This window comes from Pinus tabuliformis, chromosome X (assembly GCF_031772625.1).
Source record: "Pinus tabuliformis cultivar Carrire ecotype Pingquan chromosome X, CPIR1, whole genome shotgun sequence".
In the NCBI taxonomy this organism is placed as follows: domain Eukaryota; kingdom Viridiplantae; phylum Streptophyta; class Pinopsida; order Pinales; family Pinaceae; genus Pinus; species Pinus tabuliformis.
Genome location: NC_142308.1, coordinates 99,241,902 through 99,313,990, shown reverse-complemented (window position 1 = coordinate 99,313,990; position 72,089 = coordinate 99,241,902).

The following is a 72,089-nucleotide window of genomic DNA, read 5'->3' as shown; positions in this document are numbered from 1 at the left end:
CAAACTCGGTTGACGCGGGCGTTACTCTAAGACAGAGCGCCAATGGGCGCACCTTCTTTTGAGGATCTCCCTCATTGGCGCGGGTAGTACACTGTGGACCGCGCTAATGGAAAAAGGGCACTTTTCAGGGATATTTTGCAGGAGGTGTCTTCAGGGCACATGAAGTCCATACTTAGGGGAACATAATGCAAGTGTTTTTAAGTTATGTCACTGCTCACAGGTCCCAGAATGAGTCCTCCAAAGTACGGGAAAGGGGTAACAGGGATGGTGACCAATGGTGACAAATTACTGTGTAACAGATGCCCCCTAAAGCATGAGGCCCGAGAGAGAGAGAGGGGTGAAATGCTTTATAAGAACACATGTAGCTGCCGCCGAGAATCTGCATCGAGAGATACAACTGATAGCTCAAGTACATGATATATGTGGTATGGTCGCAGCCATCCATAAGAGAGTACATAATAATCTAGATCCATAGTATGGGCGCAGCCATCTGGTTAGGATCAATGAATAGACTCAGGTATGGTCGCAGCCATCCAGTGAATGAGTCATGTAACAAGAATCACGCCTGGATTACAACAGACAAAATCCAGGGTCTTGCGCTCCATCTCGACCCGAACAAAAGTACAAGTTCAAGCATGCGAATATATGAGCTGAAGTCGAACATGCATGAACATCGTCTGATTACCAGTCAATAATGAAAACTGTTAACAGACGCGAGAGGTACCACCAATAATGACAATGGCCCTCAAGGTACTATAGGTACAATCTACGGCGTGCGAATTAGTGATCTGGCGTCGAACACCCGTAGAATCATTCGATTGGAGGCCAATGACGAAAACCTCACGTTGAACACGAAGAACCTGCCATTGAGGCATGAAGGCTCCAAGGCACCGGAAGGGAGTCTCTAGATCAACTTCCTGGATAATGAGCTGAAGTCGACAAGAAGTGACCTTGATCGAAGGTGGGCCATGATGTTTCCCACATCATCGACACGAGACAGAAAGATAATGTTGTGAATCAGGATTATGTGAGCTATCAGAGGGAGGTTGTTTTTCTGCAGAGGTCAACTTCTCTTGAACATATCGACGACATGATAGTGGAATTGGCAGTATTTGACATCAATGGATCAGAGGTCATGGTGACGAGGCAATGAGCAGATGAGAGGTCAAACAGGATTATTCAAATCCACAGAGGCAAGTGAAAAATGAGATGAGATATCCCCACCCAGACATGAAAGCAGACAAGTGCCATGTTCAAGAGTGACATACTGTCGACAGGACAATAATTATGGTTCCATTTTCCCCCGCCATTTCTGGCGAGTACCCCAATTATTTTTAACAAGCTTGATGGGGATAGCATATGCTTGTGGTGCGTCATTTCGACAGAATCCGATGTCATCAAGTTTTAACGAGTCTGACAAAGGAAGAACTCGGCGTCTTTTCATGTTTAGAGAGTTTGAAAAGACAGCAGAAAAGGAAACTCCAAGGGTGTCCTTTTTCGTAAAGTTGTGTCTCTCGAGCCCGAAAAAGTATAAAACAATGCTCGAAAGAACCGCCCGACCATTACGATCGAGGAGTACTTTTCATAAATAGTGATTTCGACCTGAAAAAGTAAAAAAGCGATCAAAACCACGTCGTTTCGTAACCATTAACGAGTCTGAAACGACAAAAACCACCCGGTAATATTTTTATGTTTTAACGGTCAACAAAAAGAACTTAAAACGACCGCCTCTTATTAACGTTTAACGAGTCAAGAGGAGTAACTCGGCAATCTTTTCGTCTTTAAACGGTCAGAAAAGAGCTGAAAGCGGACCTCAAAGTAACCTTTTCACATGTTTTACCGAGCTTGAAAAAGTAGAAAAAAGGAGCTCGTTTCGTCGCTTGAGTTGCACCAACACCTGTCATCATACCAAAAACAGCGTAAAACCCATTTTGATATAAATATATTCAAAAATACCCAAAATAATATTTTTAATGCATTTTAGGTCAAAAAAATGCTATAAAATAGCGAAATGGTAAAAAACAAATTCACTTTTTACTTTTCACCTTGTGAGTTTACCATTGGAGGGTTTTGGGTGCAAACTTCAACCGTCGATTGTGATCAATCCAGGAAAGCAATCGAGCCGCCGTCTGGAGCAGGTAAGAGGTCTTGTCCTTAGCTTCATTTTCGTTCCGTTTTTTCAGTTTTCCATCCACAGACGGATCCCCTGCAAGGGGATTTGCAAAATTTAGGGTTGTGCCATTGGCGCGGGTTTCCCACTCGGGACCGCGCTAATGGGATTATTTTCCAAAAGGGGGCGCGCCATTGGCACGACTGTTTTGAAAACAGTCGCGCCACCCGCGTGACCTAATTTTCCCGTGGATTTTACCGTTAATTTCGCAAATTTCCTTGAATTATGGTTTCACCAGTGATCTAATGATGGTATTTTTGACTTTATGGTTGCAGGGATTCGTCAAAATGGTTGTAGAATGGAGAGAAAGAGAGCATGATGCTATAGATGCTCTGGCACTAGAGGATGAAGCCTGCATGGATGCCTTGAGGGATTGCGGCTTAAAGAAGTTTTTCCTCACCTCCTATTTGCGTGCACAACCGGAGCTACTACGATTTATCATGGATGCTTGGGACATAGAGGATCAGGTATTCCGCTTGCAAGATCAGACATTGGAGCTGGATGTTTCTGATGTTTATTTTATCACTGGGTTATCGCGGAGAGGTGCATGACCCATTTTGACTGGAAGTAGGCCTTCCGGAGAAAAATGGGGGAGGTGATGGACCGGGTTTGTCCGGGGCACAGTTTGGACAGAATAGTGCCAAGGTAGATATTGTCACAGTTCCAGACCTAGTGCTACGGTTGATACTATTCAGTATTACACAGACGGTGGGGGTATAGGCGCCCCATGAGGCCAGCAAGAATCATTTACTGCTGGCAACCGAGTGTCTCAACCCTACTCTATTTGACTGGGCCACAGCTGTGACCCTTAACATCAAGAGACAGCTTACGAAGTGTAAGCGTGGGGGAAACAAACAGTTTGGGTATCGATCCATTGTGGTATCCTTCTTCTTGGAGTGACTGCCAATTTTCCGGATTCAGGGAGGTATAGTGGCAGATCCAGTGCCACGGGAACCGAGGATGACTCGATGGGCAGCACTCATACCCAGAGGAGGAGGGGGCCAGCAGATGGCCTGGAGGCCCGAGTTCTTCATATGGCTTCGTCACCAGATGATCGTTATAGAGGATTGGCCATATGAGGGCACCGATTTTACTGGAGACCCAAATCTCCCATTGCCTGCGGGAGAAGACTAGGATGAGGAGCTTGGTAAGAACTCTTTGTGTTTTTGATGTTTAATAATTTTTTATTTTTTTTTGTAATACATGCATGTCTCTGACAACAACTATATATATGTATGCAGACATTGGTGCAGAGCGACCAGTTGGTCTGTCTCAGATAGAACGGAGGGTACAACCCGCAGCCGACCCTCAGGTAGAGGGTGGTGTGGGTGAAGAGCTAGTACAAAACCTTGAGGGACTCACTCGAGGGATTCCAGACTATGCCAGATTGGCGGATGTGCCCTTCGCATAGCAGAGGCACACAGTGGGAGTACCGACTCGCGTCCACTGTCTGCTAAGACGTTTGGTGCGAGAGGTGACATGCTATCATGAGCATCATCGTGATTAGACGCCTAGGTTTTGTTTTTGCATATTTTTGAGAGACATGTTGTCTCCGGCCATATGAGATGAACATGTATTATTTTTTGGACTATGTAACGCGCACGGCGCAAACATTATGACACACACGTATATATATACATATGCCTATGGTTTATTATTGTGCTTTCATGTGCTTGCTTGTATAATGTTTTGATTACAAATTACGCAAATGTCTATCTAATACATGATTAGCCAATGCATCAGATAATGTGTTTAATTGTCATGGAATATGCTGATATGTGATAAAATCAAAGTTCCTTTCTAACAATCTCACACATAAATACAACCTTAGGATGCAATGGTCTCTGGTGGAATATTGCCCGTTAAGCTGGTTGATGACAAGTTGAGAGTCCAGGTTCACTACCAATGCACGAATGCCGAGATTAATTGCTTCAGCAAGTAGCTCGATTACAGCACAATATTCGGCGACATTGTTAGTGGTACAACCCAAACACACACCTTGAAAATATATCAGGGCGCCATGAGGATCATAGATCACCCACGCCGCAGAGGACAAGTTGCGAGTACTGCAGTAGGCACCATCAGCGAAACCAACATAAGGTGCATCAGACATCTGGACAAGAAGCGAAAGACACAATAAGTGGCAGTTACACCTTTAAAAATGACACACATACACACAACACACTTGCTAGAGTACATGTATGTACAAAATAAAGTGTACAAGCATCATGCATAGTACTTTTTCAAGTACAACCCGTTTCGGGGCTTCCCGAGAGGGTTCCCTTCATAATCAATTAGCTCGTAGGCCCCTTTTTGCAAAACTTTCTTGACAATGTAAGGGCCTAGCCACATAGGCTCGAGCTTTCCTGCTCCGAGCTTATCGTTTGCCTAATCGCATAGCAGGACTAAATCTCCCTCAACAAAAGAATGTGGATGTACAGTCTGATCGAAGTGAGTCTTGACTCGCTTCTTTTGTGTTTCGATGGCCAAAGAGGCCAGGCGACGGGTCTCATCTAGCCGTTCCAGGTAAAGAAGGCGTTCTTCTAATGGAGTAGTGTTGGGAAGTAGTTCGACAGCCAATTTTAATGAAGGGATTTCGCACTCGATTGGAAGGGTAGCCTCTAGTCCATAAACTAGCTGAAATGGAGTGAAACCAGTGGCGTCCTTCACGGAGGTTCGGTAGGCCCACAAGGCAGGGAACAACATCAAATGCCAGTTAGACTTATGCATGCCAATGGTACGCTGAATCATTGTAACCAAAATCTTATTGATAGCTTCAACTTGGCCATTGGACTGAGGGTATGGAGTCGAACTATCGTGCTGTAAGCCTAGCTGGGTTGTTAGTTCCGACATCATATGATTACGGAAATGCTTCCCGTGATCAGTGACGATGGCTTGAGGGACGCCGAATCGCGAGATAGCATGGTTGAATAAAAATTACGCCGCTGTGTGACCGTATTCAGTTAACGTAGGCATCGCCTCTGCCCATTTAGTAAAGTAATCGACGGCAACGATAATAAACCCATGCCCCCTGGCCGAGCGAGGGTTACAGGTCATATAATCAATGCCCCATTTTGCAAAAGGGCCGACGGTGACAACAAGGTGCAATGGAGCGGGAGGCGCTCGCATCTTCCGCTGGTATATCTGGCACTCATGACAAGAACAGACGGCAACAATGCAATCCTTAAAGATAGAGGGCCAAAAGTAGCCAGCACGGAGGATTTTTTGGGCAGTAGCATATCTGGACATGTGACCACCACAAGCACCAGAGTGGCAGTCATTCAAGACATGCTCAGCTTCCTCGAGAGTTAGACAATGACGGAGAACAGAGTCGGTGATATAGTGTATCCCCAATGATACAGTATGGTTGAGACTGATGACGAATCCTTCGCCAAGCGTCTTTGGACACGCCAGGGCGAAAGGAGGACGTCTGCAGATATATAATGATATCTCCGTACCAGGGATCGAGGGTGCTGATAAGAAATAAAGTCTCATCCGGAATTTGATCCTCTGTATGAGAGGGCAGGGAAGAAGATGGCAAAGAGCAAAGTAACTCAGCAAAGACAAGGGATTTCTTGGACTTGGCAATGGTAAATTCCAAGTCGAACTCTTGGAGGATGACAATCCGCTTTGAGTACTTGCCCCCCAGCAACTGGTGTGACAAAATATACGTCATGGGGTTGCAATCAGAAACCACGGTAGTAGTGCGCAGCAGAATATAATGACGGAAACGTTGGACAACACAAACGACGGCCAAAGCCAACTTCTCGACATAAGCATATCAAGTTTCCGTATCTAAAAGATTGCGGCTGAGATAATATATAAGATGCTCAGTGTCATCATCGTCAGTTTGAATGAGAACCATGCCGATAGTGGTGTCGGCGGTAGCCAAATACAGAGTGTAGTCACGATGATAGTTCGGAGGACGAAGCAATGGAGCAGAAACAAGGAGACCCTTGAGACGCTCAAAAGAATCCTGAGCCATGGTATCCCAATGAAAAGGGACATCTCGCTTTAGTAATCGTGTGAAACCTTTGGCCACCTTGGCATAGTTTGGAACGAAACGTCGTAGAAAATTTGCTTTACCCTGCAAGCTTTGCAATTGCTGTAAAAAAGCAGGAGGAGGAAGATTCAATATAGCCTCGACTTTAAGGGGATCCAAACGGATGCCCTCTCGGGAGACGACAAACCCGAGAAGTCGGCCGGATTCAACGCAGAAGACACATTTGTGAGGATTGAGTCTAATTCGGTAGTGTCGACAGCGAAGAAAGATCTCGCGAAGGTGAGTAGGGTGGTCCTGACGTTTGGCTGAATGAGCTGGAAGATCATCCAGGTATGGTTGTACAATGTGTCGAATGTCATGAAAAGCATAGGACATTGCACGTTGGAAGGTAGCACCGGCATTTTTGAGACCGAAAGGGAGCTTCTTATAGGCAAATGTGCCCCATGGACAGATAAAGGTGGCCTTGTGTTGATCAGTGGGAGCAATATTGATCTGGTTATATCTAGAAAAACTGTCCATAAAAGAGTACATTTCGCTTCCGGCACACTCGTCAATAATTTGATCAATGAATGGTGTGGGGAAATTACCTTTAGGATAGGCCCGATTAATAGCACGATAATCGAGACAAACACAGATTGTACCATGTTTTTTATTCACAGGTACGATATTGGAAACCCAATCTGTGAGCGGGACAGGATAAATAAAACCGGCTTTAAGAAGCTTCTCTACTTCGGCCTTAATAGCTGCAGCCTTTCTGGGGTGTACAGGGCGTAAACGTTGACGAACAGGCTTAGCACCTGGGTACGTGATTATCTCATGCACCACTATGCTAGGATCAATGCCGGGCATTTCTTCATAGGACCATGCAAAGATGTCACGAAATTCGCGGAAAAGATTGGAATAAAGTTGAATTTCCTCCGGAGTACAAGTGACTCCAAGGTGAAGATGTTCGACAATCCCTGGTTTCACAGAGATGTCGATGGGCTGGGTTTGCGTAATGTTCGCCATATTTCCTTCAGAGGACACTTGATAAACTTGGATAGGTGTTTGAAGGATTTGAAATGGGAGACAAGGAGCAAACCTCGAAACATGTAAGCATATGCTGATGGGTAGGTAGAAACGAGGAACGATGGTGATAATCATGCCAAGGAGGTTCCTCGAGAGACATAGTCTCAATAATGGCTTCGTCGGAAGGGAATGTTTCTTTTAAAGGGTCCGAAGAAGTCTCATCTACAAGCCCTGAGGATGGATGGAGAACCTTGCTCGAAAGGGCAAGTTCAGAAGAGGGAGCCGATGCAGCAATGATTTCGACATAGTTGAGCTCGGCAGGACTCAACGGCATCTGGTCGCCCCAAGAATCTACTTGGTCGGTGGGAGGGAGGATCCACGGATCAGAACAAGTAGTAATCATATTGACGGAAACGACATTAGGAGGTGGGAGCGGAAAAACACCCATCAGGGCGGGATCTTTGAAAAGCCCGTGACCCAGACTCTCAGATGATCTGGCGGTATGCTCCACAAAAGGGATGTTTCCTTCAGAAGAGGAAGCGAAGAATGACAGCTGGTCTACAGTAACAATCTTCCCTTGATGAGGGAAACGGATGATACGAAACAAAGATGAAGCTACAGCTTGCATCGCGTATATCCAGCTACGTCCGAGAAGGAGGTTGTAGGTAAGAGTAGCATCAACAACTTCAACTTCCATTTCGACCGTCTTCCCTTCCAAAGAGATGGGCAAACGTTGGAGTATACCATAAGGACGGGATGCTCTTCCATCAAAAGCTTCCAAGGTTGTGGGAGACTGGCTCAGCGTCGGAGATCCAATAGCTTTCCAACAGGCAACAGACATGATGCAAGTACAAGCACCTTCATCAATGACTGTATGATGAATCGTTTTGGAATCAATAATAACATGTATAAGGAATGCGATTTGGGGAGGCAGTCTCTGCGTATGGCGTTCCAAGTCAAAAGTAATTAAATCCGAGTCGGCCGGGTCTATGCCACCGATAGCGGATAGCAAGGACTTCCTCTGAGAAGGGCAGCTCTGGAGAACTTCTAAAGTGGACATAGCCGATGGAGTCTGAGCTAAGTCGTCAACGATATTGTAGTGCTGTGCAGCACGGGCGTTTGGGTTGTAAGAAGATTTCCGGAGTACTCCTTTTGGAGGGGGTCGAATAGGCATCTCAGTACTAGATCTCTCGATGTGGAGCGGGCCTGAACTGAACAAAGGAGCACTGGAGGGGACCTCAGGCTCTTTCCCGCAGATGACGAATAATCTTTTGTTCGAGTACTGATATTGACAGGTATCGTTCCAGCCATAAACACTTGAGAACTGAAGGAAGAGGGAGGCTGAGAGGGGTCAGCCACCATTTGAGTTTGTTGTGAGGGAAAGGGTTCTTTGAGCACCGCAGGAATCCCGGGATCGCCTTTCAACAAACGACTAACTTCGGACCGCCTAGGGCAGTCTTTGGTATAGTGATCTTCATCACAGATAAGACAAAGATACTTGGGTTTGCGCTTGGCACCGTCCTCAGGCGAGGTTTAGGGGAGTCATGTTTAGGTTGATCTGGCTTATTCTTCGCTTTCCCTTTCTTCTTTCCTTTCGAGGCTTTGTCTGCTGTGGTGGACTGGACGACATTGACCTCGGAAGTAATATTCGAAGCGGGTGTTACCTGAGAAGTGGGTTCATTCGAAGCACTTGATTTTTGCTTCCCAGGGTTCGCGGAATTTTTCTTCGAGGACGAATGAACAGAACCAATAATACCATCAACAGTTGGTGTTGGCGGGGCTTTGGATGTTCCTGGTCTCGGGGCGTCAGGCAGATAATCATACAATGTACCTGACTGAGAATAAACCAAGTCAAGGTATTGAGCGCGCGCGATAGCTTTCTCTTCAGTGACACACGCCCCCTTGGTAATGTCCCGAGCTATTGGAGGAACGAACGAAGTCGTAAACCAATCGGTAAGAAGTTGGTCGGGAATCCAAAATTTGATCATACCTCTACGCCGTCTCCATTCATGGATATGATCAGATATATGTGTAGCCGTTGTCTGTCTTAAGGATGTCAGGAGGTGTGTACCCGTTTCATATCGAATGGGCAACTGAAAATGAGTGAGAAATGCCATAGCCAACGAGTTGAAATCCTGAAAGGATCCACGATTGAGCTCAATATACCACTTAGCTGCAGAGCCAGTGAGAGTCCTTTGAAAAAGGCGAAGCCGAATTGAATCATCAAGCCATGAATTGGATGAACACCATAGGTGATAAGTCATAACATGAGCTTGTGGATCTTCATTAGCTTTACCATCAAATTTTGGACAGTCACCGGGGATTTTCGTTGGAACCGGAGGCCAATATGGATTATGGAGAATAGGATCATTGGTCAGTTTGGACACATCTGGTAATTCTAAAGTCGCTAAGAAAGGTAACTAAGGATTGAAGGACATTTGGGGCTACTGGTGGGATGGAACACCAGGGTTCCAACCGACTGGCAGTTGCCCCCAAGGGCATGGTCCGGACAGATTTGGCCCTATAGGGTTTTGTCCGTAGGGTTTGGGTTCTGCCCCCCAGCGTTCCATGGATTACCAAACAGTCCTGCAGGAGCACCATATGGTTGCGGATAATTCTGATAAGGGTTCGCCTGCAGTTGTTGATAATCTTGATATGGGGCAAACAAAGGTTTCCCTTTAGGTTGCTGGTAACCATACGGTGGCTGGACTCCAAACTGAGTTTGAGAAACAGGCTGAGTTTGATAGACTGGTTGGGATTGAACTCCAACTTGCATTTGAAGACCGGATGGGGTTTGGGGTCCAGCTTGGGGCAAAAAACCGGGTTGAGCAGCGCCAGAGGGATGTCCTGTAGGTTGGGCTATCTGGCCAGAAGGATGACCTTGTTGATATTGAAGTTGGCCTACCTGCCCAGAAGGTTGTACCTGCTGGGAGTGGAGTTGTTGTTGCACAGCTGAGGGTTGTCCTGACGGACCAGATGGCTGAGTGGGCTGGGCAGTTGGTTGGCCTAATTGGGTTTGAGGCTGACCGACTTGCCCAGAAGGTTGATTATACTGGACGGTGGGCTGACCAGGTGGTTGAGCAGCTTGTCCAGATATTGGACCATACTGGACATTGGGTTGGTTTGGGTTAACAAATGATTGACCAATTTGTCCAGTAGGATAACCTTGCTGGATACCAGGTTGGGCTTGTTGAACAGAAGATTGACCTGAGTTACCAGAAGGTTGAGCATAAGAGGTGAAAAACGGACCACCAGAGGCGAAAGGGTTTCCTTGAAAGGATTGTCCTTGTAGGTCTTGATGAGGTGGTCTTTGGGATTGCGCAGACGATGCTTGGCCACCATGATAAGAGGTGGGACCCCAATCAATTGACAGCGGAACTGAAATCTCAACAGTCGGTTGAGACAACAAAGGCCCACCAAGATGTGGTACATACTGATCGTATGGGCCCTCAGGTGGGACGTTTGATGTAGGATCGAAGACTCCGAATAAAGAGGCCGAAGGTCGACTAAAAATAGGAGTCGAAGAAGCCACACATACCGTTGGAGCGGTTGTGATTGAGGTAACAGACGTACTGCGACTTTGTGGAGTGAAAGGTTCCGTGGTGGAAAAAGTGAGTTGTGACCAAATGGAACTCGTGAAGGGAGTTCCAGAAGACATAACATTGCTTATTGCTTTATAGCCTGGAGGTAGTCTCCCAGTAGTAGGAGTGCTACTAACAAGCGTAGATTCCGTTGCGGTGGGAATTTCACCGCTCGTCGCAACGGATTCGTCAGTCGAAGTAGGGGATAAGTCCTCCATGTCGGAAGAAAATGGTGGGGCTGGAACACGAGGAGAAGTGTATTCCCAAAAAGGGATACCGTCCTCAGAAGGTTCCCAAACAGGGTTCCAATGAAACTCGTAAGTCTTGTCGCCTGGAGCACGAGAACTAATCGATTGTATACTCGGAACAACAGAAAGAGTTTCACTCACAACCGGTATCTCGGAAGACGAAATGGGTAATTCCGCCAGGATGAAACTTCACAAAATCCTAGGGAATCTAACGAGACAAGACCCTACTAAAACTAACACAAACAAAATCTAACCGGGTAAATGTGTATCATGGTCGAATAAATTTTAAGACAAAGGAACTGAACTTGACCTTTTCATGTTTTAAGAGTCGAGAAAAGGACAAAAAGATGACTCTAGTCTCCTTCGAATGTTTAATGAGCACGAAGTGACAAGACGCTCACTGGCACCTTTTCTTTTAAGGAGTCCTAAAATGATCAAAAGTGACTACTTTGGAGACTCTAGGCAAAGGGTTTACCAAACAATCCGTAAAACTGTTTATACACCTTGGCAATCAGATGAAAACCAAGGACTTCCCGTACGACATTCAATCTTCCCAAATGTTGTGTTCAGTGCATTACGGCTTGTAAGGTGGCAGACACGGCTTCCTGTGGATAAAGGATGATAACCTAGTGGGGTCTCCACATATACTCGACGGTACGTGGGAGCACAAATTCGTGCTAGACCACTACCGAGTCACAAAAGGAGGAATCACCCAACCGTAATGTGAAACAATAGTGGCTAGGTTTAACGACGCCGGAACACGTCTCTAGCCTAGACCTCTAGAATGTATGTGTTAAGTTCCAATGCGTTGTTAGATTCATTCAGTTCATTTTACAGTTGATCTTCAATTAGATTTCAGTTTTTAGGTCCTACCGTATGTGATCTCTCAGAATTTCCTAAATGCAAACTATATGCCAAAATATATCATTCCGTTCAATGAATGCTAACTAAAGAAGAGTTGAGATTTTCAAACAAACAAAATGATCACCAAACAATCAACAAAGATCCTAATGCAGCTAATAGCAATAAATGAAACTTTTTTTTCTTTTCTTTTCTTAAAAAGTGACTAATTGCCAATAACAATGAAGAATGCTAGCTAATGTAATGCAAAAAGATCATTTGTTTTTTTTTTTAAATGGCATAATGCATTTAAACAAATTTCGAGAGATGATAACAAAAGTAAACGGACAAATTTCACTCAATGCAAGTAGAACCAAGTCTGAAACACTAAGACAATCTGTCAAAAACCTCACAAAGACCTCAATGAACTATGTGATCTAAGCCCAAAACGAAGTCAAGTGAAATCCAAACGATCAATAAGTAGATTGCTCGAAGCACACAATAAAAGGTTTTGTCAACCACTAGACAAGTGCAGAAAACAACCAAAGAGTTGACTGGACAATCAAAGAACCAAAACTCCCACGGAAGGCTCGATGTACCAAGCCACTAGATGCTCTAGGGCTGGGATATAAGATCGATGGAAAAAGGCAAACACCCGAAGGATAATGGTAAAAAACCAGTCAACCAGAGTTCTAACACACTCCAGTAGCTGAAAAGGATGTAAAAATACAGAAATCTGAGTTTAAAAAGCTTCCAACAAACAAACTGGCAAAGTTCACAGGACTGGTGCGACTGTGAGCCTGTAACTCGCACTATTAAGGAATTAGCGCAAGTTGCTTTTGTGCAACCTGCGCCAACTGGCGCGACTGTCAGGTAGAAAAACGCGCTAATAAAGTTTGCTGGCTTAAAAAATAAATCAAGCAGTTCAGGGTTTGGTCGACAGTATTCAGACAGATCAAACAGCAAGAAACAACTTTAAAACTAACCCAGAAAGCTCATTTACACAAGCAAGCAAGAGAAAACCAAAATGCAAGACAAACTCCAAGCTGTTCGGTTCATAAACCAAACCAGAGATTGACTGAAGTGGCGTTGATCTACTTCGCTAATGCAAAGCAATAGCGTTTCGAAGGCTGCCTGGCCGTACTTCAGGCTCCGTCCAAGGTTTATGAATCAAACAACAAATAGCTTCCCCAGTGGAGTCGCCAAATTGTTGGAGAGGTAAATCCCCTCTGCGGACATAGGCGATCCCACTAGCCCAAAATGGGTCTAGCAACAATCAATTAACGCTACCATGCAAGTTCCTAGTTGCAAATTGAAAGTGGATTATGAGAACCAACCTGGAGTCCAATGCTAGTGTCGTAGACGAGTTGATACTCCCGTTTCCTTGCTCCGGCAGGTCACGATCCTCACGATCTCCGCGAATGGATACCTGCACATGCAAAGAACAAAGCGAATACAAGCATAAAATCCACTAAATACAACTATATATCAGTCAGAAAAGACATAGATCAAACATTATCATAATGAACAATAAGATCGGAACCATAACGATAGTCGTTTATTAATGAATAATCAACAGAGAAAAATACAACCAAAGTTCTGACGTTGAATCTCTCCTCTGGCTGGGCGAGCAGCTACATATGTCTTGCAATAAACCTTTCTCTCTCTTTGATTATGAATACACAGCTCAGACTTCTGACAGCATAACCTCCCTATGCTCCAAGACTCTTACTATCACTCAAGACAAGCGTTATCACTACTACCACTATCACCACTACTCAAAAACTAGCTTGTCAAATGCATGAGGATAGACTTTTATAGATGGAGAAGGGGAGGAAGATACAATGCATCAAGACACCCATTATGGATTGGCATTATCTCGAAAAAGCCATTGTGGATAGATGTAAGGGATAGATGATGAATCTCGACATCCAGAAGATTAGCTTTATCCTCAAAATACTTCATGACTTGAAGGGAAAAAACATCTGGGCGCGCGTTTGTTAAAAATCTTTTCCAAACTCGGTTGGCGCGGGTGTTACTCTAAGACAGAGCGCCAATGGGCGCGCCTTCTTTTGAGGATCTCCCTCATTGGCGCGGGTATTACACTGTGGACCCACACTAATGGAAAAAGGGCACTTTTCAGGGATATTTTGCAGGAGGTGTCTTCAGGGCACATGAAGTCCATACTTAGGGGAACATAATGCAAGTGTTTTTAAGTTATGTCACTGCTCATAGGTCCCGAAATGAGTCCTTCAAAGTACGGGAAAGGGGTAACAGGGACGGTGACCAATGGTGACAAATTACTGTGTAACACATTGCCCAACAACTTCACCCTTCACCAAGTGCGTTTTCCACAAGTCCGACTTTACCAAGAAAGCGCATAAGCTATGCGCTTGGCTCTCTTATTTCTGCGCACTTAAAGCAGCTCCTTATCCTTAAGCGAAGATCAAGTGATCGAATGATGAGTTTTGAGCTCCATCGCAATACATATATATAGCCATCCTTGTGCGTGGGTGGGCTACCCAGCCGACCACCCACACACCCCATACACACCCCTGTTCGGCGCTCCACAAGTTGGCTTCACCACATCTCCATAGGTCGCCCACCCCTTCACCGCAAACGCTCCTCGCATGGGTATAAGTTTATCGCATTTTATTCCAAGTGTCGTAAATCGGTCACATGACTTTCTTCGCTCCTAACTCGCAGAAACGTCGCTTCCTCGTGCAGCTCCCGCTCGCCCGTGCACCGCGTGCCCGCCCGTGCACTGCGCGCCCGCGCTCTCACCCGTCGTGCGGCTCGACTCGCCGGCGCGCCCACGTTCTCCGACCATTGTGCGGCCCGGCTCGCCCACGCCCAACCATGTCCGCTCGCCCAACCGCACCCGGCATAACGAAGGCCTTACACAAAGGGTCAAGCATGATGTCTCAAAGTCCCTTCTGCATGAGGAGATCTTTAAAGTGGCCTCCTAAAGGGTCTGGACAACAGAGTGAACCCCATATCTCTATAGAATCAATTGTGAAGTTTACGTTCCCAGCGAGGATGAGAAAATCAAGGTCCAATATGGCACTATTATTAGCATAGTTCCAAAATTATTTCCTGTTTATGTATGGGGCCTAAGAATTAAATATCCGCCGCCGATTCTTAGTGTCTTTTTAGCCACCGGAGATAATAACGCACATCGTAGTGTTGTATGCTTTGAAGCGGTATATTTCAGGGTTCCACATAACAGTCAATCCCCCAAAGAGTCTTTTAGCGCTAATGGCACATACAAACCATTTTGGACAGATCTGTATCAAATGTCCCCAAGTCTTACCCTGTCCTGTCATGGTTTCCTGTAATAGAACTATCATGGAATTATAGATTTCAATTATGCTTTTCAAGGATTTTTTTTTGTAGGCCGATCCTAGAGCTCAGACATTTAATGACAAGATTGACATTATGAGAAATCAAATTTGGGTGGCTTTGCTCTAAGGACCCGAGTTTGTGGGAAATTTACATCATGGTGACCCACCCTAAATGAAACAGGTTCAGCTTTGGGAGGTGGAATATCTTTGGAAGCATGGAAATGGTCCATCAAGTTTGATGGAAGCAGGGTACAGTTCAAGATCTTTTTATATTTTATCCCTTTCTTTCTTCTGGTGGTTACATTCTTGCGGGAGGCCGGGGAAGGGAGATTTTCATGGTCGTCAAAGAAATATTTTTTGATAGTCAGAGGTTCCATGGTGTTTTGCGAATCTCTAGCCAGGGTCTCCAGCTCCAAATCTTCCAAAAATGGAGAGAAAATCCTATCGAATGGGATGCCAAATTTGATTGGGGAAGAAAAGTATGGATTTGGAGAGGGCGGCTGATCAGTGGGATGTAAAGTAGGCTGAGGAGCAGGGGAGCCCGGGGAAGGGAGATTTTCATGGTCGTCAAAGAAATATTTTTTGATAGTCAGAGGTTCCAGGGTGTTTTGCGAATCTCTAGCCAGGGTCTCCAGCTCCAAATCTTCCGAAAATGGAGAGAAAATCCTATCAGATGGGGCCCCAAATTTGATTGGGGAGGAAAAGTATGGATTAGAAGAGGGTGGCTGATCAGTGGGATGTAAAGTAGGGTGAGGGGCAGGGAGCCCCAACCTATGATTTAAGAGGGTTGTTAAGGGGGTCGAGATTGCATGAGATGAGGATTTTATGATAAGGTTATAGTGGGAAATGTTATGAGGCAATTGAGTCTCAATAGGGGATGGCTGACTTGGAAGAGAAGGATTACGTAGATTGGCAACCTTTGAAATATTTGATGGATGATGGAGGGGAGGATTACCTGTATTATGCAGTTTGGTAGAGTGCTTCTGAGCGAATACTTGTCGCCGTGCATCAGCGAAGGAGTTTGATTTTCCAGAGAGTTTGTTTAGTCTTTCTGGGCATTCAGACATGAGATATCCCGTGTCATGCCAACAAAGGCGTCGAAAAAAAATAGCCTAGTAATCAACTAAGAATTATGAATATACTCTATCCCGGTTCTGAATTTGTGATTTTTTTATCAGTAAACACATACTGTAAACTACAAGTATGCACACCCAATAAGCAACGACTTAAAACCTGTTTCCCAACCATCAGATTATTCCCAGAATCTAAATCTTAATCAAAAAAAAAGTTTTAGTTTTACATCCCAAAATGGTTAGTTCAGATAAAAATAAATACAGGTGCCCAGCACATGCCAAAAACTTGGGCATTACTATTTTGCAAAGGAAAAAGAACAGTTTAAAACTTAAACATGTGGGTGGTAACTGGTTGGTACAATGAAAAGTTTCCAGATAAAAAAAGAAAAAAACAAACAAGACCATGGTGTGCAGACATACAGTGGTTTGAGAGGTAAGATGTTTCTGCAGACATACAAATACACACAAAATAAATTTCAATTGATAAAGCTTATCAAATACATTTCTTATCTAAATTTTACTTCTCATAATGACCCAATCTCTGGTATACATTTCTTATCTAAATTTTATTTCTCATAATGACCTAATCTCTGGTATATATAATCCTAATTTACTAATTATGAATCATGATATTTTCAACTGATTTGACTCAACTCGAGCTAACTTGTTCATGCAAAATTAGACTCTTTCCCAGTATAAACTGAATTCAAACTTCTAATATTGAACTCGACTTCAGTAAATTGAACAACTCAATTCATACCTCGATGCACAACAAAGTAATGACAATTTCCAACACATTTTTGGAATTTACTTTTGACTTCATCTTGAAACAAACACTATAATTTGTTTCTGGTTAATAAACTTGAGAGAAGCCAGCAATCTAATTTGCACTATTAAATTCTTTAGTGCATTATTTGGATACTTGTGCAAATTACATAATACTGTTTGTCATTGTGCAACGAATTGAGGGGGTAATTGGTACGGGTATCCGACAATCACAGGATTATCTGTAAAGTTTTAGGAGCTTCGAATTTTCGCCAACTATAATGCCAGCCAATTCCCCTGTAATCGTTGCACAAATCTGAACCAGAAACGACGGAGCATGGGGACATAAAGAAAGTTTTGTTCACAGTGATGCATTATGTGATGACAAAGAGAGAAATGTTGTCACTCCATTTATGCAATCTCATAAATGTTTTTTGGATTATCGAGTTTTGTTTTTTGGATTCTGTACGTAAAAGGTTAATGATCCGCAACTGGCAGAGGAACCAAAAGGATAAATCTTTTTATATGCATCTCCAAGAGGAAACGGATCGCAAAAGATAATTAGGTCAATCTTATACAAATTTAACTCAACCGCTCACTTTGTTGGGCATTCAGATGACTAATTCTACAATCGGCATAAGTTTCGAGGATAATTGTTGAAACAATAAATAAGTAAAAGGTTGCTCTGGAAAATGCATCCAACTCTCAAAAGGAAGCAGATCGCCATTAAAATTTTCAGTATTTTAATTCTTTATTGATTTGTTTTTTTGGGTATTTTTCTAAAATTATTTTTGTTCTAAATTTAATAAGGTGGTGTGGAATGGAGTTGTTTTTAGTGTGATTTTTTGGAGTTTCCTGTGCTGGAATCCGGCAGAAAATTTTGGGTTAAAATCTTGATTTGTGTTATTTAAACTAAAATCTTGATTTGTGTTATTTAAACTAGGTTTTTGATTGGATATATGGATTCAGCACCTCTGAAAAATCCCTTGGCTGCGTTATTTAAACTAGTTTTTTGCGGTACCTATCAAACCTGTGATCTCAATGAATTCCTGCTGGATTTTAAAGAAATTAGACTGGAAATATCCACCAAAAATAATTCCAAAAAATATAGCTAAAAACAATTGACTGGAAATATCCACCAAAAATAATTCTAAAAAATATCACTAAAAACAATTCCATATAAAATTTGTATATTTAAATTAACATTATACATTTTACAAATATTAATCCATTTAGTTAAAAAAATTAATCCCTCAATTTTATAATAAAACAAAGATGCTAATTCATTTAATTCAAAAAAAAATTATAATTTAACAATAATATAATAAAAGATTAATCACTTTATTTAAAGCAAACATAAAATAGTCTAATAATACTTTAAATATGGTTATTATTACATATATAAAATTTTATTCCAAAAATTTTATTAATATTTTATATATAAATTTTAGTCAAACAATATTTTATATTTAAAATTTTATTGCGTGAATATTGTTAATATTTTATGTGTAAATTTTTATGAAACAATCTTTTATATATAAAATTCTATTTGGTGAATATGGTTAATCTTTTATATATGAAATGGAATTTTATATATAAAATTTTAACAATATTCATGGAATGGAAACGATGAGAATGAGTCCAAAGCTTCAAGGATCGGACATGAAAACGAAAGTGAGACAATACTTTGGTGGTTGGCTTAATGACACATGTGATGTCTTGGCTTAAGTAGGATCCCTTCACTCGTGGGCAACACTTTCCACTCCACGCAGGCATTTCACTTTTCCTCCGCATTTCGTAAGCGATATTTCACACTTCCGTAATTAATTTGTAACCTGTAACTTTTATACGATTCGAATTTATTGTCGTTGGATTGGAACATTGGTTTAGGTTCACACAATTTCACATCATGTTAGTAGGCGGGTTTAAGTTTATTTTTTTATTTTTCTTTTAGTTGGTGTGAGTGTAATTGTGTTTATGCTATTAAAATAGATAATATGATTTTAATAATAATTACTTATTTCGATAAAAAAATTGGATTAATCACATCATGAGTTTTTTGGTCAATGTTTCGAACCATCTAATGTGGTTCATCACATTAGATGAACCACATTAAATCATTCGAAACGTCGACAAAAAACTCATGATGTGATTAATTTGAAAGAATTTATCAAAATCAATATAGATCACAAAAATCTAAAATTAAGCAATAATTAATTTTTATTTTTTTTAGCAGAAAAACCGTAATCTTTCAGTATATGGTGAAAAATTACATGTAGTATATGATGTTCAACATATGCGATTTGAGACAATATTCCATGATATCTACTATCCATTCTTGTAAATGGTTGTGTCAAAATCAAAAAATTATCACGCAAGATGATGCTATATCAAAAATAAAAAAATCATCATGCAGGATGATGCTCAAATAGTGTTCATATAAACATATTTACACCTCACAGGGTGTTGTTCATAAATAACTAAATTATCTACATCATCATATATGTTTGATATTTCTTCAAAAATTTAGTGACCATCCACCTGATGGTAGATTTGATCTATATAAGGCCTATGGTAGTACTCGTACTATGAGGTACCCCTCTGTTCTTGGACTAACCACTGTCCTCTTGGCAGGTGCGTGGCTTCCTTGGATAATCTGTCGGCACTGTGGTTATGCTCCCTGTAGATATGATGAACAAGAATGAAATTAAATTGAGATTTGAGATGCATTACTTCATCCAGAATATTTAAGAGTGTGTGAGTGTGACATCTAGAATTCTGATTGATCCAATTTATGATATTATTTGAGTCACCATATATTTGTATGTCTCTACATTCATGATTTGAAGCAAAATGCATAAGATGACGAAGAGTTATGAGTTCCGCATAGTTGTTCGTTCCTACGCCTAGGCCCATCTTGACTTTGAAATAATATTGATCTGATAGATATAGTATGAACCCCCCCTCCCCCTCCACCCCCACATCCGTGTTGTTGAGCAACTCCATCGAAAAATTCCCATGGTGAGGAGTGATCTATGAGATCGGCGGCAGCTGGTCTGCGTGGGCGAGGTGGAGTATATTCAGGCAATTCGTGATATGATGCTATGATTTTTTCAATAATGGATTGCCAGCAAATTAAGCCATTTTCAAAGGTCATTTTATTCCTTACCAGCGATATTGCCCAGCAAATGATCAGAAGAAGAAACATGAGGTTAGTTCCTACATGTGCTCGGTTCCAGGCATCCCATGCAACTAAGATATTATCACCTGCTCATGTTCCCGTGAACCTAATTTCATCATCCACATCATTCCATATTTGTTTTGTGGTATTGCAGGAAAGGAAAAGATGTGCTCTTGATTCAGAGTGTTTTTCGCAGAGTATGCACCAAGTGGGACCATACAAGGATTTGTGCGAAAGTGAGTCCCTATAGGAACCTTATTCTGAAGAATGCACCAGAAAAAGAGTCTGGTTCAGGGTGGAGTATTTAATTGCCAAATGAGCTTCCACCATCTCTGAGTGATTTCTGGTTGTTTGTTTATAATCAAACATAGGTAACCTTCCTTGGGAGAGTAGTAACCAGATTCAACCTTGATCCACATGAGATCATCTAGGACTTCCTTGATGCGGATGTGGGATTCACTTAATGCATTTGTGTAATCCTCCCAATTGTGGTGCCATATAGGAGGAAAATTTAGTTGCACTGCAATTTTCCAAGCTTGTGTAAAAATGGACCGCAATATGGGTGATTACCTTTATGTTATGTTGATCGAGTAGTCGAATAAGCTCACGAGGAAGGTAACATCTCCCCCCTCCACTGGTCCAAGGGTCCATCCCAATGCGAGCCCTGGTTCCATCATTGATTCTCCAAGTAAGATGGCTGCGAATGAGGGGGAGTGAGCACAATAGCGCTTTCCAAAGTGATGATATGCCTGTTCTGTTCCAACCAGGCAGTCTGATCCAATCCATGACTTGTGGGGGCCAGATGTATTTGTGGTATGAGATAGATGTCTAGAGATTACACTTGGTAAGTAATGTCCATGCCACTTTCGTAGCCAGAGCATATGCAAAGGATGATAGATTTTTAAGACCCCATCCTCCCCAATTTTTAGGAAGGGAAATGTTGTCCGAGCTAATCCATGCAAAAACTCGTTTGTCCTATCCTCCATTCCAAAGGTATCTGCAACATATTGGCTTGAGATGAGCTAGAATACCTCTAGGTATCCAGGCTAATTCCATCCAGAATACAGGCGTAGCCTCCAGAACAGATTTGATAAGCACCAGCCTTCTAGGTATCCAGGCTAATGCCATCCAGAATATAGGTGTAGCCTCCAGAACAGATTTGATAAGCACCAACCTTCCTACTATGGATAAAAAGCAATGGCTCCAGTGGGAAATCCTCTTCTCAAATTTGGAGATTAGCCAAGTCCAATCCCCTATCTTGTGTCCCAAAGGCTTGATCCAGTAATCCAAATATTTGAAGCCCCAGTCAAGTGGTCGAGGGTTGTATGGGAATTGATGCAAGGCAAGATTGGACTCTTGTGCAGTAGTGTATGCCTGGGAAATAGTGGCTTTTGAGTGGTTTGCCATTATACCAGTGGTTCTATAAAAAGTGGCACGGATCATTTCAAGAGTGATCGAATCTCGAATACTTCCATCCAAGAAGATGAGGACATCATCCACAAACAGGAGATGAGTCAGTTAACACTGATCAGTACTCTTTAAACCTGACAATCTGTCATTCCACTTTTCATGATAAATGAGTTTGCTCAGGCATTCCATAACCAACAAGAAAAGGAGAGGTGAGAGTGGGAAACCTTGCCTGAGTCCCCTTTCAGCATGGAAAAAAGGAGATATAGAGCCACTAATGAGCAGACTATAGGTGGGGGTTGATATGCAATCCATGATGCAATTGGTAAATGAGTGGGGGAAGCCCAGGTGGATAAGAAGCATTTTAATATAAAGCCAACTCACTCAATCAAAAGCCTTGGCCAGGTCAATTTTGAGGATGATACCTTTTAGTCTGTGGGCACGGATGGAATGAATGGCTTCTTGAGCAGTGCCAATAGCTTCATGAATCTAGCGGTCTTCGAGGAGAGAAAATTGTTCAGGGAGGATATGTTGGGAGAGGATAGGCCTAATATGATTCGTAATGATTTTGGAGATGATCTTATAAACGCAGTTGCAGAGGGAGATGGGCCGGAAATCGTCAAAGGGGGCAGGGGAATCAAATTTTGGGATGAGGGCGATGAAGGTAGAGTTGATAGCATTATACAATGTACCTGATGATCGGCATTCCTCCGCAACTTGTAGAAGATCCAAGGCCAATAGATCATAAAAAGGAAAATAGAATTTGATTTTCCACCCATCAGGTCCCGGGCTTTTATCCTTTTTGATCCATTTTAATACCCCCTCAAGTTCCTCCCGAGTGACAGGTGAAATCAATTCATTTGCTTCTTCCTCCCCTACAAAACGAGGGAAAAGTCTAGCCACTTGTATGATATCTGCTAGATTAGCCTCATGGGGATATCTAAACAGAGTCTGAAAGTGGGAGGTTCCCAGTCTGGAGAGCTTTCGGAAATTGTCAACTTTCTCTCCATTAGGAAGGGGCATTTTCCAAAGTGTATTTGAAGTCTTCCTACCCTTGGAAAAATTTTGGTAAAATTTGGTGTTTTCATCTCCTGCCTTTAACCAAATGGCCCTACTCTTCAGTCTCCATGATTCTTCCCTCTCCTTGAGTATCTTGTCTTTTTGCTTCTCAAGCTCAATCAGCTTGGCCTTCTCTACTGCTGAGGTAAAACCAAGATTTCTGTCATCCAACAATAATTCCAATTCAGCTTCAATGGTCGAAGTCTTCTGTTCATCCTTAACCTTCTTCTCCTTAGCCCAGGCCATGGTTAGTTGTTTTAGCTGAGAAAGGTTGTGGCAGAAACCTTCCGCCGATGTATGTGATTTGTTATAGGGTGGGTGACCCAAAAGTCCTTGACTAAACTTGTATATCCCTCATCTTGGAGCCAAACATGATTGAATTTGAAGGGTGCCTTTGGCTTGGCATCAGGTCCAAGAATCTCCAGGTAAATAGGAGAATGATATGATATTCCCCCTGACCCCACCCATTGTCTGTATCTGGTCAATATTTGAAGCAAGGGGATTTTGATCAGGAATCTGTCGAGTCTTCTAGCCAGGGTTGCGTCCCCTACTCTCTGATTCCTCCATGTAGGCATAGGCTTGTTCATGGGGATGTCTACAAGATGGTGCTGGTCTAGAATTTCCTTAATGAAATAATACATGGGGTCAACTTGGGCATGTGATCCCCAGGATTCACCATATCCTATGGAGAAATTAAGATCACCCGCTATGATAACCTGATCCATAGAAGTCGAGTTTAATCCAAGAAAATACTTCCAGAATTCCTCTCTCCGCTGGCATGGGCCATATACATTAATGATCATTAAGCTCTCCCCTAGGTCAGTTGAGAAGAGATCCATACCTATAAAGCCCACCTCTCCCTAGGTGGCAGATACGTTGATGGTTCGTTGATTGTATCTGATGGCTAAGCCCCCAGCTCTACCTATGGCATCAAGGGCATGGAAGTGCCATCTGATTCTGATGGTAGATAGGGTTTTCTCAATAAAATCAACATTGCCCAAAGTCTCTTGCAGCATAATGACATCAGTCGGTTCATTCTCAATCAACCTCTGCATGGCTAGCTTTTTGGAGGTACTAGCCAGACCTTTGCCATTAAAAGAGAGGCATTTAATGGAGGAACCCCTTCTAGGGTTTGTAATGCTCTAAGAACCCCTTCCATGATAGATTGCTTTCCAAATGCAACCTCTGCATCGGCTTTCTGAATGGCCTTTGTCAGGTAAGATTGTGCAGGGGGTCCAGAGTAGGTTATACCCAGCCTAGATTGGGAGTCAGGACCCGGTATATGCCTAGAGCAAAGGTTGTAGGAGTGTGGAAACACCGAGTGGGAATTGTCCGAAACCCTAGATGAGGATGGGGTCGGATGGACAGTAAGGGAGGAGGGAGCTATGATGGGTGGAGGGATGGAAATCACACAAGTAATAGCAGGAGCCAGAGGTGCAATAAAATCCAATGATGAACCAACGAAAAGTGATAATGAAGATAAGTGAGAGGAATGGGGTAAGAAAGGAGTAGTACCTGATTTTCGTGCCATCTCTGCAGCAGCAACAACTCTTGCCCGAGTCAGACAGGGCGAGGGCGGCTTGTAGGTTTCTTCTGCAGCCTTTGAGGATTCACCCAAGTTGAATAGTTTAGGGACCGGGATGTTGATCCACGTTACTGACAACGGATGTCATGCCCCTACACTTACAGTAGTCTTGCAACCGCTTATAGTGAGGTGTAGCACTACCAATCATTTTCTTTTCACCAATACTTACGATTGTAGACTACACCTAACATTCCATACTTAGTTTTATTTTTGTTACCAAGTATTATTAATGTGTTCCTTTATACAAGTGAAAGCCCATAACATTCACATAACAACATTATACAATAGAAATGCACAACAGTATAAAGGGAGGGGCAACTCCCTGCAATATGAGTCTGCCCGAATCAATATATTATACAATCTTCACTTTTACAAAGTACAAGTTAAATCTTGGGAAACCCCAAATTTACACTTAGCCAATTTTCAAACTTCGGCAAACTCGGTTTCCTAGCTCGTCGGCGCCTCCGCACGGTCACCGCACGAATCACCAACCCTCCATTCACCTCGTTGCACGATCGTGTTGTTTGCCCAAATTGGGCGTGTCTTGTTGTAACCAAGTCGCCCCCAATTCTTTTTTCCTTAAATTGGCCGGGTGCGGCACTGCCTAAGTTAATAACTTTATCCATCGTTAATTAACTTTACGAACTACGCCTTCAATAATTCATAATAATCATGTATTAACATTATTAATGTGTGGAATCCATCAATAATACAAGAACAATAATAACCCAATAATATAAGAGAAGTAATATTTTATTATATATGTGAAAGGCTACAATGACCGGGAGCGATGCTCCACCGGCGTTCATAAACAAGGCAGGCGCTGCCCGTGCAAGAACGCACGGCACACTCACCGCAACCTTCAACCAAACAATATACAACACAAGTTTTCAATAGGGTGGGCGCACCCGTGCACGACCCACACTACACACACAACTCTTTGCCGACGGGCGGGCGCACCCATGCACACCCGCGCCCGTTACAACCAAGTCCCGTGTCAAGAATCGGCGGGCGGGCGCCCTTCTACGCCCTCCACCCGCACTACGACCCGCGCTGCACGACAATACCTTGCCCGACTCGGCGGGCGCATCTACCATGCGACCTGCGGTTAAGTGCGACCTTCGCACTTCTTGTGCGCACCTCTTATCTTGTGCGAAGACTTGTGCGAAGTCCCAAATGAATGATCAACCGTATGAATATATATCCATCCTATCGTGAATATCCTCCTCTCGGCCGACCCATCAATCTTCAACACCATCGCCCAACCGCCATGACTTCTACCGTCAGCTCACCCACGTTTCATCATGTCTTCGGTCGGCTTCAAGTGTAAGGCGAGCTGCCAACTCGCCCTTATAAATGTGTGAACGCTCTCCCATACTTGTGCGCACGATATGACTGCGCCATCGCTGTTTGAGTGCTCACACATTTTGCCTTTGGTTCAAATTTGCGATGGGAGGAACACGCGCGCCCGTGCCCGAGAGCGCAGGGCGTTACATCCTCCCCCACTGGAAATCATTGTCGCCCTCGACAATCCTGCTCGTCTCAACAGCTTTCTTTTGTACTTCTCGATCTTATCCTTCCATCTCCAGAGTGAGTCCTCCGATTCCCAACTTTCTTCTTCTGGTGCATTCTTCCGTCTGACAAGAAATTCCCTTCTCATGTGGCAACCAACCCCTGTAGTTCTGACGCTCAAAATCTTCTCCAACTCCAATCCTGGCTTGTCCACAATCCTGGCTGGTCCTCTCGGCGGTTTAGCTCTCTCTGGATGGTCTGAATCAAGTCTACATCTCTTCAACTTACCCACATGAAAAACTGGATGCTTCATGTGCATATGGCATGGAAGCTCTAGCTCGTAAGCAACTTCCCCCACTCTCTTCTTCACTCGGAATGGTCCCTCATACTTCCGTCTCAGTTTGCTCGTAGTCCCCTTGGCTGGCTGAAACTGCTCCCCGTTAATCCTGAGAAACACCATATCTCCCACACTGAAGTGTGCCTCCCGTCTTTCACAATCAACATACATTTTCATCCACCTTGCAGCATCGTGCAAGCGCAACCGTGCTAACTCCAAGGTCTCCTCCCAAGCCTTCATGAACTTCTTCACATGAGGACTCCTCAAGAAGCCTCCCATCACTACGATATGCGGTGTAACCGACATCTGCCCATTCACCAACTCAAATGGATTATACCCTGTCACGGAACTCTTTTGAATATTGTAGCTAAACTAAGCAATATCCAAGAGTTCAGGCCCATTCTTCTAATCAACCGTCACATAATGTCTCAAGTAGTCCTCCAGCAATGCGTTGATCCTCTCGGTCTGCCCACTTGTCTGCCGATGGTAACTCGAACTCATCAACAACTCTGTCCTGACTAGCTTGAACAATGTGGTCCAAAATTTGCCTGTAAAACGTTGATCTCTATCCGACACAATGCTCAATGGCATTCCCCAATACTTCACTATGTTCTTAAAGAACAACTCCGCAGTCCACTCGGCTCCACAAGGTATCTTTGTAGGAAGAAAGACAACATACTTGGAAAAATGATCAACCATGACCATAATCCCATTATACCCCTAAACCTGTGGCAACTGAGTGATGAAGTCCATCGAGACACTCATCCATGGCCTCTCTGGAATCGGTAAAGGCTGCAATAGTCCTCCTTGCCTCTAAGTATCCGATTTGTCCTGCTGACAAATGATGCATGTATGTACATACTCCTCTACATCCTCTCGCATCTTCTCCCAAAAGAATCCTCTCTCCAACAATGCCAAAGAACGACGCATCCCTAGGTGGCCAGCCCATGGCGAGTCGTGGCACTCCTTCAAAAGGTGCCTCCTGAGCCTAGATGACTTTAGAACATAAAGTCGGTTTCCAAAGAACACGAACCCATCTCGTAGAAAGAAATTTCGTGTCTTCCCCTCCTTTATCTGCTTTACTATATTCTACACCAAAGTATCGGTTTCAACACTTCCCTTGATCTTATTCTGCATCTCTTCTGACATCTGAACTCGACTCGTACTCCTAGCTGCCCGGTCTTCTCCCTCCAATGCTGCAAGTTGTCCCTTCCTACTAAGGGCATCTGCTACCGCATTGTGTCTTCCTGGTCTATACTTGATAGTCATGTCGAATTCTGCCAAGAAGTCCTGCCAACGAGCTTGCTTCGTAGAAAGCTTCGGTTGTGATGCAAAATAACTTGCTGCAACATTGTCAGTCTTGACAACAAACGACTTCCCAATCAGGTAATGCCTCCACACATGAAGATAGTTGATGATGGAAGTCATCTCCTTCTCATGGACCGGATACCTTCATTCTCTATCCTGCAACTTCCGACTCTCGTACACCATCAGATGCCCATCCTGCATAAGAACCCCTCCTATGGCCAAAATCTGAAGCATCAGTGTGTACCTCAAATGGTCTCTCGAAGTCAGGCAACTTTAGTATCGGTGTTGTAACCATCCTCTTCTTCAAATCATCAAATGGCTCTTGACATTTTCTCGTCCAACTCCACCGCTTGTCTTTCTTCAATAGGTCTGTCAGTGCCGATGTCACCTTGGAGTACCCTCTACAAACTTCCGTTGGTAGTTGGTCATGACCAAAAACACCCTCATCTCATGGACATTCTTCAGTTCAACCCAGTCCTCAATCGCCTTCACTCTGCTCAGCTCCATCCGTATATACCCTTGACCAACAATATGCCCAAGGAACGAAATCTCGGTTTGAGTGAACACACACGTAGACTTCTTTAAGAACAACTGATTTGCCCTTAGTGCCTCGAACACCATCGCCAAGTGCTTCTTATGATCCTCCATGTTGTCACTAAACACCACTATATCGTCCAAGTACACTACTACGAACGAATCCAAGTATGGTCGTAGGACATCATTCATCAAAGTGCAAAACGTAGCAGGAGTGTTACACAACCCGAATGGCATAACAAGGAACTCAAAGCTACCATACCTTGTTACTATCGTGGTCTTCTTCTCGTCTCCTTCAGCTATCCGCACCTGATAATACCCATGCCTCAAGTCCAGCTTGGAAAACACTCGGGCTTTCACAAGCTTATCAAAGCAATCAACAGCCAACAGCGAAGGATACCTGTTCCTTACCATCTGCTTGTTCAATGCACGGTAATCACAGCACATCCGTAGCTCATTCGAATCCTTCTTCCACTAGAATAATACCGAAGCTCCATAAGGGGACCTTGAAGGTCTGATGAAACCTGCATCAGTTAACTCCTTTAACTGTCATTTCAACTCCTCCAACTCAGGCCCTAACAATCGATAAGGAGCTTTAGCCGGGGGTTGCTTTCCTGGCTCAAAGCTCAATGCTTTGGTCCACTGCACGCCTTGGTGGAAGTTTCTTTGGTAGTTCATCAGGCATCAAATCTGCATATTTGGTCAGCACCTCGAAAATCTCGGCTGGAACAAGCGTCCCCACTCCATCACCTTCGACATCCTTGAACATCACCGCATATGTCTCCATATCTGACTCCTTCATAGCCTTCTCCAAACTTAGTGCAGAAACATGCTGCACCTTGACTTCCCTCCTTTTCCTATGAGTGGGCAAAGTCCAAGTTTGTGTCTGTCCAACCAGCACCACCTCATCATAGAAGGGGACAACAATAGCCTTGTTGCCCTTCAAGAAATCTTGTCCGAGTATCATATCGAAATCATTCATCTCCATCACTGTGAAGTCCAACTTACCCTTCCAGTGTTTTATCTGCACAGGTACTTCGTGTACCAAACCTGCCACTTTAGCTCTAGAGTTCACTGCCTTGACTTCCACATTCGATGGGAAGATCATCAGTCCAACCTATTTTTCCAACCGTGTCGTCATGAAGTTATGAGTGGCCCCCATGTCCAACAGACCTTGAATGGTCTTGCCATGAACCATCAAGTCCACGAAACCCAGACTGTTCATCCACGATTTCTCCATAACTCTTCCCTGCATACATGTCTGTTCTCTGCGTTCATCATCAAGCAATGGCTTCACTCCCTGTGAACTTTCTTTGATACCACCTGTCATGAAGTGCAGGTGTGTATCATCTTCATCATACACCGGCTTCACTCTTCATGAACCTGCTCTGATACCACCTGTCATGCCCCCAATTCTTTTTTCCTTAAATTGGCCTGGTGCAGCACAGCCTAAGTTAATAACTTTATCCATCGTTAATTAACTTTACGAACTACGCCTTCAACAATTCATAATAATCATGAATTAACATTATTAATGTGCGGAATCCATCAATAATACAAGAACAATAGTAACCCAATAATATAAGAGAAGTAATCTTTTATTATAAATGTGAAAGATTACAATGATCGGGAGCGACGCTCCACCGGTGTTCATAAACAAGGCGGGCACTGCCCGTGCAAGAACGCACGGCACGCTCACCGCAACCTTCAACCGAACAATATACAACACAAGTTTACAACTGGGTGGGCGCGCCCGTGCACGACCCACACTACACACACAACTCTTTGCCGACGAGCGGGCGCACCCATGCACACCCGCGCCCATTACAACCAAGTCCCGTGTCAAGAATCGGAGGGCGGGCGCCCTTCTACACCCTCCACCCGCACTTCAACCTGCGCTGCATGAAAATACCTTGTCCGACTCGACGGGCGCATCTACCATGCGACCTGCGGTTAAGTGCGACCTTCGCACTTCTTGTGCGCACCTCTTATCTTGTGCGAAGACTTGTGCGAAGTCCCAAATGAACAATCAACCGTATGAATATATATCCATCCTATCATGAATATCCTCCTCTCGACCGACCCATCAATCTTCAACACCATCGCCCAACTGTCATGACTTCTACCGTCGGCTCACCCACGTTTCATCATGTCTTCGGTCGGCTTCAAGTGTAAGGCGAGCTGCCAACTCGCCCTTATAAATGTGTGAACGCTCTCCCATACTTGTGCGCACGATATGACTGCGCCATCGCTGTTTGAGCGCTCGCACATTTTGCCTTTGGTTCAACTTTGCGATGGGAGGAACGCACGCGCCCATGCCCGAGAGCGCAGGGCGTTACACACACCTTTGTTCACAATCTCAACACTTCACCATTTCCTCTGTTTTTCCGTGCATGGCACGCCCTACCCGAGTTGCCCGTCCGCACGATTCTTTGTTCCGGCGTGCACGGCGCACCCTCGCCCGGTCGGCCGTCTGCACGTCTACCTGTTCACCCAACTTCGTTCACCCGAGTCTCCACATGCCTTCACCTGAGTCACCACACGACTTCACCCAGCTTGCCCGAACAACCTCACCGAGGTCACCACACGACTTCGCCCGGGTCGCCCGAACGACCTCACCCGGGTCGCCACACAACCTCGCCCTGGGTCACCCGAACGACCTCGCTCGAGTTCTGCCTGAACGACCTGCTTGAACGACCATCTTGAACGACTTTTCTGAACGACCTTCCCGAACAACTTCTCGAATGACTGCTCGAACAACTTTCCCAAACAACTGTCCAAATGATTTTTGCGAACGACTATCCGAATGACTGTCCGAACAACTTCCCCAAACGACTGTCCAAATGATTTTCTCGAACGACTGTTTGAACAACTTTCCCGAACGACTGTCCGAACAATTTCCCCGAATGACTTTCCCGAATGACTATCCGAACGACTTTCTTGAATGACTATCCGAACGATTTTCCCGAACGACTGTCGGAACGAATTTCCTGAATGATTGTCCGAACGACTTTTCTGAATGATTTTAGACCCGAGTTCCGCTCATCGTGCGGGTTCATCCACACACTGTAGAACTCCTTATTCAAACTCGTGTTAATCAAATGATGGTCTTTTGCCTCCAAATGACCTCCAATATATACGTGCGGGTGGCGGGTTGTGTCACCCAGCTGACGCACACCAAACGCCCAAGCCGGCTCGTTGTTCAACATGTGTTGTTTCGCCCAAGAGTATGGTCGGCCCGCCCAACTCATGGGACCACCCCCTCAACTCACCCAAGACCATATAAACTCGTTTCTTGGCTCGTTTCGTTTCATATTTTGCACGCACTTCGCACAGTGGAGTTGCCCTGCCCGTCACACAGACCGCAAGTCCTAACATCCTCCCCCACTGGAAGTCATTTTCGTCCTCGACAATATCTCATCTGGCAACCATCTGTCACCAAGATTGCCATACCATGGTATACACCCCATCGATATGTCATACATCAGAAATCATCTCAATCCATGATCATCAGCCACCCTGTCACAATTTTCACATCTTTCTCCCCATCGTGGAAGGCTGGTCCCCCCATCTCAAGCTACATGCTTCCTGCAACATATCGTGTCGACCTCATCATGCATCGTCCTCATGTGAACTACTGCCATGATACTCCAACACAATTCTAACACATCTCTCTACACTAGATCCCCTCATGACTCGAACTAGTTGGGTAGCTAATCCAATTGTCACGCTCAAACCATGAGAATGCACATCCTCATGCCATCATCAGTTGTTTCTCAGAACATCCTGTCACATCCTCAACTCGATCAAGAATCCATCTCCATACAAGTGTAAGCCATGCTCAGGTCCATGAAGTAGCCTCCATCTCATCTACAAAATGTTGTCAAAAGTGGTTGAGTCTCGACTCAACCAACGCCAAAGTGTTGCCACCAAGGCATCATCATCGTTGTAACTCCATCACTCCAAAGTTTCTCATATTGATCTTCCACATCAAGTCACTCTTCCAAGCCATTCCCATACATGTACTTGAAAGTATGCACCCCATCCTGCACCAAAGTCCCTGACCTTAGCTCCTCAATGCATTAGATCCTCCAAGTCCACCATATATGAAGTCCCTAAAATTCACAACCTTATGTCATCATGAGCTACATGAGTCATCTCCAACCAACATCTCAACAAGCATAAAAGTCTCGCCCCAAAGGTCTCTGCAAGATGCCTCAGCTCTCCATGTAGTAGGAATGCTCCATAGTCTGCTCACAACTCCATCCAAGTCCATGGCCTTGTTTTACAAGAGTGCACAACCTCTCCATTGGCTCATAAGTAAAACATCTCCATGTCACACCAGCAAATCCACCTGCACAACATCCTTGCCTTGGCACTTCTCACCGGATGTCCATAAGTGACACCTCTATAAGTGCTCCTGCAGAATGTCCCTGCATAACACTACCATGCTCCATGTCTCCAACCTGATGTCCATGACTAAGTTGCACATGTAGTCCAACCAAGTAGACCCACCACAACAATCGGTCATCCCATCCAAGTCTGCAATCTTCAGTCTAGTGAACTTGGACACTCAAACATATCATCATCATCACATCACGAGTCCCTTCCATCATGGCTCCTCCACTGAAGGTTCCACCAAGAGTTTGTCTTGGTCTCGGCCATGAGAAGTCCACCCAAGCATCATCATACCTCAAGTGTGTGCCCTTCAATCTGTCCATGAGTCATGTCGGGCACTTAGCCAATGTGACTAAAGCATGACCGATCCTCCACAACGATCATCATGTTCCACCCTTATCACGGGCCTTTGCACCTTCTACCATAAGGTCACAAACAACCCCAACAAGTCCTGAAATAGTCAACAATCCTTGCTTTTCCATGCAAGGTCTCATCATAGACATCCATGGTAAGATCCTCCCCAGCATCAACAAAATAGTTTTGCCCTTCCCTGCATACGGTTCATCTACCAAATGCTCAAGTGAAACACAAGTATCAATACTTACTTCATCATCATCATGAGGCTCCTCCATATGAGTATCCTCATCCATCCATGTCTGCAAACTACACGATCTTGGTCAACCTTGATCAATCTCAAGTTCATCCTCCATCATTGTCACGTCTACAACATCCTCAATCATCACGGCTCCCTCTTCCTTATCAGCACAATCTGCAACTTCATCTTGCTCCATTGTCCGACCAAGTTGAAGAAGTTCGTCTTCAACATTCTTTTCCAAGACTTCAAGCTTATCTCGAATCAGGGGATTCTCTTCTTTCATCCGCTTCAACCTGTATAAGGTACGCAAGAGCTTCCCTTCGCATTCTTCCAAACCTGACATACCTTGTCGTTCATCTTGGCCCAAGCACAAAGCTTCTCCATTGCTAAACCTATTTCACCATTCACCTAAATCACCCTGATATTCCACCTGTCACTTGCAAAACTTGAGCTCCCTGCCAAGTCTTCGGTCTTTGTAGAACCAACTCCTTGATTCAATTCACCAACTCTGATACCAACTGTCACGCCCCTACACCTGCGGTAGTATTTCAACCGCTTATAGCGAGGTGCGGAACTACCAGTCATTTTCTTTTCCCTAATACTTACGATTGTAGACTACGCCTAACATTCCATACTTAGTTTTATTTTCGTTACCAAGTATTATTAATGTGTTCCTTTATACAAGTGACAACCCATAACATTCACATAACAACATTATACAATATAAATGCACAACAGTATAAAGGGAGGGGAAACTCCCTGCAATATGAGTCTGCCCGAATCAATATATTATGCAATATTCCTTTTTACAAAGTACAAGTTAAATCTTGGGAAACCCCAAATTTACACTTAGCCAATTTTCAAACTTCGGCAAACTCGGTTGCCCAGCTCGTCGGTGCCTCTGCACGGTCACCACATGACTCACCAACCCTTCATTCACCTTATCGTACGATCGTGTTGTTTGCCCAACTTGGGCGCGTCTCGTCGTAACCAAGTCGCCACACACGGGCGCCTCCGCACAAGTCACACCTTCGTTCACAATCTCAACACTTCACCATTTCCTTCGTTTCGTCGTGCACGACGCACCCTACACGAGTCACCCATCCACACGACTCTTCATTTCGGCATGCACAGCGCGCCCTCGCCCGGCCGCTCGTCCACATGTCTACCCGTTCACCTAACTTCGTTCACCCGAGTCGCCACACGCCTTCACCCGAGTCACCACACGACTTCACCCGGTTCGCCCGAACGACCTCACCCAGGTCGCCACATGACTTCGCCCGGGTCGCCCGAACGACCTCACCCGGGTCACCACACGACCTCGCCCGGGTCACCCGAACGACCTCGCCCGAGTTATGCCTGGACGACCTTCCTGAACGAATTTTCTGAATGACTTCTCGAATGACCGTCCGAATGACTTTCCCAAACGACTATCCGAACGATTTTTGCGAACGACTGTCTGAACGACTTTCCCGAACGATTGTCTGAACAACTTCCCCGAATGACTCTCCGAACGATTTTCCTAAACGACTGTTCGAACGACTTTACCAAATGACTGTTCGAACGATTTCCCCGAACGACTTTCCTAAACGACTATTTGAACGACCTTCCCGAACGACTGTCTGAATGATTTTCCCAAACGAATGTCCGAATGAATTTTCTGAATGAGTTTACACCCGAGTTTCGCTCGTCGTGCCGGCTCATCCACGCACTGCAGAACTCCTTATTCGAACTTGTGTTTATCGAATGATGGTCGTTTGCCTCCAAACAACCTCCAATATATACGTGCGGGTGGCGGGTTGTGTCACCCAGCCGACCCACACCAAACGCCCAAGCCAACTCGTTCAACATGTGTTGTTTCACCCAAGAGGATGGTCGGCCCGCCCAACTCATGGGACTGCCCCCTCAACTCACCCAACACCTTATAAAATCATTTCTTGGCTCGTTTTGTTTCATATTTTGCACGCACTTCACACGGTGGAGTTGCCCTGCCCATTGCACGGGCTGCAGGTGCTAACACTGGAGCTCGAGTTGCCGACACATGTGCTTTTCCTTTTTGTGGCGATGGAGAGCTGAGGGGATCTGTTGGTTTCACGTGCAAAGTGCATTCCTTAAATACATGCCCTACCTTATGACACCTTCTACAGTGGAATGGAATGCCCTCGTAATCCAAAATCTGTATTCTGGTGTAATGTCTCCATTTCAGGGTGATCTTCTCTTCCAGACCCTCCCTCGTGTCCAGGTGAACCAGGATTCTTGCTAGCACACGATTTTTTTTTTTTCTGAACATAGGTTTTGTCATATTCCAGATAAGTCCCAAGGGAATTTCCAATCCTAATAAACACTTCTTCAGACTAGAATTGAAGAGGAAGACCTGGTAATCGCACTGAGATAGGTCTTGCTCCAATTTTCTCCCATTCTGGATCAAATAGCGGTGACCAACGCTTGAGGAGGACCGGTGCCATCTCGATGTGCCAATATTTTGCAAGAATCAGATTAGTATAGTCTGCCTTTGAAAAATGTAGGGCAAAACAACCCCGATCTAGGCTGTGAACCTGTGGGAGTTCTTGAAGAATGCCATCCTAGATCTCTTTTACCCAATTTGTGAGCCTGGTTGCTGAGTAAGCCCTTCCTCTCATATGCCCAACAAGTACCCTGTTGGCCTTGTCCACCACCTCACCCATTGGTATGTCTTCACCAAATGTGACGGTAAGGTCCTTTGCTGAAGTCTTCACTCACTTGACCTTTGCCTTCCCTGTTCTTGGCGTCGATGGGTGTTTCATCAATGGATCCAAGCCCACATCCTTCAGGGGAGTCGTAGCTTTTGATTTTATGATCGAAGAGTCAAAACAGCATGAAGGGAGGGTATTAGGGTTTGCGGAAATTGGAGGAGGAGAGCTTGAGGGGGCGAAGGATTATCGGGAGGGAGCGGATCGAATGCAGGTGAGGGAGGTGATATAGAAGTAAGGAGATTGAGAGTGTCAGGGGAGAGCGGGGGGAAATCAAGTCCCAAGGTTTCCAGAGAAAGAGATCCTAAACATAGCGGCAAGGCTGAGGATCCCGAAAGCGTGAAAATCGGCGAAGAACCCGGGTATGGTGTGGCAGAACTATCAATGTTAGGGTTACGAATTCTACTGCCAAATATGGTTTGTCTCTCGAATAGATCCTAGGAATAATCAAGTACCTCCTCTTTGATATCCATCTCTTCCATTAACAGAAACTGCCACCGAAACCGCTAGGAAGATAGTTGATCGTGCCCACAGTAAACATACGTTGACAGGTCGAAATGGTAGGGTAACAGCTATCGTGGGTGCCCGAATTACCAAATTTAATATTTGTTCTATCTCTATGCAGGTGCAAGGATGTGCGCACGCGACCTACCCCCTACAGCCACGTCAGAGCCCAAAACATCTTCTCCTACAAATTTTTCATATTTATTCATTGAGCAATAATTAATTATATAAATTAAAAATATTTCTTTTATTTTATAAAAATGTTTTAATAAACTTTAGATTTGATACAATTTAGAAATTTCAATATTATATTTGATATAAATTTCAAAATTTAATTATATGAAAATAATATGAGAAAGATTTTCCCATTTTCAAAGCTAACCCATCGTTCAATAATCCTACCATTCGAAAAGAGGCTTCTTAAATGCAAAAGTATCTCCTCTTATAGACTTGCAAGATTATACCTGTAAGAGATTATTCTTTAAATGGCACTATTTTGACCTCCATAATGAGATATGAATATTCGTAAATATATCATATTTGACATGATCTGCTTTAAGTGTCCAAGACAAGTTCTCAAGGCAATATTATATTTGCCATGATTTGATCTAAGTGTCCAAGACGAGTTCTTAACGTCCAAAAGAATCTCCTTCAATAAGGACAAAATTATGCCTCGAAGAGTCTCATTTGCTTTTAAATGACATCATTGTTATATTGGTATATAAAGGTAGTTTTAAGTTTAATTTTTAGAATGTTTTGGGGTTTACTTTTAGATTTAATTTGTCTAAAATTTGGTAGGGATTTATTGAAATCACAAATTTGAGAGGTGAACTCTTCACAATCTAAAGATTTTTGAGGTTGTTGAATCTATATAAGTAATCCAAAATCTCTTTAAACAACACAAATCAAAATTTACCCACAATTTGTTTTAGCCATATTCTATAGAGAAAAGCAATTTTTTTTTTCAGAAAATCACCTTTAATATACGAAAACCTGTTTAAACCACACAAATCAAAATTTGCCCACAAATTATTTTAACCATATTCGAAAGAGAGTGTAGATCTTTTTTTTCCAAACAATCACTCTTAATTTATAGTAATCAAAAATCTGTTTAAACAACCCACATCGAAATTTTACCCCAGTTTGTTTTAGCCCTTTTCTCTAATTGGAAAAAAAAAAAACAGATTTTTTTGGCAAAACATCACTGCATATATATAATATATGCATACAACATTAAAGCTTGAACGTCGTAGTAAAATTATTCTATAACTTAGTATCGTTTTGCATAAAACATTAAAGCTTTGTAAAATTATTCTATAACCTAGAAGTCAGGGCCAGAGAATGATCTCTGACCATGAGAATGTGTTTTAGGGTTTCCATATGAGGGTGAGGAAGCAGAGTTTAGATATCGATACTCCATCCCCCATCGTCTCTTCCGGCCAACAGAAACATCCTACCAATCACGTCTATACTTGCAGGTTGCACATTCAGCGACTTTCCCCATCCATGGTCCATATCGTAAATAGGAAATTTTGGAGAGTGTAATACTTTTACAGAGTAGCCACTGTCAAGATAATTGAAGTTGCCAAGGTCACGAGATTCAATCCACTCAATAAAATTGTTGAACTGTTGGAAGCGACAGTAGTAAACTTCAAAAGCAGATTCTTCGACAAAGAAGAAGGAGGCAAATACGAAAGATACAGGTTCGACATCTGGTTCAAGTATGAGTGATGAAGTATTATCAGTTAATGTGTCAAATCATGGTCAACATTGGTTGTTAGATTTCGGTGCATCAAACCACATGTGTATCCATAAAGAATGGTTTAAGACATATAAATCAATTGATGATGGTGTTTTGTACATGGGTAATGATGTAACATGTAATATTGTGGGAATTGGGAGTATACAACTGCAAATGTTTGATGGGACAACAAAAATATTAACTGATGTGAGGCATGTACCAGATTTAAGAAAAAATTTGATTTCATTAGGAGCACTTGATTCAAATGGATATAAAACTGTAATTCAAGGTGGAGTAATGAAACTTTGCAAAGGTATTTTACTAGTTATGAAAGCTAAGAAGGTAGGAAATCTATTTCAGTTAGAAGGAAGTACAGGGTCAGATTATGTGTCTACGGTGTCTAAGCATGACAGTAGTTCCATTCACTTACGGCATCAAAGATTGGGGCATATGAGTGAAAGAGGGTTAAAAATTTTGGCTGATCGCAAGTTACTTCCAAATCTAAAGTCTGGAAAGTTAGATTTCTGTAAGCATTGTTTGTTTGGAAAACAAAGTAAACAAAAGTTTAAAACAGGCAAACATACTAGTAAAGGCATACTTGATTATATCCATTCAGATGTGTGGGGTCCAGCTCCTACAACTTCATATGGTGGTTCGTCTTATTTTGTATCATTCATTGATGACTTTTCTAGGAAAGTGTGGGTCTACATGTTGAAAAGGAAGTCTGATGTTTTTTCAGTTTTCAAGCAGTTTAGAGCGTTCGTAGAAAACAACACTAGTAGAACAATAAAATGTTTAAGAACTCACAATGGTGGTGAGTTTACTTCCAAGGAGTTTGACAGCTATTGCAAGAATGCAGGGATCGAGAGACATAAGACCACGGTTTATACTCCTCAGCAGAATGGAGTTGCTGAACGCATGAACAAGACTCTTCTAGAGAGAGCAAGGAGTATGCTGAGTAACGCCGAGTTGCAAAAGGAGTTGTGGACGGAAGCAGTGGCAACAGCTTGTTATGTGATAAACCGATCTCCATCAACGGCGATAGGCTACAAGATTCCACAAGAGGTATGGAAAGGACACCCTTGTGACTATTCTAAACTCAGAGTGTTTGGTTGTGATGCATATGCTCTAGTGCCTAAACATCAGCGAACTAAATTAGATCCAAAGTCAAAAAGGTATATCTTTGTTGGGTATGGTGTTGGAACAAAGGGATATAGATTGTGGGATCCTACTACCCGCAAAATCATCATCAACAGAGATGTAAAGTTTAATGAATCCTCTCTTATACAGTTAGATGTAGATAGTAGATTGAAAGAGGATGATGTATCTGATTTTCAGCACATTCAGTTTGATAGAATTTCTAATGATAGTCATGATGACCATAGTTCAGATACTAGCCATGAAGAGGTTTCAAAATCAGATCATGAACAGGGTGCAGGTCTAGATCATGAACATGTCTCAGATACTGATTGTCAAGAAGTTCCTACAGATGGTAGTCAGCCAATAGAGGAAGCGCCAGAAACTTCATTAAGGAGGTCGACAAGAATCAAATGATCACCGAGAAGGTATGATGATTATGTCACTTCTGTTGCATTTACTGCTAATGACGATGAACCTCTGTGCTATCAGGAAGCAATAGAAGGTTCGAAAAGTGATAAGTGGAAAGCAGCCATGAAGGACGAAATGATGGCCTTGGGTAAGAACGGCACATGGGATCTGGTTGAGCTTCCGAAAGGCAGGAAAACTGTGGGGTGTAAATGGGTTTTCAAGCTGAAACGGGGTGTGAATGATACGGAAGACAGGTACAAAGCGCGACTGGTTGCAAAAGGGTTTTCTCAGAAAGCCGGTATTGACTTTCATGAGATTTTTTCACCAGTGGTTAAAATTGTTTCAATTAGAATTGTGTTAGCATTAGTGGCTTTGCTTGATTTAGAGTTGTAGCAATTAGATGTTAAAACTGCATTTCTACATGGTGACTTAGATGAGGAAATTTATATGGAACAACCGGAAGGGTTTGTTCAGCATCGCAATGACAAATTTGTTTGCAGGCTCAAGAAGTCTTTATATGGCCTGAAGCAGTCGCCTCGGCAGTGGTATAAGAAGTTTGATTCTTTCATGTCGAGTCAGAAATATGTTAGAAGTGAATATGATCATTATGTTTATTTTAAACAGTTAAATAATGGCATATTCATTATCTTAGTATTGTATGTTGACGATATGCTTTTAGCAAGCAAAAGCATAGAAGAAATCAACAGGTTGAAGGCTCAGATGGCAAGGACATTTGATATGAAAGATCTAGGAGCAGCAAGACAGATTTTGGGCATGGATATTTTCAGAGACAGGAGCAATGGTAAGCTATGGCTATCACAACAGAAGTATATTGAGAAAATACTTTTGAGGTTTGGTATGAATAATGTGAAGCCTGTGTCAGTCCCTCTCGCTTCCCATTTCAAGCTTTCTTCGAGTTTATGTCCTAATTCAGATGAAGAAAAGGATTATATGTCTCGAATTCCATATGCTAATGTAATAGGGTGTTTAATGTATGCGATGGTGTGTACGCGACCAGATATTTCACATGCAGTTGGGGTTGTCAGCAGGTACATGGCAAATCCGGGTAAAGAAAACTGGTCAGCGGTGAAATGGGTGCTTCGGTATTTGAGAGGTACAAGTAGTTATTGTATCACTTACAATAAGAGTAGTGAATTTGTTTGCGGATATGTTGATTCCGATTTTGTAGGTGACTTGGATAAGAGAAGGCCAACTTCAGGGTATGTCTTTACTCTTGTAGGTGGAGCTATAAGCTGGATGTCAAAGCTACAGAAAATTGTCGCTTTATCCACTACTGAAGTAGAATACATTGCTTCTTCGCATGCTTGCAAAGAGGCGGTTTGGTTGAAAGGTTTGCTTGGTGAGTTTGGTAGGTTACAGGACAACATCAAGTTACTTTGTGATAGTAAAAGCGCAATACATTTGGCTAAGAATCTGGCCTATCATAGTAAATCAAAGCATATTCCAATTAAGTATCATTTTGTAAGCCAGGTTATCACTGAAAGGGGAGTCTCTCTTGAAAAGGTGCATACAAAGGAGAATTGTGCAGACATGTTCATGAAACCAGTTTTGTTAGAAAAGCTACGTTGGTGTTTGGCTTCTCTTGGCTTGCAGAAAAGATAAAATAATAATAACAGGGCATCAGGCTAATTGTTTTCAAGGTGGAGATTGTTGAGATTTTCTGTTTTGAATAAAATAGGCAAATCTCAGTAGATGACAACAATAGAAATTAGTTCCTAGATTAGCTCCAGTTTGTTGGGAGGGAGTTAATGCATCCTAAATTTGAGTTGAGAGGATTTATGAGGCAGTTAGATCCTCCTTGATATAAAACAGGTATTCATACGGATTGTTTTTTGGTGAGAGTGAGAGTTTGTGAGGATTTGATTTATGTAATCTCCTGTTTGATTAATAAAGAATTTCCGATGCCTATGTTTGGTGGACGTAGCCCAGATTGGTTGGGTGAACCACGTTAAATTCCTGTGTTGCCTGTGCATGATTTTATGGCTGTGTATATGTTTTATTATTTGTTGTGCATCTGATCTCCAACATGATTCGCCATAAAGTCGTCAATTTTCATAAATTAATATGAGGAGTTGGTGGAGTCGTTTACGAAGATGAAGGAATTGTCTGGATTGTCAAAAGTGGTTGGAATTTGGGCAAAAAAATTTCAAAAAATATTGTAGAGGCAGTATTCGAATCATATTTCTGATGGTGGAAATAGATTCAGCACCATCAAAAACTTTTAAACCACCTAAAATTATGAATTTGACAGCTTTTACTTAGATTTACAAAAAACCATACCAGATTATTTCAAAATATCGCTGAAATTTCCGTAACTTTCAAAGAAAAAAACATAATTATTAGAATACAAATTCTTTTATGACTTTTTCAACCCTGCCCACAATTACGACTCCTACGCTTTTTTAATGACTTTTGCAACCCTGCTGACGATTACGATCCATCATTTATTTGATTAGTTTTAAGAACAATGAGTGACTTTCATGATTAATAATATATCCAAATGTAAAAACAATGAATTGATTGAATGAGAATTTATTCATATTTTAAAACGGAGTTGTTTGTAGTGCGATTTTTTGGAAGCTTTTAATGTAGGTTTTTTTGGTGTAATTTCTCTAAAATCTAGTAGGAATTTATTGAAATACAAGTTTGATGGGTAATCTTGTGCAAACGAAGTGGCCTAGGGTTTTCTGGGCTGTTGAATCCATATACACAGTCAAAAAATTAGTTCAAATAACAAAAATCAAGATTTCACCTCAAATGAAAGTCCAAAAAGTCCTACTAAAGACAACTCCTTTCAAAACAAAGAAGGAATTTAATGATAAGTATGTATCTAAAAGTTTGTAATTTAATGAGAGACATTTCAAGATTTGTTTACATGATTTTGATAAAATTTAATAATTTTTTTTTTGGAAATTTTAGTTACAATTGTCAAGTTTTAAGATTTTAGATGCTCAAAAACTATTGAGCACTCACACAATCAATTTAAAAACCATATTTAAATTGGAAATTATCATCCAAATAAAATTGTTACTTGCATAAACAATGTTTAAGATAGAGTATATATATATATATATATATATATATATATATATATATATATATATATATATTTATTAATATAATTATTTTATTTCTTAAATTTATGTAAAATTAAATAATTAATTTTGATTTAGAATTGATTATTATATTATTAAAATAAATTGAAAATAAAATAATTTTATATATTTAATATACAATATTTTCTAATATAATTTAGAATTATTTCAAAAAGAATATTCTATTCTCCGAAATGGTCTATATTTATAACCATAAACCTCATGGCACAAGCCTCATATCACAAGATGAGAAAAACCATATGTTATGTTTATCAATTTGCATCACATTTGATGTTGGTAAACTCTGGTAAACTAATGCTAACATTAGTTTTCACGCATTTAATGTTTAAATATATATCATCTTGTGAGATAGAGATATATATCTCATTCTGTCAGTAAACAAAGGGCATATGGGTAAACACGTGGCAAGTATGAGGTTGCAAGTGGCGAGTGATAGGAGGATGCAAGTGGTGAGTGAAGCCAATGCAGGCAGAGGTCATTCTTTAGCAGACATGTTTATTATCAAACCTGTGTCAACTGCTTCATGATTCTTCCTTTGGTTGTTTCACAATTATCTGCTCTGTGCACCATATAGTCCTGCACTCTGCGTAGACTTCACTTATCGGGCCCTTGCCGAAGATGGCCGAAGATAGGTTTGTAGCTTCAACAACAAATTGAATGCCCTCTATCGTCAATAGAAATCACTACTTGGACATAACTAGTGGGTGTTCCAAATACTGTGAAAGTAAGAATTCTTGTGAAATTACTATGAGAATTTGAAAGGGTAAGAGACTCGAGAGAACTCACTACTCGGACAGAACAAGTGGGTATTCCAAATACTATGGAAGCAAGAATTGCTGTGAAATTGCTGTCAAAATTTGAAAGGGTAAGAGACACTTTGAGAGAAATCACTACTCGGACAGAACAAGTGGGTGTTCCAAATATTGTGGAAGCAAGAATTCCTATGAAATTACTATCACAAATTGAAAGGGTAAGAGACCCTTTGAGGAAACGGTTTACCATGTCCCCCAGGTGGAAAATCCTCAACACCTTCATCCTCCCCTTCTCTTTGGGTGTATATATTTCTCTTATTTTTCTTTTGGAAGAGTCCCTTCATTTATTTCAATCAACACTATAATACTCAACTCCATTTTGTTTTGGAATAGACATAGTTGGCTTAACTCTATTAGAAATAACTTCCAAATTTTGAGATTTCCGTTCCTTTCAAATTTTAATCTCAAAGTAACATTTAAACTTGTACTGACCACCTCAGGGAATTGCTATAAGGAACCCAAAACCACGCAAATTCCCTTGAATTCTTCCTCCAATAATTTTGAGTGTTATAAGGAACCCATAAGCAATCAACTTCCCTTGAATTCTTCCTCTAATAATTTTGAGTAGGGTTGTTTTACCACTGCCTGAAACCCCATCAAAGCCAGAATTTGCTTTGATGCTACATACCCTGTGATTCCATTGAGAATTTCTTTCGAACCAACCTTGTAATCTTTCTTTAGCGATTCCATTTTAAATTTTGTGTAGAATTATATCACATTGTGTATTACAACTCTGTAAACCACAGAAGAACATATCCATTATGCAAAATGATTATTTTGCTTCTATTAATTTAACCAAAAAATTTTATTACTTGTGCATGTGATCTTTGCAATTATGTGTAGAAAGTTGATATAAATTTATTGTTAAAATGTGTTAGGCATCAAACAAGAAAACATCCAAAAATATGGTTGTGCTAATGAATAGAAAAATCCGAATGTCACAGAAAAACATAAGCAACCTACATAGATCCACATTACTACTTCAAACTAGCATTTTCTAAGAGTATTGGCTTGATGTATAGTATTAAACTTTTGGTGAACTAGAGCATGAAGACCAATAGCTAGCGAAAGAGAGAGAAAGGGTAGCATGAGAACAATTCTCTATACTTTGACCATCTGTGAATTTTTTGCAATAATTGTGCATTATCTATTATATTTCCCATGGAGTTGATCGATTTCAAGAAAAACATAATGATAAAATGCAATATAAACTCCGAAAAGTATTTTCTGCAGTTAATATTCGAAGTTTCAATCCACCATTTGATTGTTCTATGTTGTTCCCTGTCCCAATTTAGTTGAAGCATCATCTATTGATTGAGTTCTAAGTTCCATTCTAATGTCGAGATCAGAGGCCAAGAGAGTAAGAAAAGCAAGTAAAATATCAACTAGATCAACGAAGAAGGAGTAGAGAACCCTACCATTTGCTAGAAGTGGAGAACTAAATACTGAGCACCAATAGAGTTCTCTCGCAAATTGAATAAATGCATCCCTTTCAAGTAGTAGCACACATACGACCTTAAAGGAGGGAGGTCCTAGATCCCAGTAGCTCAAATTCCAACATGAATTTGGAAAAGAGAGGGACAACCAGATAGACTTTTTCAAACTTTTCAAGGGATACTAGAGAGCTTCCCCATCACTGGAATTGTCTTCTAACATGAAATAAAAAGAAAGGAAGGAGGAGACATAATGTCCTATGAATGAAGCCAATGATTTTGAGACCTCCAAATTCTTAAAGGCTCTCTCGACTTCTCTACAGGTGAACACACCAGGGCAAGAAAGCACATATGAGACTTTGCTTTGATATTTTCCAGAGGATGAAATAACTATTTCTGTTTTGATATTGAGGTCTCTTACCATGTGGTTGTTTTCTTATAAAGCATGAAGAAAAGTTTCATTTAGTCTCTCACCAGGTGGTTTTATTCCTCAGAGGCATGCAAACAAGTTTCATTTTCCCTGACCATGTGGTTGTCCGTTCACAAGTCTAGTTGATTAGTCAAAGGTTAACCTCCTTGGCATTCCACATAATCTTCCAATCAATGTTATTACTAAAGGCTGACCTCCGAAGAATTCCACATATTTTTTTTTAAGATATGTTATTACTAAAGGTAATATGAATGCCCGATTTCAATGTGACTGCAATAAGAGAGACGATCCCCGACCTCCGAGAAGGACATAAGCTAGGCAAACATCCCTGGTAGCCCAATAAGTGATTTCAATAACGTAGGTCTATATCTATCGGGAAGGTTAAAGTGCTTTCCTCCACCCCAACGCATACAAATTTAGCCGTCAAGCTAATCCAGCCATAAAAATAGCAAGCAAGCAATAATCGAGATATCAATTAGCAAGTAGGATAGCAAGGTGTGATAGCTAAGAGAAATACTTCTTCTATTGTTAGCGAACAAGGTCCAACATTGGAGGCAACCCTGCTCAACCAAGCACCCGCTGTAGGAGAAAGGTTGGAAGCCAAATTGACTATGGAGTACTCTCCCTTTCTGAACAGGATTAGGCTCTTATTTATATATGTCATTATGCCAACAACCCCTCTCTATAGTAGAGGCAATGACCTCTTTCTTGGCTTTGACCACTAGCTCTTGGAAATGACCTTAAGGAAATCTAGTGTCTATTACTACCGACAATAAATAGTGGTTCTCGGCTGACATTATGGCAAAGACACTTGACCTCCCTAGGGTCAATCGAGCCCATTACTGCTAATGTAAACAATTTTTACACCAAAATGGGTGTGGTGTCTTTTTCTCAACCCCTTGTACTTCCCCACCATACTATACAATGTTTACTATCCCGCCTGACCAAGCATGAATACCATATGCTAATTTCCAAATAGCAATGTTCTAAGCACCTGTCCCTACAATCTCTTAGCGTTGCGAAAGGGACTTGTTGCTCAAAAACACCCCTTGTTTATTTAAAGTTTAAGAGGATGGTTTTTTTAATTTATTATTTATTTATAGAAGAGGATGAGATTGTATTAAACAAAAATCAATTTTAGCTCTTTATTTTAAAATTAAAAAGTGATTCTAGTTTTTATAGTTTCTATAAAGATAAATTTTAAGTTTTTCTTTTAAATAAAATAGTGGTTCCAATCTAAATAATATCGACAAGAAAACTAATATATTTTGTAATCATTATTCAATTTATATTCAATTCAATATATATTGTGTAATAACATTTAGCCTTATATACTTATTTAAAGGGGGTTACATATTCACACATATACAGGGAAGAATAAATATATATTTAAATCATTAGGAAAAGACAAGTCCTTGTTCGATATTAAAGAATATCTCATTTACCAAATTGAATTTATATTATGAATATTGTTGTAATGGCTGAAAAACAAGACAACCCAATGGAATATGCTAATTCATATATCAATTTGAATTCACATTGAGTATATTGTTGTAATTAGTCACAACCAATGGGTATTGTACATCATTTAAGTTCATATTGAGTGTATTGTTGTAATGATTTTGAGCATTGTTATTAAAAACCCTTTATATTCTAAAAACTATTTTACCTATAGAAATTACAAAATAAGATACTTTATTACATAGAAAAAATATAACCTTAATTACAAAAGATGTGAATAATATACTTGAGAGTAAATTTATTTTATTTTGAATTAATCATAATGTTTAATAATTAAGTATTATCCATCATACAGATGTAAATATGATCTAGGTGGATATTCAGATACAATGGCATGAAAAAATCTCCAAAATTAAAGAGTTTGGATAATGCTCAAAACAGGTTCATGTTAAGTATCTCGTCGTCATGATCGTGGAGGTGCAAACGGCTTGTCAAACTAAGCTCGTATGCGAAAGATAGAGATGTTCAAAGTTTGACATGACAGGAGAAAAGTGGGACCCACAGTGTGCCACATCGCATCCCAGCAAGCAGGTGGGACCCACAATATGCCACATGGCATCCCAGCAAGCAAGTGGGACCCACATGGCAGCCCATCAGCCATTAACACTTGGCATTCTTTCATTTGCCTCCTAAACCTACATAAGAGACAAAATCATGGAAAATGGTTATTAAATAACCATATAACGAAATATGTTTCAATATATAGTTATTAAAAATAACTATATAAAAACAATCAAATACATGGTTTCGGGATCGGCGGAAACAAACCCCGTCGAACCCTTTAAAATAACCTTATCGCAATATAATCGCAATAATATATATATATATATATATATATATAGTATGACATATATGCAGGATATGCGATCCCATATATATATATATATATATATATATATATATATATATATATATATATATTGTTAAAACGATGTATAAAGACGTGGGCGCAGACCATCGGTGGTGGAGCTGGCCAAAACCCAAATGGTCCACCCATATATATATATATATATATATATATATATATATATATATATATCGGCGATACTCCGTGGATCGCACCGATATATATGACGATGACCGCCCCAATCGCCAATTGCAAAGGTCGATCACCGATTACGACTAATCTACCGATATTTTGGGAAATGTGCCAATAAGGTAATAATGTGGGGTTTAAGGGGCAGGATGCCCTATTTCAAACTCATTTATGGTTATAAAAGTTATATATGGAAGAAGCGGGATTTGATCCCCCGACCTCTCCTTGACCATTCGTTGATTTTAACCAATGCGCCAACCACTCTCATTGTTAAATCTACCAAGGTTTTTTATTTAAACTCATATTTTTACCTCTACATAGAGTTCGAGGAGGAGAGAGATTGCAGGAGAGAGTTCGGTCATTTTCAAAATGCACGTGGAACCATGATCACTGCAAAAACAGGGAGCAAAACCATGAGCCTTGAAATTTTCCCAAGGAGGTAAAATTTTGCCATGTCGGAATATATTCAGGTTTATACTTGTTTTTCATGGTTTTTCACAGGGATCGCAATGGCGAGATCAGATTTGCTATCTGAGTTGCAGATTTCCAGTCCATCCATCGAGTAGAATCTTTGAGGAATCCCAGGGAAATCTTAAAGATTCCTTGAGCTCCAAATTCTCAACTTTTCAAAATTTGGATTTTGGATAGTCGATTTTGCACTACTCAACACCACAAATCTAATGGTGCACTCAGATTCCTCATTCTCTCATTCTATTCTTCAGTCACTTTTCTAAGTGCCAGTGCAGATGTCCACATTCATGTGCGAGCAGTCATCTTCATGCGATCGATGCCTTGATATTGATGGTCACACCAGCTTCTATAGTGTGACATCCACTTCTTCATATGGTCCGTGGTTGTGAGGTATATGATGTGTCCATGTACTTCTTATTTCTGCATTATGTTGCACAGATCCTTTATTGATGTTGATGCAGGATCTTGTTTATTACATGTTGTCATGATTCCTTGGTTGATTTGATGCGGAATATTCTATGTGATGTACCTGCTGTCATAACTCTTCATGTTATGCTTTGAGATCCCTTGTTGTATGTTGATGGGATACTCTTGTTGTCGCCATGAATGTGTTGTTTTGAAATCCCTATTATGCCATGGTTGCGGGATGATCATCATGTATGTTTTTGTATCATACTGATAGGAGTCTTTTGATTGAGAGTTCTAGTTGTGGAATATCTCTTAGAACCACTCTTGCATGAGGGAATTTTTCCTTGTATGATGGAGACATCATCTCTATGTACATCACCATTATTGACAGCACTTAATGCAGCGGCCTACACCATCCTAACACCAGGGCCCGGAGACGTAGTCCCTCCTGGACGAACTCTGTTATCAACGGCTTATGTTTTCATGTGTTGATGATTTTTATGTTCCTCTTCTTTTTCGCATGCAGATGTATTCGTTAATGTTCTTTTAGAAAGCAATTTTAACACATCACGAAAGTAAAAGGTCTTGGAAGGGTCCTTCTTCAAACCTGGACCTGGATCAAGTGGTATCAGAGCGGGGTTTTTTAGATGTGAATTGCATGTTTGTATGCTAAAAATAAAAAGGATTCAAAGAGGTGAAGGGGAACTAGAATCTTTTGTTTCAGAAGCAGGGAGCGCACCTTGAAGGAGAAACATGGCAGAAGACGAGGCTCATCTTGAAGAAGAGCGATTACAGCATCAGTTGCGATCCACGGAAGAGGCCATGGATGAACTGAAGCAAAACAAACATGAGGCTCCTTACAAGGATGAGGCATCAGGAAAAAGAAGGACTTGGTGCTAATAACGAAGGCATCACTCAACCTTTGGAGGTTGTGCATGAACATCGATTTTCAACCTCGAGATACACTAAAGGAGAGTGATCAAAGGTGTAAGCCGGGACATTGTCGAGGAAAAGGAATGATGGGAAAACATCCCCATCATCCCATGGCAGTTTCCATTGCAGGGAGAGAGCTGAGGCAAGCTCTCATTGCCATACTGACATCAGAAATAGCAAAGGAAGGTATAACCATTTTCGATCTTCAAACATTCATTTTTATTATGACCATGTTTTCAATAATGAATGAAGATTAAGGCATCGCAAAGCATGTACCTTTTGTGGTTTACCTAACCATACCTTTTCCAAGTGTTGGAAAAGAATGGCATCACTCATGAGGCATGAAAGACCCTCTCAACTACATGAAAAGAAGCAGGTTAAGTAGATATGGAGGAAGAAAACCTATTGCAGTCATTGTGATAGAAATGGCCATCAAAGAGCCACTCGCTGGAAGCTCCATCTAGAGAAGCGCCTTAAAGACAAAGCGTCGGTGCATGAACCAGGAAGAGCAGTTGTTCGACAAGAAAAACCACCTCAAGGAGGTGACCCCTTCACATTGATGAGAGAAAAATGGTTTTTTTGACATGATGTCATTTCATGGTCATTCTTTGTAAATCATTTGTTGCATTCTTAAAGTGTAAAAGCGATGAGGTGTTTTCCATCACTTGGTTAGCAAAAATGATGTCTGGTCATGTTTTGAGTCGTATTTTACACTCTGAAAGTGATGTTATGTTTCTATCACTTGTCAAACAATAGTGTCTGGCCTTATGTATGTAAATCATGTGTTGCAGTGATGAGGTGTTTTCCATCACATTTTGAAGCAACAATGATAAGTTGGACTTATTGTCATAGCTGGAGTATTGCGTCCATCTTGTTGTAAACTTGAGCACCGATTATGCATTATAAACTCATGGCAAGTATGGAACGTTTGGGTCTTTAGTTGGTCATGTCATTCAAAGCATGTAATTTGCAAAACAATGTACTACAGGTTGCAGAGGTAGCAGGTGTCGGCTCGTCGCTTAAGGCTCCAAAGAAAAAAGGTGAAGGAGATGGAAGTGAGACCTTTTCAGGACATTTGTGATGCAGACAGGGTACAAAGAAAGATGCAGATTATTTTCCATGCTTTTAGAGGACCAAAAGCTCCTCAGTGGGGAGGATTGATCCAGGTGGATCTTCAGATACAATGGCATGAAAAAAGCTCCAAAATCAAAGTGTTTGGATGATGCTCGAAACAGGTTCATGTTAAGTATGTCGTCGTTGTGATGGTGGAGGTGCGAATGGCTCGTCAAACCGAGCTCGTATGTGAAAGATAGAGCTCTTCAAAGTTTGACAAGGCAGGGGAAAAGTGGGATCCACACTATGCCACATGGCATCCCAGCAAGCAGGTGGGACCCACATGGCAGCCCATCAGCCATTGACGCTTGGCATTCTCTCATTTGTCTCCTAAACTTGCCTAAGAGACAAAATCATGGAAAATGGTTATTAAATAACCATATAACGAAATATGCTTCAATATATAGTTATTAAAAATAACTATATAAAAACAATCAAAGACATGGTTTTGGGATCGGCAGCAACAAACCCCGTTGAACCCTTTAAAACAACCTTATCGCAATATAATCGCAATAATATATATATATATATATATATATATATCCCGATCCCAATAACCTCCGCCGAACCCTCCTCCACATATCTCGCATATATGTCATACCATATATATATATATATATATATATATATATATATATATATATATATATATATATATATCGGCGATACTCTATGGATCACGCCGATATATATGCCGACGACCGCGCCAATCGCCAATTGCAAAGGCCGATCGTCGATTGTGACTAATCCGCCGATATTTTGGGAAATGCGCCGATTCTAATGCACCGATAAGGTAATAATGCGGAGTTTAGGGGGCAGGGCACCCTATTTCAAACTCATTTATGGTTATAAAAGTTATATATAGAAGAGGCGCGATATGATCCTCTGACCTCTCCTTAACCATTTTCTGATTTTAACCAATGCGCCAACCACTCTCATTGTTAAATCCGCCAGGGTTTTTTATTTAAACTCCAATTTTTACCTCTGCACAGAGTTCGAGGAGGAGAGAGATTATAGTGCATGGATTTTGAGGCAGAAGGCAGGCATGGATTTCGAGACGAGTAATTAATTTTTTAATGCAGGAACCATGAATTTTACAGGAGGGAAAAATTTTCACTTTGTCAGAATTTGACAAATTTTATATGGATTCAACACCTCTCATCGCCATGAACGCAATGGCGATGTTTGTTTCTCCATCAGATTTCTACATTTTTTGGTCATTTTCCAGAATGCACATGGAACCATGATTGCTGCAAAAACAGGGAGCAGAACCATGAGCCTTGAAATTTTCCCAAGGAGGTAAAATTTTGCCATGTCAGAATATAGTCAAGTTTATACTTGTTTTTCATGGTTTTCCACAGGGATCAAACTGGCAAGATCAAATTCGCCATCTGATTTGCATATTTCCTGTCCATCCATGGAGCAGAATCTTTGAGGAATCCGAGGGAAATCTAAAAGATTCCTTGAGGCACAGATTCTCAACTTTTCAAAATTTGGATTTTGGACAGTCAATTTTGCACTACTCGATGCCACAAATCTGATGGTGCATTCAGATTTCTCATTCTCTCATTCTATTCTTCAGTCACTTTTCTAAGTGCCAGTGCAGATGTCCACATTCATGTGCGAGCAGTCATCTTCATGCGATTGATGCCTTGAGATCGATTGTCACAACAGATTCTGCAGTGTGACATCCACTTCTTCAGATGGCCCATGGTTGTGAGGTATATGATGTGTCCATGTACTTCTTCTTTCTGCATTATGTTGCACAGATCCTTGATTGATGTTGATGCAGGATCTTGTTTATTACATGTTGTCATGATTCATTTCTTGATTTGATGCGGAATCTTCTATGTGATGTACTTGCTGTCATAACTCTTCATGTTATGCTTTGAGATCCCTTGTTGTATGTTGATGGGATACTCTTGTTTTCGCCATGCATGTGTTGTTTTGAAATCCCTTAGAGCCACTCTTGCATGAGGACATTTTTCCTTGTATGATTGAGACATCATCTCTATGTACATCACCATTATTGACAACACTTAATGCAGCGGCCTACACCATCTTGACATCAGGGCCCAGAGACGTAGCCCCTCCTAGACGAACTCCGTTATCAACGGCTTATGTTTTCATGTGTTGATGATTGTTATGTTCCTCTTCTTTTCTGCATGCAGATGTATTAGTTAATGTTCTTTTAGAAAGCAATTTTAACACATCACAAAAGTAAAAGGTCTTGGAAGGGTCCTTCTTCACACCCGAACCTGGATCAAAATACCACAACCATAAAAATAAAAAAAAATAAAAAAAATCTTCAGTGGATAACATTTTTTTGGGATGGTGATGGATTGATCAGTTATGGCATATTACTAACTTTTTTTACTAAAAGAAATTTCCTTTACCAATGTTTTAACATAGGGAAAAAATATCCTTAGCTTTATATAATATACCTAAAATCTATTATGTTTGTTTCAATTCGTTCATTAAGGTTTGGAGTCGTATTGGAAGCTCCATGTCACACTGTTATTTCTAATTATAAAATTTGGGTTATCTTAAGTTTGAGTGGTTTGGGTTACTTGCCACTTTTCCAAAGTTGGAATGGCATTAAATATTTTCTACATAACTTTCTACTTCTCTATAACTTCATGTTTATTGTAATTCTCTGCCACCTCATGCGTCTAATCAACCACTTCACTAATTAACTCTAACCTAGTGCTTCATCATTCTCTATATTAGTCATTCATATATTATAACAATAATATAGAGTGGAGTGCACAAAGAGCGTAATAAAGAACACAGTTGCTTGGACCAGAGAAAGCGAACTTATTTTAGAGAAGAATTGTAAAGTAAATTCTATTAATTCCATAGTTCATAATTTTAATTATATTTCATTTAAAATTATTCAAATAGCCATATTTTAAATTATTATGTAAAAAAACTATGAAAATCTAAACTATTTTAAAACTATGAAATATGTCACATATATAATATAATATTTCGGTTATTAAAAAAGAAACGTCTGCAAACTGTACAATCTTACATATATAAAAATATGCAATCCAAAATAAATAAGAACTATGCAATTCTATAGATATAAAACCACAAATAAAACGAACTAAAATTATTAGGAAAGAAAAATATGCAATAATATATATATATATAATTTTATGTAAGGCCATAACTAGGAGATAATAGAAAATTGCTGGCTTATTTTACTTTATTTTTGTTTCCTTCGGATTTTCCCCGATATGGGAGAAATTTATAACAAAGTTATGGAATGACCTCCCAGGTTTAGCACCATATAAGTACGTGGAAATGCCCAATTGATAGATTGTATTGTGCACATGTGGTCACCAATTGTGTCAAAGCATTTTGATGATTTCCAACCTACGTTGAAATATTCCATGCAAATCCCAAGGGTTAACAAAAAAATTAAACATATAGGTAAGGAAATATCCATGGAACTTAATATCAAAGAATAAGGAATTCGTTCACTTGTTGACCGATAGCCATCGCCATGGTTGTTGCTACAATCAATTGTGATATAGAGTGATATAGAGTCATTTGATCAATAGGTAGGGGATAATTATTTGGTGAATGGTTCATAAATAATTGATGATTTCCAACCTATGTTGAAATATTCCATGCAAATCCCAAGCGTTAACAAAAATATTAAACATATAGGTAAGGAAATATCCATGGAACTTAATATCAACAAATAAGGAATTCGTTCACTTGTTGACGGATAGCCATCACCATGGTTGTTGCTATAATTAATGGGAATATACACACGCCTTCATGGAGAAGATTCTTGGCAAAAGATTAGGAAATAGAGTCATTTGATCTATAGGTAGAGGATAATTATTTGGTGAATGGTTCAGAAATAATGGATTATTAAAAAAAAAAATTTCTCAATTTTTTTGATAATGGTTTGGTGAATGGTCCAGAAATAATTGATTATTTAAATTTATTTTTTTTCTGAACTGTTTTTTATAATTGTTTGGTGAATGGTCCAAAAATAATGGATTATTTAATTTCTTTTTTTTCTTTTTTTTAAAGTTTTTTTTGATAATTGTTTGGTGAATGGTCCAGAAATAGTTGATTATTTTATTTTATTTTTTATTTTTTGTCCTTTTGAATTATTTTTTTGATAGTTGTGGGGTGAATGGTCCATAAATAATTGATTATTTAAATTTATTTATTTTTCAAATGTTAGGTTTTCCATTACACCAACAGCAAAACAAGACATTAATATACTTCTAACTTATTATACTACCTCTTAAATAATTAGACATTCATTATGCAGATTTTCTTAGATAACTTGCTTTCAATTATCTTTTGATAATTGTTTGGTGAATGTTCTAGAAATAATTGACTACTTAAATTTATTTATTTTTTCTGAAATGTTTTTTGAAAATTGTTTGGTAAATTGTACAAAAATAATTGATTATTTATTTTATTTTTTTTCTCTGAATTATTTTTTGATAATTGTTTAGTGAATGATCCATAAATAATTGCCTATTTAATTTAATTTATTTTTTTTTCTGAAATATTAAGTTTTCCATTACACCAAAACCAAACACTAATATACTTCAATAACCAAAGCACTTGGTACATCTTTCCTGACCATCAAATTATTCCCATAAGAGTTTAAAGCTTAAACGTGTGGGTGGTTGGTACAAAGAAAAGTTTCGAGATAAAACAAAAATAGACTAGACCACCGTGTGCAGGCATACAGTGATTTGAGAGGTAAGATGTTTTCGGTCCTGTCATATCTGTAGGGAGTACTTAAGGTGACTTCCTTCCCAACAGAGACCATGTAACATACAATAACACTTCATGAGTTATTATTTTTATCAAGTTTAATTTCATTTATGTTATTTAACTGTTAAGACTATTGGGCTTGAAATAGCTAGAACAAATACTGTTAATTATTATTTGAAAGTCTTTGGACCAGATTGTTAAAAGAATCAAAATAAAACAGCTAAACAAACTTGTGAGTATAGTTATAACTGTTCTTTTAGTTTTTTGTTTTTTTTTCTTAAGGGTAAAGAGGGTAGAACCCTGGGGGATTGGAAAGCAGAGGACTGTGCTATATTCTTCCTTGAGCTGGCAGATATAACTAGTGGGAAAGAAAGTTGAGGGAATAAGATGTGGGGTACGAGACTTGAGGTTGGACAGAGTCCTAATGCCCAAGGTACCCAGTTGTTCCTTTTTGGCAGAAGTGGAAGGGCTCGGAGGGGGAACTTGGACGTAATTGTCATTTCTGAGGCTGGGTGGAGAGATCTTCCGATTATTTAACATATACATAACAAAATACAGATAAGTGATACTATCATGATAATTATTATCAGTAGAATAGTTGAATGTTTATTGTGAACTGAAATAATGTGGTTATAATGAATGATCTGCTTACTGTAGGTAGGTAGTTTGGAAATGATTTAGTATAAATTATGAATTACAATCATTACTAGTTTTTGGGTAGAATAGTAGAGCAAGGAGACAATGCATGTTTCCCAAAAGATATTGATATGCATCCCGGGGATGGTATAACTATATGTTAACAATCAATGTTTAGCTAATGAGCAAAATAGCATTATAGATGAATGTCAACTTAATCTGGAAATACATAAGTATATGAACTGTAAAACCAATGCTTATCAGCTTTCTACTAAAAATAAATAATTAAATGATATAAAGGGTAAACATATCATGCAGCAACATATAGGTCTAAATATCAGACCTCTGTCATACACAGGAATTTCCTTAACTGAAGAAAGAAATTAACTCAACAAACCATTCCATATGTTTCCAGTGGAATATATGATTTCTTTACAGATTCTTCATATACCTAGGGTTTGTAGCCACGGATGAGTTCGTAAAGAACCCATCCATAGCCATGTACCTTGGTTTCTTAAACTAAACCATGAACTCTAGTTATACTAAACATAAATATATATATATATATATATATATATATATATATATATATATATATATATATATATATAACAACAAAGGGAAAAATCATGAAAAATCATGTATTGCATATACCCTCGATAATCAACCAAAATCCCCAAAGCTCAACCACTATTCATATAAAATTGGGGGTTTACATAGACAATGCCTCAAAGTTCATGAAAATTTCTAGCATAATTATACTCCGCCAAATTCAGTTCAAATGAAGAGTATTTTCCAACAAAAATTACAATCAAGTTTTGTAATGGTTTGACACAGAATATCAGTGGACTAATTTAATATAGTATAGCTAGCATGAACAAAGTAAACCCCTACAGATAAATTAAGATCATACCCTTCTTGGTGTCATCCAAATAGTTAAATAGGAAGGAATTAATTACATAAGGAACCAACTAGATAGTCTGCAAGTCCTATCAACCTCGCGACATAAAATTACAACTATTTGTAAATAAAACCCTAATTCATAGAAATCCACAGGATTAAAATTCCTAAACCGCATCAACCAACCAGTAAGGGCCATGAAAGTAAGCTCCAACCTGTACCAAATGTGGAGTTGTGAGTAAGCTTCATCAGTGGGCCAATATATTGAATGGCTAGCCCCCTTCGGTTTAAAAATGCATCATACCTGCAACACCATAGGAAAATATTATGACCTAGATAATAAATTAACCTCAGGAACGGTATTTAACATAGAACAGAGGTTTAACTCTTACCTGAGTTTTGCAAGCCATGCGCAAGGGGCTCACATTTGCACAAAATAGAAATTTGGGGTTAGAAATACCTGGAGTAGTAGCAAGCTTTCAAAAACCAGATGTATCGACAACCTAAATAAATAATAGCCTGAATAATCATTACCTGGTTTGTGCCAAGGAAACTAACCACCACATAATCCAGAAGTTAGAGAGTTGAGTGCCCCACCTAACCAGCAAGAAAATGCATTAACACCTTGCATCAAGACATCCTTCGGCTCATACAGAAAAGGATTCAGACCCACACCATTTCTGTAGATAATGAAGGCTCAGAGTTACCATTCTGCGGTTTGCCACAAGGCATGGAGACCGGACCATGAAAACCACAGTGCAACCAAGAGCAGGCAAGAAGCAAAGCGACAAGACTCTCAACCACAAAAACCCAAATGAGGAGGAACTCCTATGGAAACCCAAGTGTTAGGTAAATGGATGATCCCAAAGAAAATACCATCATTGGATGGAGCAATTCAAATCGACGGGAAGGAGAACTAACACTTTTCATAGCCAAAGCGATGAGTGGGGTTACGACCATTGACATTAATGTCTGAGAACAATTGATAGGATGTCGCGTACAGGCAGCCATAAAGCCCAAGGCAAGGTGTAACTCAGTCACCTCGTGAAGGGTTGCACGGATCTCGTGGGTTGCTAAAAACCTCTATTGTTTCAAAACCCCAAATCTGTCAGTCATAAATGACTCTTTTTATATCATATGTGGAAATTAAATAGTAAACCATGGATACGCAATGACCAACAAGGTTTGATGCGGGAATATTACATTAATGTATATAAAAATGTAGCTAGGTTAGAGTTGAATTTTTTTTTATGTGTGTCGTTTTATTATATTATATGGTTGTGTGTTAATTATGGGTTGTTCTAACAGTCAATAAAGTTGTGATGTTCCTATATATATATGAAGCAAATAAACTGATTTTTGACTAACTGTGAACACAAAAGGTGAATTAACATCAGGGATACAATGCATAGGAGCCCCAGATCGTCGAGCCAGCCAGAGGTGCCTTATGTAGAGGCCAACCCAGAATTATGGGTGCAATTGGGAGAAGAATCGAGACAGGTTAACGCTGCCATACTTGAGACCGTACAACAACTTCGAGCAGAAATGATAAACCTCATAACAGAGAGTGAGTGATTAAGACAAGAGTAGGAAAAGATTCTGAAAGTTTGTCAGATCGGCAAAATCAGAGAGGACCAGATCCTAGTACAAAAAATAGGGAAAAGACCCCAACTACTCATAATGAGGAAGATCATGCAGAATCCGTAGAGGGTCACAAAGAAGAAGATGAAGGGCATTCAAATAACGTTTTCGACCAAAGAAAACCAAAAAGAACAAAGATAGAATTACAAGGTGAGCTCAAAAAAATCAGACCCTCACTGTTCGAAGAAGCGACGGAAGCTTGGCTAATAGACATGGGTAAATACTTCCAGATCTATGAATATACCAAAAAAATTAAAGCAAGGTTGGCAGTTTACCAATTACAAGGAAAATCCACCCTCTAGTGGGAAGAAATTAAAACTGTAAGGAAGATTGATGAAGAACAAGTAACATGGCAAGAATTCCATAAACACTTTAAGGACAAATATTTAACAGATATTATGATGAAAAGGCAAAAGAGTTCCATGAATTAAGATTGGGAACCTTAACCATGGATGAATATGTAGCACACTTTACTTCTCTGTTGCATTACGTCCCATATATGCAAGAAGAAAAAGCTAAGATCCAATGGTTTATTAGTAGTTTGCCTAACTTCATGAAGGATAAATTAGAATTCGACTATCCTAGAACCATGGACGATGCAGTCCGGAAGGCTCGCATCTGTTATCAGTAGATGAAGCAGAAAAATGAAGGATCTAAAGGAGTTGCTGCCAAGAAAATGAGGAATTTTCCACCAAACAGACATGAGAAAAACATGCACGACAGAAACAATCAGCAAAGGACCTTTGGAAAGTTTGCAAGAAACCCACCCAGAACTCAGACATTCACTGAGAATAGACAACCTGAAGGGATTAGCAGAACTGTTACTGAACAGCCAGCAAAACCACCACTACAATGTTGGGGATGCGGAGAGGCACATTATTACAAAAACTGCCCGCAGAAAGCTCGGACTGAGAAACTTTCTAACATGCAAGAAGCCTCTACAGTAGGGGATATCGCAAGGAGCATGCCCAAGATTAATGTGGCATTGGACGATCATTAGGCAGAATATCAGCCCACTATGATTGAATGCGAAGGTATGATTGCTGGCCAATATGTTTATATTTTATTTGATCTAGGCGCTAGCCTGAGTTATATTAGTCCTAAGGTGGTAGAAATATGTCAACTGCAAAGCAGTAAATACAAATAGTCATGGCTAGTTCAACTAGCTATTGGTACCAAAAGAAAGGTGTCGGCCAAAACAGAAAACTGTCCTATAATAGTTTCAGGACAGCCTATCCAAGTCAATCTGAATATTCTTCCCCTAGGCTCATATGATGTATTAATAGGGATGGACTAGCTAGAAGGTAGCTGGTCCCTGGTAGATTGCAAAGAAGGAAATTCAAGGAATTAAGAAGAATGTCAAGCTGCGCCCTATCACAGCCAACCAACTTGGAAGGTGTATAAGAAAAGGGTGCTAGATTTATGTTGTTCAGGTAGGGTACAACAATGATAAAAATAAAATGACCTCTTTAGAGAATATTCCTATAATCCAGGATTTCTTAGACATATTTCCTGAATCTATTCCAGGATTGCCACCAAGGTGAGACATTGATTTTACAATTGAATTAATGCCCAGGAGCAACCCCTGTTTTGAAAACCCCTTATCGTATGAGTGTTCCAGAATTGACTGAACTTAAAATGCAGCTGCAAGAGCTGTTAGATAAAGGATACATACGCCCAAGTGTGTCTCCTTGGGGAGCCCCAGTACTATTTGTACATAAGAAGGACGGAACCCTACGATTATGCATTGACTATCGTCAGCTAAATAAGCTGACCATAAAGAACAAATACCCGCTACCTCACATCGATGACTTATTTGACCAAGTACAGGGAGCTAGCGTGTTCTCGAAAATCGACTTAAGGTCCGGGTACCATCAAATCAGAATAAAGGATGAAGACATCTGTAAAACCGCATTCTGAACTCGTTACAGACATTACGAGTTCATGGTACTGCCTTTTGGCCTTACCAATGCACCAGCCACGTTCATGAGCCTAATGCACGGTATTTTCCAGCCCTTTCTAGATAAGTTTGTATTGATTTTCATCGATGATATACTAATATACTCTAAAAATCAAGTGGAACACGAACAACACTTGAGAACGGTACTGCAAATTTTGCGAGAAAACCAGCTGTATGCAAAGTTTAGCAAATGCGATTTTTACAAAGATCAAATTCAATACCTAGGCCATGTTATATCAGCAGAAGGGATAGCATTGGATCCAGAGAAAATAAAAACTATCATGGAATGGACTGCACCGAAAAACGTGGCTGACATAAGATCCTTCTTAGGCTTGGTAGGGTATTACCGCCGATTTATAAAGGACTTTTCAAAAATTTCCTTCCCAATGACTTCACTTTAGAAAAAGGGACAAGCTTTCCACTGGACAACAGAATGCCAATAAAGGTTTGAGGAGCTAAATCATCTTGTCACAACCGCTCAGGTATTAAAGGTAGCAGATCTAGAAAAATCCTTTGTAGTATGTACCGATGTAAGTAAAGAAGGTGTCGGTGGAGTATTAACTCAGGAAGGAAAAGTCATTGCTTATGAGTCACAAAAACTGAAAGATTATGAACAGCGTTACTCTGCCTATGATTTGGAGTTGACCGCAGTAGTGCATGCACTAAAGATGTGGCAGCACTACCTTCTGGGAAAGAAATTTTTGTTGTTAACTGACCATAGCAGTTTGACAAATTTCTTTAATCAATCTAATCTAAATGCATGCCAGGCCAGATGGACAACATTCCTAAGTGAATTTGATTTTGACTTAAAACACATCAAGGGAAAAGAAAACTGGGTAGCTAATGCTTTAAGAAGAAAATTACATTTCATCTATGAATTACATTTCAGCCATGCACGGGGCTTTGGATTGATGGTGAATGGGTGCATTGTTAAGGCACTCCTTGCTATAGGTCACTTGTTCAAATCCACCGTGGTTGCTTGTGGAGGTTTGCCTTTACACCAAAACCCGTAGGTGTTGGTAAATGTAACAAACAGTAACTAGGATCCCCAGGGTGGGAATTACATATTCTATAGAGTTGCCGTGATTCTTCCAACACCCCGTTCAAATGCAACTCAGGGGAATCGAACCTGGGTCCAAGCTCTCATACCATGTAGTAATCTACAGGGTAAGTTCCTCAGAAATAACACCAAAAGGACACCGCTCACAACCAGATCACAGATCAATACACCAGTATTTTTGACGTGGTTAAAACCCTCAAAGAGGGAAACAGTCCACGGCCTACGCCAACGTGGCTACTACAGGCAATTTATTAATCAAAGAATGAAAATTTACATAAGCTTCTCTCATGCACGGATTTCCCGAACAATGACCCTCCATGCGCTTTAAATAGAACTCATGGACCAATCGGGTGTCAAGCCACGGATCAAGTGTCGGTAATACCGAGGAGAGAGTGAACCGTCGGATCACTACATATCGTGACCGTCGGATTGTAAGTTACAAAATGTACAATGGTAAAGAAACACACTTTACCTAACTCTATACCTAACTCTACACTAGACCAAGTTGAACTTAACTATTTCCTATGTGTCGGAATATCCTAACAAATCTAACCTACCAGGAGTTATCCGAGAAGCTTCCCTCAAGGATCCAGAATATGCATTTTTATGGCAGCAAGCTTCAGAAGCCCAAGTAAGAGGGAAGCAATGTGAGTATGCAATCAATTCTGATAACATGTTAACATTTAGAAATCGAATCTACATTCCTAACCAGATTTCTGTGAAGCAGATGTTACTAGATGAGTTTCATAGGAAACCTTATGCTGCCCACCCAAGATACCAGAAATTGTATTCTGCCATTAAGAAAAGTTATTTCTGGCTCAGTTTACGAAAATATGTGGTTGAATATTTATCTAAGTGCTTAGAGTGCCAATTGGTGAAAGCAGAACATCAACATCCTGTGGGTTTATTGCAACCACTACCCATTCTAGAATGGAAATGGGAGACCATAACTCTAGACTTTATTATGGGGTTACCTCGTACCAGAAAGCAGCATGACTCAATCATGGTAGTTGTAGACAAACTGAGCAAGACTGCTCATTTCATCCCTATAAAATCCACTTACAAAACAGTGGAGATTGCAGACATATTTATGAGAGAAATCTTTCGTCTACACGGGATACCCCGAGTGGTGATCTTTGATAGGGATGTAAAATTTACATCTGCTTTCTGGAAAACTCTCTTTGCAGGACTGGGGACCCAAATCCATTTTAGTACTGCTTATCATCCGCAGACAGATGGTCAGACAGAGCGAGTAAATCAAGTTCTGGAGGATATGTTGCGCATGTTTGTAATGCAACAACCACAGAAATGGGAAGATTATCTCCACTTGGTGGAATTCGCCTACAACAATGGGCATCACGAATCTTTGGGTATGAGTCCCTTCGAGGTACTTTATGGGAGAAAGTGTCGGGTACCCACAGATTGGAATAGTCCAAAAAATAAATTAGCATTGTGTCCCGACATGCTAGCAGAAATGGAGGCTACCGTTAAGAAAGTTCGCCAGAACTTAAAGGTAGCACAAGATAGGAAAAAAGTGTATGCAGACAGGAAGAGAACCCATAAAGAATTCCAGCTAGGTGATCATGTGTACCTAAAGGTGAAACCTCGGAAGAGCACATTACAGTGGAAAGGTTGTGCAAAATTGGTACCACGGTATTGTGGGGCTTTCCAAATTTTATAACGGATTGGGCCTGTGGCATATAAACTAGCACTGCCAGGCCATATCCAAGTACACAGCATCTTTCATGTGCCATTGTTAAAGAATTATATTTATGACCCTTGACATATTATTAACTAGGAGAGTATTCAGGTAATGATAAATAGGAAGCAATATGATTAAAAGATTAATGTTTTGAACTGTTTTGACAACATAATATGAAAATGCAGTTAGAACCCGAGGGAGAATTTCTAGCAAAGCCTCTTCGTATCCTCGATCGTAGAGAAACCACCTTGCAGAGGCAAGCCATCATCCAAGTTAAAGTGCAGTGGAAGCACTTTGGCCCGAATGAGGCTACCTGGGACGAAGAGGAGGCCATGCGAAAAGATTATCCTGCACTATTTGCGTAGAGAAAGAACACCAAGGATGATATTCCTCTAGAGGGGAGGGCGCTGTAACATACCACAGGACTTCATGAGTTATTCTTTTAAACAAGTTTAATTTCATTTATGTTATTTAACCGTTAAAAATATTGCGCTTAAAACAATCAGAACAAATACTGTTAATTATTATTTAAAAGAATTTGGACCAGATAGTTAAAAGAATCAAAATAGAAAAGCTAAACCAAATTTTGAGTACAGTTACAACTACTCTTTCAGTTTTTGTTTTTTTCCTTAAAGGGTAAAGAGGGTAGAACCTTGGGGGGGTTGGAAAGCAGAGGATTGTGCTATATTCTTCCTTGAGTTGGAAAATATAACCAGTGGGAAAGAAAGTTGAGGGAACAAGCTGTGGGGTACGAGACTTGAGGTTTGATAGAGTCCTGATGCCCAAGGTACCCAGCTATTCTGTTTTGGCAAAAGTGGAAGGGCTCGGAGGGGGAACTTGGACATAAATGCCAGTTCCGAGGCTGGGTGGAGAGATCTTCCAATTATTTAACATATACATAACAAAATATAGATAAGTGATATTATCATGATAATTATTATCATTAGATCAGTTGAATGTTTATTGCGAACTGAAATAATGTGTTTATAATGAATGATCTGCATAATGTAGGTAGGTATTTTGGAAATGATTTAGTATAAATTACGAATTACAATAATTACTAGTTTCAGGGTAAAATAGTAGAGCAAGGAGACAATGCATGTTTCCCAAAAGATGTTGATACACATCCCGGGGATGGTATAACTGTCAGTTAACAATCAATTTTTAGCTAATGAGAAAAATAGCATTATAGATGAATGTCGATTTAATCTAGAAATACATAAGTATATGAACTACAAAACCAATGCTTATGAGATTTTTGCTCAAAATAATAATTAGATGATATAAGGTAAACATATCATGCCGCAGCACATAGTTCTATATATCAGAGCTATATCATACACAGGAATCTCTGTAACTAAAGAAAGAATTTATCTCAGTAAACTGTTTCATATATTTCCAACGGAATATATGATTTCTTTACAGAGTCTTCATATACCTAGGGTTTGTAGCCACGGACGAGTTCGTAAAGAACCCATCCACAACCATGTACCCTGGTTTCTTAAATTAAACCATGAACACTTGTTACACTAAATATTTATATATGTAGACAACATTTCAAACAAAGAGAAATAGAGTGACATAACTGATATAACAACTGAAGGAAAAATCATGAAAAATCATGTATCGCATATACCCTCGATAATCAACCAAAATCCCCAAAGCTCAGCCGCTATTCGTACAACATTGGGGGTTTACATAGACAACACCTCAAAGTTCATGAAAATTTCTAGCATAATTATACTCTGCCGAATTCAGTTCAAACGAAGAGTATTTTCCAACAAAAATTACAATCAAGTTTTGTAATGGTTCGACACAGAATATCAGTGGACTAATTTAATATAGTATAGCTAGCATGAACAAAGTAAACCTAGCAGATAAATTAAGATCAGACCCTTCTCGGTCTCGTCCAAACAGTCAAATAGGAAGGAATTAATTACATTAGGAATGGACTTCACAGTCTACGATTCCTATCGACCTTGCGTCATAAAACTACAACTATTTGTAAATAAAGCCCTGATTCATAGAAATCCAGAGGATTAAAATTCCTAAATGGCTTCAAAAAACCAGTAAGGGCCATGAAAGTAAGCTCCAACGTGTACCAAATGCGGAGTTGTGAGTAAGCTTCGTGAATAGGCTAATATATTGAACCGCTAGCCCCTTTTGGTTTAAAAATGCATCATACCTGCAACAACATAGGAAAGTGTTATGACCCGGATAATAAATTAACCTCAGGAACGTTATTTAACATAGAAGAGAGGATTAACTCTTACCTAAGTTTTGCAAGCCGTGCGCAAGGGTCTCACATCAGTACGAAATATAAATTTGGGGTTAGAAATGCATGGAGTAGTAGCAAGCTTGGAAAAACCGAATGTATCGACAACCTAAATAAAAAATAGCCTGAATAATCATTACCTAGTTCATGTTGAGGAAACCAACTACCACATAATCCAGAAGTTGGAGAGCCGAGCGCCCCACCTGACCAACATGAAAATGCATTAACACCTTGCATCGAGACAGCCTTCAGCTCATACTGAGAACGATTCAAGACCCACACCATTTCTGTAGATAATGAAGGCTCAGAGTTACCTCTCCGTGGTTTGCCACAAGGCATGGAGACTGGACTATGAAAACCACAGCGAAACTAGGAGCATGTGAGAAGCAGAGTGGTAAGACTCTCCACCACAAAAATGCAAATGAGCAGGAATGCCGGTGGAAACCCAAGTGTTAGGTAGATGGATGATCCCAAAGCAAATACCACTGTTGGATGGTGCAATCCAAATCGATGGGCAGGAGAACTAACACTTGTCACAGCCAAAGTGATGAGTGGGGTTATGGCCATGTGCATTAATGTCCGAGAACAGTTGACAGGAAGTCGCGTATAGGCAGCCATAAATTCCAAGGCAAGGTGTAACCCAGTCACCTCGTGAAGGATCGCACAGATCTCGTGGGTTGGTAAAAACCTCTGTGGTTTCAGTACCCCAAATCTGTGAGTCAGACATGACTTTATTTTATATCATATGTGGCAATTAATTATTAAACCATGGATACACAATGACCAACACGGTTTGATGCGGGAATATTACATTAATGTATATAAAAATGTATCTAGGTTAGAGTTGATTTTTTTTTTATGTGTGTCGTTTTGTCGTATTATATGGTTGTGTGTTACAGACCAACAGTGAAATCGATTTCACGGTGAACAATGTAAATGTAAAAATTTGTATCACGATATTGAACTTGTGAACAAATGAAATATCAAGAAGGAATTGAGAAAGAGAGGTTGATTATTTGGATGAATTTGGATAACGTGTTCTGAATTATTCCAGAAATGACTGATCATTTAAATTTATAAAGAGAGGTTGATTATTTGGATTTTTTTGGATAATTTGTTTTGAATTATTTTAGAAATTATTAATCATTTAAATTTATTTTTGAAACGTTAAGTTTTATTGCACATAAATTTTATGCATTAATAAATTTCTAACTAAACCATTATTAAGTAGTTTTAGAATAAATTTCAAAATTATAATTAATCTAGTTGATCCATTCCCAATAAAATAACTGTAAAAATCCAACATAAAATAAATATTAATCATCAATTTTCTACCAACTCAAAGTAAGGATTATATGGTCGAGCCTATCGTCCACTTTTCATGCATAACATGAAAATGTTTAAGGATAATGTTCTCATTGTGAGAAGTGAATCAAACTTTGCTAGAATATGAGGCTTTATTTTACAGCACGGTCACCACAAACTTGTTTGAACCCGTTCTTGTTTAGCTTCCTCTACTAAGATTCATTCTGCACGGATTTATTTTTGCGACACGGTTCCTTTTATATTGTTTTCAGACCATTTTTCATATTATTTAGAAGCCTTTGTTGGCATTCCTATGATTTTTCTTAGGCTATCTGTTTTTCCTAGTGTATACGGTCACTTTGATTATCGAGTATACAATGGTACCAAATTGATCAATTCTAGTCAAATTCGAATACATTAACTAATTTCAGTGCATTTTGTACGTAAAAGGTTAAGGATCCACAACTGCAAAAGGAACCAAAAAGAAAAATATTTTTATATGCATCCCCGAAAGGAAACGGATTGCAAGAGATGATTAGGTCAAACTTATGCAAATTCAAGTCAACTGCTCACTTTGTTGGGTATTCAGATGACTAGATTCTACAATCAGCATAAGTTTAGATAATAATGTTAGATCTAAGCATACATAACACACAACGGATTTATACTCAGAGACATAGATGGCAATAACAGAGAATAATTCACAGAGACAGACAAATGGAGAAACAACAAGATTACTCAGTCAGAAACAACGGAATAGATAAAACAATCACTGGAGAACAAAAATCACTTTGCATTACATAACAGGCTTGGGCCTTCGCTTGCTTGCCTTGGCGAGAGAAATTACAAATTTATAGAGGCAGAAGAAGGATCTAGAATCCTGTATGTGATTTAGATGGAGATCTAGAATGATCTAGAAACTAATGGCGGTGTAGAAAGATCTAGAATCCTGGAGATCTAGAAAGATCTGATCTAGAAGGATCTAGAATCCTGCGTGAATTTGGCTTCACACTTAACATTCTCCCACTTGAAGCCAAATAAGAGTCATCAAGTCACACCGAGTCCTACAATGCCCCTACATAACTCATGTTTATTTTGTGGTAGAATCTTAGTGAGGATATCAGTAGGGTTCCTATCTGTATGGATCTTTTCCAAGGATAACTGTTCTTCCTCCAACACATGCCGGATCCAATGGTACCTTAAGTCAATGTGCTTGGTTTTTGAATGAAAAAATGGGTTTTTCGCCAAGTGAATGGCACTCTGACTATCACAATATAACACATACTTGTCCTACTTTATTCCTATCTCTCTTAGGAATCACTGCATCCACAACATCTCTTTACAAGCTTCTATTGCAGCTATGTACTCTGCTTCCGTTGTAGAGAGGGCTACTATTCTTTGTAGCCTTGACACCCAAGATACTGTTGCACCTACAAATGTATACAAATAACTTGTAGTGGACTTTCTGGTATCCATATCTCTAACTATATCTACATCTGTAAATCCTTCAAGCACAGTCTTATCATGACTAGAACATAAACAATAATGACTAGTACCCTTGAGATACCTCAAAATCCATTTTACTGCTTGCCAATGTTTTTTGCCTGGATTAGCAAGGAACCTACTCACTACTCCCACTGAATATGAAATGTCTGGTTGTGTGCATACCACAGCATACCTCAAACTGCCAACTGCTGAAGCATACAGAATCTTGCTCATCTCTTCTTTCTCATTGTCATCACTAGGACATAATTCAGTACTCAGCGTGAAGTGGGCTGCAAGGGGTGTACCAACTAGCTTGCCATCCTTCATATTGAACCTGTCAAGCACCTTCTTGATATATTTTTCTTGTGACAGCCACAACCTTTTGTTTTTCCTCTCACGCATAATCTGCATGCCCAATATCTATTGTGCTAATCCCAAATCCTTCATTGAAAATTTGCTACCCAAATCTTTCTTCAACCTATTGATCTTATTCTTATCATGCCCAACAATCAACATGTCATCCACATATAACAATAATATGATATACTTTCCTTGATCATATCTCTTGATATAGACACAATGGTCAGCTTCCAACCTCTGAAAACCATGTTCCAGCATGAATGAATCAAATTTCTTGTACCATTGTCATGGTGCCTATTTCAACCCATAGAGACTCTTCTTCAACCTACAAACAATGTCTTGTTTTCCTTTTTCTATGAAGCCTTCTGGCTGCTCTATATAAATTTCTTCCTCCAATTCACCATGAAGGAAAGTTGTTCTTACATCTTACTGTTCACATTGTAGGTCTAAAGCAGCAACTAGACCAAGAATGACTCTAATGGATGACATTTTAACAACAGGTGAGAAAATTTCAGTGAAGTCAATACCTTCTTTTTGGGCAAAACCTTTCACCACCAGTCTTGCTTTATACCTCTCCTTCTTTTCACCACCTTCATGCTTAATCCTGTACACCCATTTGTTTTGTAAGGCCTTTCTTCCTTTTGCGAGGTTTACCAACTCCCAAGTTTTATTTTCCTACAAAGAGTTTATTTCTTCTTCCATTGCTTTCTTCCATTCTTTACTGTGCTCAACTTTACAAGCTTCTTGAAAACAATTAGGCTCACCTTCATCAGTCAACAAAATATAGTTTGAAGGAGGATACCTTTGTGAAGGCTTATGAGGCCTAGAAGATCTAAGAACCAACTGTGGTGGTGCATTATCAAGTTGGATCTCCTGTAAAGGTTCCTGCAAGATTCCTTCTTATTGTTCATCATTTTCCACTTGTTGTTCTTCATTCTCCTGAATTTGCTATTCATTTTCTTGTATTAGTGGTATGTTTTCCTGCTGCTCTTCAAACCTGTCAATAACCTTCTTGACCTCCAGCTCACCTACAGTCCTCTTGAACATTTCTAATTCATTAAATATAACAGCCCTGCTTCTAATAATTTTATGTTTGACTGGATCCCATAGAAAATAACCAAAATCTTCATCTGCATATCCCAAAAATATGCATTTCATAGATTTATCATTTAGCTTAGTTTTATTTTCTTTGGGAATATGTACAAATGCTTCACATCCAAAGATTTTCAAGTGAGAATAATTCAAATTCTTACCAGTCCAAACTTATTCAAGGATACCGCCATCCAAGGCTGTAGTTGGAGATCTATTTATGAGGTAGCAAGCGGTCTTGACTGCTTCAGCCCAAAAATTCTTCTCGAAATTGGAATTTGACAACATACTTCGCACCTTTTCCATAATTGTACGATTCATCCTTTCTGTGACACCATTTTGTTGAGGAGTACTAGGCACAGTCTTCTCATGCTTTATGCCAAACCTGTTACAATATTCCTTAAATGCATTTGAGCAATATTCTCCACCATTATCTATTCTTAAACACTTCAGCAATTTGTTAGTCTCTCTTTCAACAACAACATGGAATTTTTGAAATATTCCAAATACTTCACTTTTATTTTTCATAGGATATGCCCAAACCTTCCTGGATGCATCATCTATAAATGTTACAAAATATGATTCTCCTCCCAATGATTTGATGTTAACAGACCCAAACACATCTGAGTGTACTAATTCTAACACATTTTTCTTTCTGTCATGGCCACCTCTAAGGAATGAAACCCGTCTTTGTCTACCATATATACAATGCTCACAAAGATCAAGATTGTAGGATTTCAAACCAGGCAATAAATTTTTATCAACAAGGATTTTTAAGCCCTTCTCGCTCATGTGACCCAAACGCTTATGCTAGAGATCTGCTGAATTTCCTTCTTTTGTGACGACTTCCAAATTTGATTTTCCTATCAGTGTGTTCAATGTGTATAATGTTCCTGACTTGGGTCCTTTGGCCATGACCAATGCACCTTTGCTAATTTTCTAGCCTCCTTTTCCAGAGCTTGTCGAATAGCCTTCATCATCCAGTCGTCCCATAGAGATTAAACTCATGCACATTTCTGGTACATGCCTGACCTATTTCAACAATATATCTTGTCCATCTTTCATCTTGATCTGGACATCTCCCACTCCAACAATATCGCAAAAATGATTATTCCCCAAATGCACTCTACCATAATCACCAGGATTATATGAAACAAAACTATCTTTGCATGGGGTTACATGGTGAGAAGCCCCAGAGTCAAGGATCCAATCAAAGCGACTGCTAGATGTATATACACATGCATCCTCTACTGAAATAGTAAACAACACATCACCATCTGTGGCTACATCAGTAGTCTCACCTTCATTTGTGCTGGATGATTTGTGATTTGAACTAGAATGTCTCTGATCCTTTTGTCCTTTCATCCAAAATCGACATTGTTTCTTCATGTGCCCAGGTTTGCCACAATGAAAGCAGATGATTCTGCCTCTCCTTGATTTTGATAGGCCTCTCAATCTTGATTGCCCTTGCCGGCCTCGATCCATTCTCCTACCACGATCAGCTAGAGCTAGAGCCTCTTCTTCCTGGTTTTCCGCAATTGACTTGCATCGCAGTTACTCATTCATTAAACTACTGATGACATCATCAAACTTTAGGTTCCGTGTAGTTTTTGAAGTGCTCATAGCTACAATTAAATTTTCCCAGCTGTCTGCCATAGAACACATTAGCAAAATAGCTCTAATTTCATAATCTAAAATGATTTTAATAGAGGCAAGCTTATTAGTAATAATATTAAATGCATTCAAGTGCTCAGCAACTGAAGCACCCTCCTTCATTTTGAGATTATAAAGCTTATTCGTCAGGAACACTTTGTTTTATGTCATGTTCTTCTTATATAGATCATGGAGCTTCTTCCATAATCCTTCAGTCGTCTTTTCTCCAGACACATTGAAATAAACATTCTTTGCTAAATATTGGCGGATTGTTGCAATCGCCTTTCTATCTAGCTTATTCCACTCTTCATTTGTCATCGATGAGGGTTTCTTTGTTGTGCCCTCAATTGGCAAATATTGATCCTTTAAAATCAGTATATCCTCCATCTGTGATTCCCACAGGGCAAAATTAGCCCTGCTCAACTTCTCCATATCTGTAACTGTTGTCTCCATTTTCAATCAAATTCATGCCCCAAAACAAAAAAACTCCACTTAAAAATA